Source organism: Emydura macquarii, unplaced genomic scaffold (assembly GCF_026122565.2).
Source record: "Emydura macquarii macquarii isolate MOO-44397 ecotype Brisbane River unplaced genomic scaffold, CSIRO-AGI_Emac_v2 contig_1859, whole genome shotgun sequence".
NCBI classification, from domain to species: domain Eukaryota; kingdom Metazoa; phylum Chordata; order Testudines; family Chelidae; genus Emydura; species Emydura macquarii.
Genome location: NW_027131996.1, coordinates 220412 through 292211, shown reverse-complemented (window position 1 = coordinate 292211; position 71800 = coordinate 220412). Strand labels below are relative to the sequence as shown.

The following is a 71800-nucleotide window of genomic DNA, read 5'->3' as shown; positions in this document are numbered from 1 at the left end:
AATACATTTTCTCTGTGATCTGTCTGACCTTAAATAAATGTGCTCTGCTTTGAAAGAGCTGCCTGATTCCTGGTCATTTACAGTCACTGTCCCCAGAGAGAAAGCAAAGAGCAGGTGCTGGATGTTCATCAGATCTCCCGGGAGAGAATCCCAGTGAGTGCAAGGGAACACCAGCCTAACTCCACCTACTCAGGTGGGAGTGGGATGTGGGTGCCTGCCCAAGGAGATGGGATGGCTATAGGCCTGAGAAAGAACAGACATTGCTGGAGCAGGCCATGGCAGACGTCAGAGGTGCAGTTACCCTGGAACCATGGCACCAGTGGACACAAGCTATTCTTCAGTATCTAATCCCACCTGCACAGCCAAGCCAAGAAGCCATCAATAATGGGACCAGGCAAAGTGCACTGATCTGTGCAGAGTGTAATGTGCCTGGAGCCCTTTGGATCACGAGTTTTTGCAGGAGGTGGGTTGTAATTTTGAAATTTGCACCTAGAGGCTCCAGCCAGCCTCTCACTCTCTCTCAAGACCACCTCCCTCTGCGTGCCATGCCCCATTGTCCCTGGCTGCCCACTCACTCCCAAAACAGCCCCCCCCCCCCCCCCGCTGCCACGCCATACCTGAAAGTGAGCACTTGTATTTTGCATTGTGTTGTAATTGAAATCAATATATTTGAAAATGTAGAAAACATCCAAAAATATTTAAATAAATGGTATTCTATTATTGTTTAACAGCATGATTAATCACAATTAATTTTTTTAATTGCATGACAGCCTTAATTTTAAGTGAATACAAGTAATGAGGCATAAAAGTCAGAATTGTTTATGAAAAAAGTAAACTATAATGCAACTAATGCCTAACTTAACAATCTTTCAAAGCAAAGTTTCTCTAACCACATGTTTCAGCATCTTCCTGGCTGAACTTTTTCAGACAGGATCCCTCCTCCAGTCCAATGCTGCTTCCTTTGTTCTTCAGGTATTGTGGATGCCAGGGGCAGAGAGAAAGGGAGAAATAATTTGGGATATCTGCTCTCCCTTTTTACAGTTCTTTCTTTTTTTTGAGAAGCATCTTCGGTTCAGTAGACAGAAAGACTATGTGTATGGAATCTCATGCTGTTTCTTTGTCAAGATGTAAACTTTTCACCCACACCCTCTTTCCTGCCAAAGACTAGACATTTACCAAAGTGATGGTCCATTTGAATATGTTGAGACCTGACTGAGGCGTCAGCTTGCTGGTTGTCTCTGGGGAACTGGTTTGTGGCCGCTCCCCAGACTTTGAACATGTCTTAGTAGCACCATGCAGTGGAATCTTATACCTTTACATACAATGTTACCACACATATTTCACCAGGACAATAATGGTGAACAAATTATGAGTATTCAAATGTTACCTCACAAGGCATACTTTGTACATAATTTATCAAAATCCTGTACCAGGGGAGAACACGGGTACAGGATGTCATACAGATATATGGCAGGAGCCCAAGGAAACAATGATAGAGCACTGGGCAGTATTATCAGTAGTGCTTTCAGCACACCAGCTGCCTCACCATTGCCAGGATGTTTTGTAGGCATCATAGCAGAAGAGTGTTTGAAGCTGAGATCTGAAGGAGGTGTCAGAATGCTTACATGTTCTGCTGGGTGAGTGGCAGAATCCAGCAATCTGTGAATAAAGGGGAGATAGAGACAGAATCTTATCTCTGAGGAGCTCCATGTAGAGTTGTGGTTCTGTGTAGCTATTTCATAACACTGGTTAATATCATGGTGATGTGACAGTGCCAAATCCCACAGCTGGGTTCCAGGTTTGTGTAAGTATAAAAATCAACCTTATTAAAGAAGGTAAATAAATAGTAACATTTCACCTAGACTTTTTATCAATCTTTAGCCCTCATTTGTGCAGTGACATAAGACCTTACAACCATCAACAAAGCTGCCACTTACTTAGAAAGGTGCAAAAGCACCATCTCCAAGTCTAACTGAGAGCAGGTCTGCACTACAAATCCATGTAGGCCCCTGAACTACACATGGACTTTTAACCACTGCCCACATTGTTGGGGTTTAGGTTATTCAACTGGAGCCAGCCAGCTGGGTGAGCTGCTGGGAAGGACACAGCTTTACCAGCTCAGAGCCCAAATAGACTCTTTTTTACTTAAATTCATCACAAGAACAGGAGCAGGGACTTGCACAGATCATGGTTAAGCGAGAGATGTCTGTGTCTCTGTTTCTTATCTCTTCCTCCAAAAGGATCTGTTTAGAAACAGTGGGTCCCAGGTGGAGAAGTTTATCTAGGGACACAAACAGACCAGGAGAGAGGAAGGGCTATGGGCAGCTGGGCTCGAAAGCTGAGCACAGAATGTGACTGTGCATTCAGAGGCAGCCTGAGCATTTTAGAGGAGGCCTAAAAAAATCATATGTCTTCATTCCCACCATGTACTCAATTCCTGTCCACTGTTGTCACCTGTCTCTGCACAGGGCTGGCCCAGTGATTGTGGGGAGGGTCATTTTGAGATGATTATTAGACAAACTTTACTGATGTATTTTCCCTGTGTGTATCTTTGTCTTTATCCTTCTTTCCCAGGCTCCTAATGCAGAGAAAAAGTCTAGTCTGGTAGCTTAGCTGTTTACTTGGAAGACCTAGGTTCAATTCCCTGCTCTGTGACAGTCTTCCTGTGTGACTGCAGGCAAGTCACTTATTCGCTGACATTCCTCTCTCTAAAATGAGGGTAACAGCACATCCCCACCTCACAGAAGTGTTGTGAGGCTAAACACATGGTACAGGGATGGGGGGCAGATAAGTATTTTCAATAGGCAGAAGTGCAGCCGTTTCCTTTCCAAGTCAAATCACATTGAGGTTGCTACAAACTCTCCTGATTTCAGCTCAAGTCTTTCAACACTTGATGCTTTTCTTAAAGCCTCAACTCTTGGAATCCTATGATGATGTGAGAACCTCAGCTCTCATTTTAATAAAAATGGTATGCTTCTTGCTTCCATGGCTAAGCAGAAATGCTTGAGAACGTGACCAGAGTGAAACCTCATGACACAGAAACAAACAAACAAAAAGTCCAAAATGTAATTTTAGAAAAAAATCTCATGTTTCCTTCAGCCAATTTCCTGATTTTTTAACACTGGGTGCTGGCAGTTACTGCACTGGCACTGCTGAGTTTATGTTTTCAGGCCTGTCTTCTCCAGCTGAGGCTCTAAGGACCTAAATAGAAATATAAAGATTCTCCTTTATCTTTTTAGTTCACCCCCAATTAGACTCATAGTCTCATAGACTTTACAGTCAGAAGAGACCATCATGATCATCTAGTCTGACCTCCTGCACATTGCAGGCCACAGAACCTCACCCAGTCCCAAAATAGACCCTTGACCTCTGGCTGAATTCCTGAAGCCCTCAAATCATGGTTTAAAGACTTCAAGTTACAGAGCATTCATCACTTACACTAGTTAAACTTGCAAGTGACCTGTGCCCCATGTGCTGCAGAGGAAGGCGAAAAAACCTCAGGGTCTCTGCCAATCCGACCAAAATTCCTTCCCAATCCCAAATATGACAATCAGTTAGACCTTGAGCACGTGTACAAGACCTGCCAGGCAGATAAGTATTCTCTATAGTAACTCAGAACCCTCCCTGTCCAGTGTCCCATCTCCAGGCATTGGGGATTTTTTGCTACTGGCAGTAGCCAAAAGGCCACATGCCATTTCAGGAGGGGCTGTGCTCATTTGCTGCTTGTGACCCACAGCCCGGATCTGCGTGCACTCCCTTCCCTTCCCCGCTCTGTTGGTTTCCCTTGCTGTTGACTGTGCTGTTTTAGACAATGATGATGCTCCTTTCGGAGGCTTTCCAAGGGTAACTGATAGAGAGTTACGGCCTGAATTCTCACTGGCATAGTACTACCAACTTCAAGCATTTAAAAGTCATGAGTCAGGCCCCACGTATGCTGAGATTGTTTTAAAAAATGTGAGATTTAAAAATATTAATAATAATTAATTCTGGGCTGCTTTTGTTTACCTTCTGGTTTCTAAGCCTTCAGGCTGCACTGGGGTCACATTTTCAAATTTTCTCTGCAATCAAAAAGTCCAGAAACTTCCTTTCTTTAGAAGATGAGGGCTGAGTCTCACCCCATCACAAGCTTGAAGAAGCTGGGGCTTTAACAAACAAATCAACAAGGACACTGCAAAGGAACACGCAGATCAAATACTGTGAGCCTCAAGATAAAATCACAAGAGTTGGTGACACCGCTGGCAGGAATCCCCCCTTCCATTGACCCAGAGCAGCCTTACTGGAAATCAGAATCAGGTTTCTGAAACACTGATTCCACCTTACCCAAGTTTTAGCCAGTTGTGAATTTAACATCACCCCTTAGACACACAGCCCCTTCTCCTGCAAACTCAGCATCACAGATGGGCACTGATGCCCCTGTGAAGCCCCATTGACCCTCCACACAATCAAAAGGGGGTGACTGCAGGACCCTTCTGCTCTATTTTTCACAAAAAACCTCCAGGGCTGAAATTAACAATGGGCTCCCTCCTGGTCAGCAAACAGCATGAGTCAGCTCCAGCAAGGGAAACAACCTGTTGTCGCTGCAGGCGGGGCATCTTGTGAACTCAGGAAATTGAAGTGTACCCATTTTACACTGCCCAGAGGGAGCCATGGCTGCAGAGAACCCTGTGGAAAGTCTCCAGAATGAAGCTACATGTTCCATCTGTCTGGAGTATTTCAGAGAACCTGTCACTCTGGAGTGTGGACACAATTTCTGCCAAGCCTGTGTAACCCTTCTGCCAGATCGAGTCCACTGCCCTGAGCCATTTACAGTTTAACTAGACAAAAGAGACAAAGGGTGGGAAGGGAAACAGAGGCACAGTGAGGGGAAGTGACTTGTCCAAGATTAATCAGCATGTCACTGGCAGAGCTCGGCATAAAAACCTAATTTTCCAAGGCCCAGTCCAGTTCCCTAACCACTAGTCTTTGCTCTCTTCTTTCCCCCCACACCCGCAGCACTGAACAGTGTTAAAGTGCCATCATTAGAAGTAAATGTCTCCTAGATAAAGAACCCAGGCTGAGAAAGAAGATGAGGTTTCTAACTGGGATTCTGATTTCCTGTGTTGCTCATGAAGGGTTACGTTCAGATGTCAACCTCCACTAGAGGTTGTGCTAAACACTGTGTGGACTCTGAGTTCATACACACAAGGGCTCCAGACACTGCAGGTCCTTGTCAAATACCACTAGGATTAGACTGAATTGCAGCAAAACTAATCCCTGGGTTGTGCTGTCCTGTGTCACTCTGAACTGTTTTATTGTATATGTGGGCAAAGACCAGCCAGAGTGCTTCCGTTAGTTCTGCAATGTAGGCTTTTGAAATCTCCCAGAATCCATTGCTTCTAGGACCATTGCTAGGGACTGTGGGGTAGCTACCCAGAGAGCATTGCCACAGAAAGGGTTTAGGACAGCACTAAGGTAAACCCCAGCTATTCTTAACACAAATCAACACATCTAATGGAGTTTGGCCTAGTCCTTAGATTAGTCCTGTCCAACCAGTGCAATCCCCAGGTGTTCAGAGCTGAAGTTCAATGGAGTTGGGATCCTTTGAGAATCACAGCCTACATGACTGCCCCTGTTGGCTTCTGGGGTTGGTATCATTTTCTTTGTTAAACCTTCACAAAAACAGCTGTATTGAGTCACCTCAATCTGACACAAGTTTTGCGGGTTTAACTCAAAGAAGAAAGTGAACCTAATAACTCAAAAGAATCTGAATATAAAATGCTCCCAGTTTCCATAAATAAGGTTTCATTTTCTTGGTGTTTCTGATCTCCTACATCTAGAAGGACCCATTGTTGTACACAGTATTGTTATAACCGTGTTGGTCCTATGATATTAGAGAGACTAGGTAGGTGAAGTAATATCTTCTAGTGGTCCAGCTTTTGTTGGTGAGTGACAAGCTTACACAGAAACTTACACAGAACTCGTCTTCAGATCTTGGAAAGAGTATGTTCCCCAGACCTGAAGAACAGCTCTGTGTAAGCTCAAAAGCTTGGCTCTCTCACCAACAGGAGCTGGGCCAATAGAAGATGTTACCTTAACCCATCTAATCTATCTAGGAAGACTGACAGTTATCTTGAGTTTTGAGTGGAAAAACAGCCCCTACAAACAGACAGTCAGTCCTCAAAATAAAACCACCAAATCATTTCTTCTTTTCTAGGAAAAAATGCAGGCCCATTTGAAGATTCTAAGAAAAGAGAGAGAAAAGCTCCTGGGATTTAAAGTTACTGGAAAGAAGAGAAGCCAGGAGTATCTGGTAGGTGCCCATTGTTTTTCACCAGCTGGGACATGGAGGTGAGAGGTTTGTTTGTTGGTAGATTTTTCTGTGGTGTGGGGAATGTGAGCTTGTGTGTATTTCTCCTTGATCATGGGATCCTGGGTGTGTATCTGCGTGTGCATGTGCAACATATGTTCTCTCCCTGGAGACGGGCAACAACAACTTCTACAAAATCTAAGGTGCATTTTAATGAATGAGATAACGACTATCCTTTGTGGCTTTCACAACACTTCCCCCAACATAAGCTGATGGTTTCCCAGCAGTGTTGTGTGCTGGTGTCTACTCTCATTTCTTGCATTTTTTTAATCATTTGATTATTTTTTTTCCCCTGATAATTCTATCAATGCAGTGAGGAGTCCTGTTGCCTGGTGCGCTGGATCTGGATTCTCAGAGTATGGTTTAAACAGCCAGCAGCAGTGAGCCTTTAGGCCCTGATCAACAGAGTAGGGCTCATGGGGCTCACAGTAAAGTGCTAAAAATAACTGTGGAGACAGCGCTTTCAAGCTGCAACTCAGGCAGGAGCTCAGACTCTGACGTCCGCCCCCCTCCCTTCTTTCAGAGCCCCAGCTCCAGCCAGAGGTCCAGTGTCTACACAGCTAGCTAGTGTGGTAGCGTGAGCCCCAAGATTCTGAGTCTGTTGACCCTGGCTTGGAGGTTCACTGCTTTGGACCACAGAGATGCATCCGCAGAGGCCATTGGTAACACAGTGTCTGAACCACACCAGACATGGAGACGTCCCTTTAAGAGATACTGGGGCCAAATGGGAAGCTGTAAGAAAATCCTCTCCCTTGTAATCACAGCGTATTGTCAAGTGTTAGGATGTGAAGAATTGCGGGTTTCAAACCCCAGGCCACAGGTCCCAGACTGTCACCGCAACCCGACAGCTCTCCAGAGCCAGCAAGGGAGGGGTTAGTGAAACTCTGGCCCAATGGAGGATCTGCCACAAAGCTCCTGATTGGAGCAGATGTTCGGATGTACGACTTACACCAGAAGGAGTCACAGGAATTTGTCCAAACAAACTGAGTGAACTCTCGATCTGCTGCTGGACTGGACCCTGACTCTGGCTTGACCTTGGTGTTATTCCTGGTTCAGTTTTGGCCTGCAGTACTGCTAACTGAGTCCGACTTTGTCTTGGTCCTTCTGACTTTGACTCCAGTACTGGCCTCCCACATGACTCCTGATACTGATTCTGGCTCAGCCTTTGGCATGACTCCTGATCTTGACTCTGGCCCCAACCCTTGGTGAGGGCCTGACTCTGACTCCAGATCTGAGTCTGGCTTTAATTCCTGACATCCAACTCTGGCTCTGACCATTAGGCATAACTGCTCATGCCCTAGTCCCTACACAGATGTCTTAGAGATTATAAAGAAACTCTCTCTTGTAAGACTATATTAAAGGCCCCCCAGGCTTCATCCATGTTCCTGACCAGCTCTTTCCTTTCCTTTTTTTTTTTTTTTAAATAGAAACAGATAGAAATCAAGAGACTGAAGATTGTGTCTCAATTTCAGCAACTGCAGCAGTTCCCGCAGGAACAAGAGCGACTCCTGCTGGCCCAACTGGAGAAGTTGGAGAAGCAGATTCTGAAGATACAGAACAATGTCACTAACTCTCTGAGGAAATTTCCTATGTCAGCCATCTGAAGACTCTGAGGGAACAGAGAGTGAAGGTCATGATATTTAAAGTAACTGGAAAGGGGAAAAGCCGGGAGTATCTGGTAGGTGCCCATTGTTATTCACCTGTGGACCTTGTAGCTTTCCCTGTGTCTGTGTCATTTCTTGCATTGTTGAATTATTTGATTCTTCCTCCCCTCCCCCCTCCTCGGAGCTTCTGTCATTGTAATGCTGAGTCCTGCCTCCTACTGTTCTGTATCTCTGTTCTCAGAGGCCATTGATAACACAATGTCCTAACCATGTCAGACATGGAAATAGCCCTTTTCAGAGATATCAGGGAGATATGAAAAAGGTGTGAGAGAATCCTCTCCCAAGTAACCACAGGGTAGAAATAAGTCAGAAATCTTAGGATTTACAAAAAAGTAATCTCTCCTGCACAAGCAAGGGTCCATTAAAGAACACCAGACTTCCTCTATGGCCCTGACCACTCCTTCCCTATTGTTTTACAGAAACAGATAAAAAGGGAGAAGCAGAAAATTGTGTCTGAATTTCAGCAACTGCAGCAGTTCCTGGGGGAACAAGAGTGACATCTGCTGGCACAGCTGGGAAAGCTGGACAAGGAGATTGCGAAGATCCAGAATGAAAATGTAACTACATTCTTTGAGGAGATTTCCCATCTCAGTAAGTTGGAGGGAAAGTGGCAGAAGCCAGCAAGGAAATTCCTGCAGATGAGAATGAGTTAGAAACATCCCAGGGCAGGGAAGGGTGGACTCCTGAATCATAAATGGGAGTCCAGCAGTCAGAGATCTCAGTGTAACTCAGTGTGTGCATTCCTGAAATGTGAATGATTATTGTTCTTTGCAGAGATACAGACACATTGATATTAGAGAAGAGAATCCATGACCCTGGGGCCAAAGCAGGAACTCTTTTCCCCATATCCTTGAGCAGGTATGTGTCTCTCTGTCACCCCCACACACACTTCACAAAGCTGGGAAAGATCTTGGAGATGATGTTAGAACCGCATCTGCCCAGGGCTTTACAGTAAAGTGTGTAGGGAAGGTCACATTTTGGATACAAATCTCTCTGATTAACTTAATCCTGAGGTTCTCACATTTTATAGAAGACTCTGGAATTATCCATTCAGTGGGAAAGACTGACCTAAAGTATTTTCTAGAGATGTCACATCCCTGGAGGATTAGCTGCCTCTGGATTGGGGGGATGGAAAATGGGCCTTTCACTGCTGGGGCATTGGTTACCATCCAGCCCAGGGCAGCTGTGGTCAAGTGTCTTTCCCACCTAAGGACTGTTTGGAGACCTGTGTGGAATGAGCTGGTTGGGAGGGGAGTTGGTGTATCAGTCTAGTTCCTAGTGGATGGATTTCTACAACACTCAGTATTGGAAACTCCTGTCCATCAGAGCTTGGAGGCCATGGAGTGAATTGGCTAGGGAGACTCGATTTCCCTTTTTCCTCCAGAGCCTCTCCAGGCTGAAGAATATTAATGTTACCTGCAGAGGGAAGGTTTCTCTGCCACAGCCTGTGCTGCACCTGTTCTGAGGCTAGGAGAAGCCCCATTAGAGCAGCAAGTGTCACTAACAACAAATTATAATGTGTCACTAAATTAAATATAAGAACGTGACATTTTCTCTTCAGGTGGGAGAAGGGGAAGTTCCAGCAGCCTGTGGAGATTTCTGCTGAACTAGAAAAGAGACTCAGCAATTTCTCCCAGAAAACTATTGCTCTAATGGAGACTCTGAGGAAATTCAAAGGTACTGAGAATGGATCTATGAGGTGAAATTGGGATGAGCTTCTGAGACTGTGGGAGGGGATGGGCTCTGGCCAATTGGTTCATAATTAGATGACATGTCTACTTAATGAAAGATGGAAAATAGAGAAGTTGAGTAGGTGTAACAGGGGCCCAGGTGTCAGGACGTCTCACAATAATCCATGACTGACCAAAGATCACAATATTGAGGCCCAAATGTAGCAAAATGGCCTAATTTGGGAGCTCTGATTTTCTCTCCCAACTCCAGAACTTGCAAAGACCATAGGGGTCACAGAAACAGGGGTGCTGCTCTGGCTGGATCTCAGGACTTCCCTAGCCTGAGCCAAGGTCTACATGTGCCGTTGCAGCCACTGAATAGGGGAGTCACAAAATTCTCTGTATGCCTTGCCAGTTTAGGGTCTATCTGGCCGATCGAGCCAACCTTCTCCCAGTTTGGAATTTCCACACTTATAAAATGATTTTCTTATTTGTATTTCAGTCTATGGAAGATAAGGGCCCCATTGTGCCGAGCTCTGTAGAGATGCTGAGTAAATAAACCCAAGGGGCTTACAATGAAAAGCCCTGACCCTGCAAACCCTTAACATCTCATTAATGTCAAAGGAACCAAAGTGTAAAGTTATATTTGCGCTAAAGTTTTTGCAGGATCTGGGTCTAGGGGCTGACAAAATGCAAGAGGTAAAGGAGACAAACTAGCTGGAGTCTGCAGGGTGGGTGGGGATAATGAGGGGAAGTAAATATTTCTTACAGAGTGTATGTCCTGGGATGGTTGTGAGCCCTAATGGCTGATGCTTCCATTGCTGGGAGATGCCTGAATGGAAAAGGAAAAGAAAGTTTCAGATTAATTTATATTTATATTAAAGACCTGAGTGTATCTCTGTCCCTATCTGTCTGCTTCGCTGTCCAAATGAAACCCAAGTTATGTTAGTTAAGAGTGGGGATGTTGTTATAAATATGAAAGCAGAAAATCTCATCTCCGTTTTCCTTTCCCCCTCCAGATACTCTGCCGGCTGAAATGGAGACAAAAAGAGGGCAATTCCTAGAAACACACACACAAGGTGAGATTGCAGGTGAGATTATCTTTAAATTATTAGAAAATTCCCATGATATCATTTTCATGAACTGTAGCTAAAATTAAAACCAAACCAACACAGGCCATGACACACACAGCCCTAAAAATAAAAACCTGAAATACTGAGGAGATTCTGAGCTGAAGTCACACATAGAATTGTGACAGCAGCCTTGGTGCTGAGTTCATGCACATATTGATGCATAGAAACACTCTCATTGAGCAGCATCAAAACACCCTGAATTCTGACACTGGGGTTTTCATAAACAATCATGGGACTTTTAATATTAAATGGAGAGGAAGGAGTAGAGTGCTCTCCTCTGAGGCCTGACACATCCCTCTCCTTCACCCTGGCAGAGGGGATCTGTGACAGGGTTTCCCTGGTGCAACCTGGACTGTGGGATCACTGAGCCCTCCAAACCCACTTGTCTGGGCTGTCGCTCACACTATGATGATGAAGTCAAGCTCCAAGCCTCTGATGGGCACTGCACTTACACAGATATTCACAGGCAGGGACACACCCAACTGAGTTACATGAATGATCTCCCAGCCACTCATGAACCATTAATAGTGAGGCTCCAGTGAATTACTCCCAGTTCTCCAGCCTTGCACTCCAGAAATATACCATCTTGCTCTGGTCAGAAGCCTGACCAGTGTAATTTCATTACTTAGTTCACCACTCCCTCAGTGTAGAATGGACATATACTAGTCTTTGTAATCTAAGCTGAGAGTCCCCAAGTACTTCAACCAACATCACACTTTTTTAGATAAAATATAAAACTGATTTATTAACTACAGAAGGATAGATTGTAAGTGATTATAAAGTAGAAAGCATAGAGATCAGGGTTGGTTACTTAAGAAATAAAAATGAATTTGCAGTCTAAATTCTAACTTTGACTAAGCAAGGGTTGAGTCAAACAGTCTCTCACCCTAACAGATGTTACAGGCAGTTTACTATTCCTCGGTACACAGATTGGATACCTTTCCAGCGTGGGACCAATCTTCCCCAGTTCAAAGTCTTTATCTTCCAGATGTTCGTCCAAGTGCTGAGATGGGGGGTTGGGAGGAGGGAGAGACGCCAAGTGATTATGTCATTGTCACTCTTTTATACTTTCTTCCAGCTGCTAGAAAGATCCTTGCGGTGACATGGGTTATTCCACCCCCATGGCATACATACCTTCTCTGAGAGGTCTCCGGGATATTTGATTCTTCTTGATAGGCCATTAACGCTGTCTGGGCCCTCCTTTGTTACACCTGAAAGGCTGGTTGTGGGCATTTCCCAACCTCACAACACATTTCAGAAACACATAACACATACTTCATAACTTCACAAACAATGATAGCACGCACAGTCCAACAGGATATTAATGTTCAACAGATCAAGATTTAAAATGATACTTCACGAGGCAGACGTTGTACCAAACATGTCATAATCATATCACTGTGGTGAATATGGGGGTTCCAGCATGCTACTCTGAGATACAGAGTGTCTGTGGTATGCCTCATCATTCTTCTTCAACATCCTACCTTTCCTTTGGGCAGGGCTGGGCTCTCCCATTAGAGCTTCTCATTCTTTCATTGACTGGGGAGATGTTCTCCCTCTGATGCTAGCTCACCTCCCTTCTCTGTGGCCTGGGAATGGGGCTACCCCACCCAATGCCTCCTCTTACACTCTGGTCTTAATTGACTTTTCTCCCATGCTGCATCCTCTCTGTTCCCCGGCCTAGAAGTAGAGGCTGCATTTAGGGAGAGAGCTTCCCTCTGGAGTTTAAAGCTGTTACCTGCCTCCTCTGCTCCCTCCTCACTAAAAGCTTCTGACCCCTTCCTTGTTGTGTCTCTGCCGCTGGGAATGGAGCATCCCCAGCAGGGGGAGCTGGGAGCTGAAGCCTCTGCAAGCAAATGAGAAACTAATGAAGTGGCTCCCATTACACAGGCTGAGGAACTTCAGTCACAGCTCTGCTCAGCCTCTGATGCCCAGGACAGAGGCTGCTCCCTGGGATTCAGGACTGTCCTGGCCAGAGCAGGGCTCCTGGAGAGTGTGAGAAATGGTCCCAGCCTCCCCCAGGGATTAACTCTACGCCTAACGCTCTGATTCTCTCTCTGCCCAGCGAATGTGACTCTGGATCCACACATGGCAAATCCTGAACTCATCCTTTTTGAGGATCAGAAAAGTGTGAGATGGGGAGACACATGGCAGGATCTTCCCAACAGTCCTGAGAGATTTGACACTGAGCCCTGTGTGCTGTGTTGTGACAATTTCACCCTGGGGAGACATTGGTGGAGGTGGGGGCTGGGCAACACTGGGCTGTGGAGGTGGCTAGAGAGTCTGTGATGAGGAAGGGAGGGGTCATCTTTAACCCTGAATGGGGGGGATCTGGGCTGTGCAGAGGTGCAAGGGTCAGTTCCAGGTTCTCACCTCCCATGTGACTCCTGAGCCGGGTCCCCAGAAGGATCCAGGTTTCTCTGGACTGTGAACGGGGGCAGGTGACGTTTTTCAATACTGGTAATCTTCACTTTCCTGTTGGCCTCTGTCCCTGGGGAGAGAATCCGCCCCTGGCTTTGGGTGTGGGGGATAGTATCCAAGCTCAGCCTGTGTCCCTGAGATATAAGGGGAATATTCCAAGGGAGACTATGAAGTCAATCTCTCTGGTCTCAGGTGCCCTATTCCAGTAGTTCTCACAACAAATTTTTGGTGGCCTCAGAGCGCAGCCACCAGCTCTTCCTGGTGGCTGCTCTGACATTTTTTCCTGAAATACTTTATTAACTTTAGGAAAAACAAATAAATGTGCACATGTACATGTCCAATCATAATAATTTATTCATGTAGGGGGGTTTTTCAGGCTCAATAATAAAAATGATGTACATTTGTCTCTGTTCTTTATTGGACCTAAACAGAATAGAAACACAAATAAGATGCTTTACACGTTCTTGTCTTTTTTTCTTGTTGTTTCTTTTGCTTTTTGGTTGCTTTTTTTTTAGACTTGCTAACTCGTAAGTCTGTTGCTATGAAAAGTGATATTGGTATGTTTATTAATATCACTTTTCTCTAGATGCAGTCACTCCAGTCTCTGGAGGACTCCCATACCCAACCTCTGGCACCTGTATGACTGCTGGAAGCTCCTCCCTTCTCCCTGCAGCACCAGGGATGGGAGGGGTTTGGGGTGAATAACCCCTGGAGCTGCAGGAGCAGCAGAGATGTGCCGAGGTGCAGATGTGGGGCTGGACAGGAGGTAGAATTAACAGCCAGGCTGTGGGGGTGGCAGGGACTCAGTATTAATGAATGATAGTTTGGGGGGTTGAGGAGAAGCTGGAAGATCCACAGCAACAGGGAGGGTTTCGTACAATCTGTGGGATTAGATTTCAATAGTTCCCTCAACCAGAGCTCCTGCCGCACGGGCAAAAATCACCTTCCCCTATATCTATGGGAGAGCTGGTACCACTGTAATTATCACACACATGGGGGATGGGCACTTATAAACTCTATACAGCACTCAATCTCCAATTTGCCATTCTTGGGGTTTTAATATGGGACCAAATTGCTGATCCATTTTCCTAATATTTGTACCAAGTGCATTGGTCACTTGCTGCTGTATGCATGTAATATTTTGTAGCAACTGCGACACATACTGATCAGCTAACAATTTGGGTTGGAGCTCATCTGGAGGACCATTTGTCCACCAGTGCTCCAAGGATCTCATCTTACGTCCTGTCATAACTTCAAAGGGGGAATACCCATGGGCTGCTTCTGTTACTCTCAAAGCCATGAGTATCAAGGGCAATTTGGCATCTCAATCTCTGCTTTGAGCACTGGTTATTTTTTTCAAAGCCAATTTCAAAGTTTGATTAGTGCGTTCTACTGCTCCTGAACTTTGAGGATGATATGGTATATGCCATCTCTGTTTTATGCCTAAGGCTTCACAGGTGTATTTCAAAATCTCACCAATAAAATGAGGACCATTATCACTATCAATCTCCTTTGGGAGCCCCCATCTGGAGAAAACATGATCTACCAGTATCTTAGCTGTGGTATGAGCAGTGTTGTTTTGAGTGGGAAAGGCCTCGACCCATTTGGTAAACGGATCAATAATTACTAAACAGTAACGATGGCCTGTTTTACTGGTGGGTAACTCCATATAATCCATTTGGATGCGACTCCAGGGTCCTTCAAGCCTCTGGTGGCCTAGTGGGCCTTTCTTTTTAGAAACAGCTGGGTTGTTTACTGCACAAGCTAGGCAATTGTTTACCCAGCGTTCCACATCTCATTTTATCTTGGGCCACCATTCTACTGTTTTTAAGCGGCTCAAAGTTTTTTCTATACCAAAATGGCCATTTTCATACACTGCTTGTATTAAATCATCTCGTTGTCCTGTTGGAACAATCCATACTGGTACTCCTTTATCCCCCTGTTTGGCCATAAGCAAATCACTTGAATTCTGTTCAGTTTTCCACCCCTTCACCTCCCCTTGTTGCAGCAACTGTTGTAGGCTAGCATCTCTTTTCTGCACAACTGCTAATTCTATAATGGGTACAGATTCCTTTTGAATTCCCCAAGCAACAGCTATTGGAGTGATTGGCGTCTCCCATTCTGCACCTGTTTGTGCCCCCTCCTTGGCTGCTTTGTCTGCCTTATTGTTCCGTTCTGCTATTACTCCTAGTTTCTTATGGGCAGGTATTTTCAGTAGCCAGATTGGAGCTTGGTGTTGCAGTCCGGCTTCCCATAATGCCTCAATTTTCCCAGCATGACAGATGGGTTTACCATCTAAGCTATGCATGTTTCTTTCCTTCCATATGGGCATCCAATCTAAGCATGCTCTTATAGCCCAGTCAGAGTCTGAGGCTATAACTACAGGGGTATTAGTCCCAGACCCACTAATGCAGCATGCACAGCAACAAGTTCAGCTGTTTGTGCAGACTGTGGCGTGCAGCTTCCTGCCATAAGGATTCCATCTGGATAGCAAATTGCTGCAGACCCTGTTTTGGGAGATTGGTGTATCATGTAAGAGGATCCATCCACAAACCAAACCTCTGGCTTTCCAGGTAGAATTTCTATGGCTTCCCAGCCACTTACAGGCTGAAAAGGATTGGGAAGGGTTGGTTCCATTGGAGGGAGAGGGCAATTATGCTCAGCACCCTCAAAAATCAGAGCATACGGGGCTTGGTTGGAAGCTGTAGGTGACTGGACTTCCACATTTCTGTTCATTAAAGCTATGGTCCATTTAGCCAGTCTAGGGCTGGATACATGCCCTTCTTTAATTTTCCCAGACACTAAGTACTTAAGAGGGGTGTGGGCCGTTCACAAAATAATTGGGGCAGAACCAGTAAGGTATTGCCAGTGTCCCAAGGCCCATACCAATGCCAACCTTTCTCTTTCACAAGGGGTAAAAATAATCTCTAGCCCTTCCAGTACTCGAGAGGCAAATGCCACTGGCTTTTGACCAGACGTCCCCTCCTGGCTTAAAATAGCTCCTATTACCTTTGGGGAATGAGCTAACTGCAACACAAATGGTTTAGTGTTATGTGGGTATGCTAGTGCAGTGGCAGAAATTACTGCTTGCTTCAATTTTAATAGGGCCTGATCCTGTTCTGGGCCCCACTTCCAGGGTACTCCTTTTCTCGGTAGTTGATACAGTAAAGCAAAATTCTCCACATGGTTGCGGAGCCATCCCGTAAGACCTAAGAAGGATCGCAATGCAGAGACATCAGTGGGTGCTGGCAATTTACAAATTAATTCCACTCTCTGCTGATCAGGAGTAATTCCTTCTTGTCCCAACACTGAACCCAGGTATCAGACCTCTTGCTGACACATTGAGCTTTTTCCAAATTAATTCGGAAGCCTGCTTGCTCAATCAGGAAGATTACTTCATCGAGCAAAAGCAGCTGAGCTTTTCAGGTTACAGTCCAAATGAGAACATCATCCACATAAGAGATAACATTCATCAGTGCTGTGCACACATCCCATAATTTAAAAACATGGGCATGGCAAATCATGGGACAACAATGTAGACTTCGTGGAACATGCATGAAAGTGAGTTGACGGTCCCTATAGGTAAAATCAAATTTATACCAGCAGTCAGGATGCAGAGGAATAGCAAAGAATGCATTTGATAAATCCAATACTGAAAACCATTTAGCTCCCATACCTATTGCAGCCATCACTTCTGGTAATTTAGCCACCACAGGGGCTGTCTTGGGTGTACACGTATTCAAAAACCTGTAATCTACAGTAAGTCACCAGGTTTTCCCGTCCGCTTTACGAACAGGCCATATGGGGGAGTTGTTTATGCTATTAGTTTCCACTAGCACTCCTTGCTGCAAGAAAGTGGTAATTGTGGGTAACAATCCTTCCTCAGCCTCCTTTGGGTATTTATACTGCTTCTGGGGTGATGGATCAGGTCCTACAATACGAACACAGGCATTCACCCGGCCACAATCCAATTTAGTCTTGGCCCATGCTTGTGGCTGTGCTTGTACTATGTTAGCAACATCCAGGGAATACTGCTGTGCTGTAACAGATAGTAGATCTTGTGCTTTAAGAGCTGCCACCCTGTGCACAGCTGCAACAACTCTAGGAATTCCCAATCCAATCCACAACACCCAATTAGCTAAATCAACAACAGCCTGCATTTTAAGCATACAAATCATGCCCAAAATAGCTGCTTCTCCAGCATTTGCCAAACCAAAAATCCCTGTCCATGTTTTCTTTACAATGGTGTAAGAAAGGGAACGAGAGAGGGGCATATCTATGCTGGAACCTTCAAACCCCTCTGCTGGCAATTTCCCTTTAACTTGACCAGTGCAGGAACTAAGCGGTCAGCAATCAATGAAATAGTGGCACCAATATCTACAAGCATATGCTGTCTGAACGCCTCCTGTTCAAAATCCATCCAGATAGTGGGTCGTCCTCATTTATCAGATTTTAAAGGTACCGCATATATCAGGGGATTCTGGGACACCCGGCCCCCCTATGGCTTCGAGGGCTTCACCTCAGGAGGTGGGGTCAGCCACTGACCCTCATCAACACATTTCTCCCGAGTATGAAACTCCCTTTCTTGCTGACAAATCAGCTCAGCCAGCTGATTATTTGATTTGCCATCAATTAGAGTTTTAGGGGCATATTGGAGAGCTCAATCCCACAGTACCCAGCGCAGGAGATCGATCCTCCCACGGCCTCGCCCTCAGCCGCGCCCTCTATTAACTCCCTCAGGGACTAAATCACTTTCCTTGCTCCTTTGATTCTGAAAGGTGATTTGAGCAGCCACTTTTCCTCCCGTCTGTGCAGCAGCTTTTCCTTTGTGCTTATCAGGGAAGGCTTGGCTCACTAGTAAATGAGCTTGCCGAACTCTCTGTAACAGTGCCTCCCACGTCATAGTTATTACATTCAGAGTACCCAAGGCAACTTTTACTTGTGGACATAGCCCTTCTATAAAACGATTTGGAAAATCTGTGTTCATAAGGTTTTGACTTTCCTCCTCATGCCCCATAGCTTGCCATGGGATCTTTTTACATTGTAAGTAAGCATCAGGGCGTTCCCCTAGGGCTTGCCGCTCCAAATGAAAATGTACGTCAATGTTCTTGCCAGGATCTACTACATCAAAAACATCCTTCATAAAGGTACCCCTCTGTACTCTCTCTCCTTTCTGTATATCCACAGGAAGTCCCAAAAAGGTATCTAATGGGAGACATTCCCTTAAGAGCAAAGCATAATCACTATAATTTAACCGAGGCATTGTAGTAAGTTGTGCAAACCAGGCAACTACATTCTCAGAGGTGATGTTTCCTAAAGCTTTTTTCAGTGCCTGCGCTTGCTCAGGTCTCAATATCTTATTCACTTGGGTGGTAATGTGAGTGGTGGTTTCCTCCTCCCCCTCTCCAGTAGTCTCTTTCTTGATCTCTACAATCACAGGAGCCATGGGCGCAGTAGCCTGCGACATATCTCCCTTAGCCAGCTGTTTTCCAATCTGCCTGATAGGAGCATAGGGGGAAGGACATTCTATGTTCTGAGCTGACTTGTTCTTATCACACACAGCCTCTGCATAACAGAGGATTGACAGATCAAAGTCCTGCATACCATCACTCTCTGCACCGTCACAGCCTCTGTCTGCTTGCATGGCAGCAATAATTCCCTAGGCAGCAGCCAATCGATTTGTACATTTAGAAAACTGCCACCGACAACTTGCATGGGACTGGCCCTTCGTTTCCCTCCAGGACAACGCGTACCGCAGCTTGCGCGTCCTTATATTTCGCTTCCCAGATATGAGCTGTTTTCTCTCACTGTCTAGCTTCCTCTTTGTACCCCTCTGCATCGCACTGAGAGCTAGAGAGCAAAGTAGCCTGAGTAAGACAGTGGGACACTGAAGATTCATACTCTATTTTCAGTTTCTGTACTTGACCTTGGCATGCTATTAATTGTTCATGCAGCTCCTTGTTTTCTTTGGCTAACTTCCCTAACTCTGCAGTAAGGGTTTTAGATTTAAACGTTTTATTAGAAAATGTTTAAGCAAAAAACAAAAAAGCAATGGTCAGGGTTTACAAGGCACAGTAATACAATATCCAGGGATGGTATGCAGTGGGGGGGTTGGGGGGTGATCGGGGATCAGGGGGTGATGAGCTGTGGCCCCGTAGGAAGGGCTGGAAGTGTGGGACTTGAGGGTTGCAGGGGGATATGGGGGGAGAGGGGGACGCTATCCAGCGTGGGGGGAGGGTCCCTGGGAGGCATTTGCCAAGGAAGGCAAGCGAGTCCATGTGTGGGAGTGGAGGTCTGGGGAGTACAATGGCGTGCAGGGAGATATATGGGGGGGGGGAGGGGGATGCTATCTATTGTGTGGGGAGGATCCCTGGGAGGCATTTGCCAAGGGGAGCAAGCAAGTCCAAGCATGGGGGTGGGAGTGTGAGTCTGGAGACGACAGTGATGGGGGGGGCTGCAGTATCCCGGATGGGGGGTGATGGTGTTAGGTTTAAGGTTTACAAGGAGATACATGGGCATGAAGGAGCATTTCAATGTATAGGAGAACCATTGGGGGCATGTTTTAATAGAAAGAATATATAGGTCTATACGGGGTGAAATGTCTCTCATTAGTCCAGTGTCCCTCACAGTCGATTGGCGGGTCAGTCCTGTCTTCTCCTGCGGTTGTCTTTGCGGCATCCGTTGTTGTGCCCACCGCGACCTCTGGTGGTGCGCCCCTCAATGAGGCCACTCGGGTGGGTGGAGTCAGCGGGACCGGCTGGTTCCAGGGGCAGGTCTCCGGCCCGCTCCTCCTGGTACTGCCAGTGTCCGGTGATATGTTCGACATATATATCCCTTGACCACCGGATGGCATCTGACACCATGAGGCGTCTCATGAGTTGGGCGTAGCGCTGACCCACACTGCAGGCCCAGAGCACAGGCTCGTTGCGGGGGTCCCAGGCGCCCAGGGTCCCAACGATCAAGGCGTGGATCTGGACCTCGTAGCCCTGAGCCCTCAGGGTGTCGGCCAAGGGAGAGTATTTCTCCTCCTTGCGGGCTCGGGCAGCGTGGAAGGCCAGGCTGCGGTTCTCAAAGGGGACCGTGATGTCCACCATGACAATCTTCTTGTGGTCCTCGTTGGTGATGACGACATCGGGTCTCAGCTGGCTGTCGGTCTCGGGGATGGCGGAGTTGACGGTCACCGTGCCTCGGTGGGCCGGGATGGCCTTCACCAGACGGTCCTGGATGGCATTGTGCCGAGCTTGGCAGCTGAGGGAGTGGGGCTTGCAGCCGCAGAGGACGTGGGGCAGGGTTTCGTTGACGTACCCACACCTCCTGCAGCGCTTGTCTCAGTTCCCGAAGTGGATGGCTCCGTTGAGCGGGAGGCAGTTGAGGCGGGACCGGTGGATGAACCGCCAGTCGGCGAAGCGGGTGTATTTGCCGTCCGCCAGGAAGTGGTTGCTGGCGTCCCACTGGCTGGTGACCTCGAACACCTTACCCTGATCTGGCTTCTTGTAAAGCAGCCAAGCGTTTTTTCTTACGATCAGGATTTGTCTCTGTGAATTGTTCCCACTGGAGCATCAAGTCTGTATATGCTGTTTTACCCTACAGACCATGGGTTTTTACCCAGGTTATCCACAAAAGCTTCCATATCCAAGACTGGTTCTAGCAAAAGGAGAATGGGAGTGGCAACCCCTCGACCACCTGACTCACAACACATTCCTGTAGAGGACATTATACCCTTCTCCTGAAGCCAAATACAAATACAGCTTCGCGGAGAACCATGCCAGACAGGTTGCTACCCTGCTGACAAACAGCGAGAGAAACCCTTGCACCGTGCACCTCAAAAATCTTCTCACTCACAGCTGATCGAGCCCAACAGGGATGCCAATTGTTGGTTCTGGACACTGAAGATCAGTGTGGATACCAGTGAGATACGGTATACCCGATTTGCAGATCAATAAGGTTTAATGTGCAAGGTTTTCTATAAATATACTAGTTAGATACAAAGCCTAAAATTAACTACAAAATATCATACTCACTAAGCCTGGAGAGCTAAGCAGTCACTCAGAAGGCTGTATACAGGAACGGCTTTCTTCAGGGGCCCCGCCAGGGTGTCAGTGGCCTCTGGTCCAACTGGCAGCACCTCCCATGGAGTCAGGTGTTGATGGAGCGCCCCCCTTTGTCTAAATGGTGACTACTTATACCCTTCCATAAACAACCTTCACCTAATTATCTCTATCTCATTATCATATATGCTAATTACCTACATTGGGTTTCAATCCTTAACTACATTCCATTCTCACCATAATAATTGGGGTCGTCAAAACAACATCTGGTGATAGGAGGGGCAAAATAAAAGTATGCCCCTTGGCAGTAAAACAGTGTACCCCAGATGTTCAAGGATAACTTCTTGTTCCCATCACCATTATCTATATGCAGCTGCAAGCATACAGTATCTGTATTTTGTCTTGTTATGTGCTGTGCTATGCAGAAACTGAGACATTTATACCGTTATTCAGTCTCTGTAAACTGGAAGATGTCATGCTACAGGGGTCAGAATAGCCAAGCAAGCAACTGAAGCTATGCTAGGCCTGTAGGACAGTGGTCAAGCAACTCAAATTGTACTGGACCTCCAACAAGATGGACCATCCAGCGAGGAACACAAGTCCATCTACCACCCACACCCTATCTTAGAACTGCTGCTGGTGGCTCACTTTACTCTATCTTTTATTCCCTCTGCTTCTCTTTATTCAGCCAGCAGTTTCCCCCTCTACATGGTCTGAGAGTGCATCTCCCCCTTTCTGAACCCCAGTTCCTGTCCCTAGTTTTGTCCATTTGCCTCTCTCTTTTTTCCCCTCCCAGAATAGGTTGTACCCTCCTCTAGACATGTTTTGGCTCCTGCAGAAATTCTGCCCATCCCTCCCCTTCGATTTCCCCCCTTCAGCTCCCATTGATTGCTGGGATTATGATGGTGCATGAGGCAGCAGGGTCCAGTCTCCACAAATAAACAGTTTCATAAAGTAAACTTTGCTAATGAAAATATTATCAAAACATTTTGAAATGATGAATAACTCTTTCATTTATCAAAACCCGAAATGAAATTAATTTAAATATTTTTATTTAAAAAATAATTTTTTCTCCTGACCAGCTCCATTTAATGGTAGGAATTAGGAATGCTAATATTGATTTTTATGTTTAGGCATTTATTTAATGTTTATCAATTTAAATTTTCATGGTTGCACTAACTTGTGGGATTCAAGCATTTTGTTATTATTTTTATTGATTTAAATTTTCACAGTTGTGGGAAATTAGAGGGGTGATCCTAAGAAAACTATTAGGTGGGGAAATATTATTATTGGATATTGTTTGGGGGCAGAGTTAAGATCATCAGGTTGCCTTGTCTGTCAATATATACACTATAAAATGTCCAAGCTTGTTATAAAATTAATCACAGATCTGAATTTCCCAGATTTCTAATACTGTATTAGTGTACAAAAGTGTTCAAAAATCATAAGTTTAGCCACTCAAAAATCATGAAATTGTCTTAAATTAAAATATAATAATAATTCATAAGAAATCTAATGTGTTTTTATTTGCTTCCTGACTCTGAACCATTAGGTCATACTCAGATCATATTTTCAATCTTTTTTCCACAACCATGAAATCTAATTTTTAAGAAAGATTCTTTTCACATAATCGAATGAGTCTGGGCACAGGGTCTGAAAAACAAAACAAACAAAAAAAACGCAACTAATATCACAAGATAAAAATCATAAAAAAATTGTGACACTCCTAATGTTTGAGTAGGGCTAATTTAAATACATTTAATTTTTAAGTTTAATATTGTGGAAAGGTAATATGCATTTGAACTGTTTATGTGCCCGCAGAACTTACTGTCAGCTTTGTTGTTTTCTGATCATTACTTTATGTTCAAAACATGCACACAAATACACATTACATATTTCATCATGCTACTTGTGTATAATGTTTGGAACTGTGTTGCACATAGGAGAATGGAACAAATATTTAGGCTTGGAAGGATTAGATTTTTATTGATAAATATTGGTAAATGTCAGTTTCATTGCACACACAAACTGATTAAAAATATTTCCATCAATAATAATCTACATTTACAGATAGACAAAATACGAAGTATTCTGCTTGAGAACTTAGAATTTAATTTAAGGATATTTACTTAGTATATTTTGACATGCAATGCTGACAATTTTTGTTTTAACAGATATAAAGCTTAAAGATATAAATGGTTCCCTCTCCCCAATCGTCCCAGGGACAAGCTGTTTGGTTATTTCTAACATCCCCCATGTCACGTGACTCACACCAACTCAGGAAATGATTGAGAGCCAATTGCTGTTCCAGGAAAGGAAACACCCAGCTGGGACTAATAAGTGAGCAAGCCTCTGAGCTAGAAAACGAAACTTAGCCTGTTATGCTGTCTGCAGTGAGCCATGGCTGCAGTGAATCCTTTCAAAAGCCTCCGAGATGAAGCTACTTGCTCCATTTGTCTGAGTTATTTTAAGGACCCCGTGTCTTTAGATTGTGGGCACAATTTCTGCCGAGCCTGCATCAGCCAGTGCTGGGAGGGATCAGATGCAGACACCTCCTGTCCTCAGTGCAGAGAGACCTTTGCCCAGAGGACCCTAAGGCCGAATAGGCCGCTGGCAAACTTTGTAGAAATAGCCAAGCAACTGAGTTTCCAGGCAGCGGGAAAAGAAGATTTGTGTAAGGAGCACCAGGAAGGTTTCAAACTCTTCTGTAACCAGGACCAAATTCTCATCTGTGTGATCTGCAGAGAGTCCCAGGCTCACCGTGCTCACACTGTGGTCCCCATAGAGGAGGCTGCCCAGGTCTACAAGGTAGGAAATTGCTATGCAATGTAATTACTTCTATTAGTGCATGTTTACAGTTTTTATTACAGTAGCTCATAAGGGCACCAACTGAGATCAGGGCCCCATTGTGCTCGGCTCTCTACAAACATACAGACAGAGACAATCCTTGCTCCAAAGAGCTGAGTGTCTAAATAGTCAAGATGGACAAAATGCAGGAGAAGGAGCCAAGATACAGGGAGGCAAAAGGTGGGCTTCAGAAAGGTACTTATGCACTTAAATCTATGGGTTAGGCACCTAAGTGCATAAGTCTGGGGTTTAGGTGCCTAAATGTGAGTTTCAGGCTCCACTGCAATACACAGAACTTCGCTGAGTCCTGTAGGGGCCCAAACTCACTCAGTGCCTATGTTTTCAGGGTACAAGTTCTCTCAGTACCAATGTTTCTGCCTCTGGGCATGTGTACAGCTGCCTCCCCAAGGCATCTGGCTGGCTATCTCCTGTCTATGCCCAGAGCAATCCATGAGCTGGGGGAAGACAGGTGTTCTCCTGCCTCTCTCACCTACATGGCCCGATCTGGTTGGCACCCTCAAAGACAAAGGAGTCGGAGGGAAACAGAGGCACGGAAGGGGCAGTGACCTGACCAAGCTCACAAAGCAGCTCAGTAGCAGAGTCAGGAATTAAACCCTTGCCTCCCACCACTCATCCTAGCTCTCTAGCCACTAAACCACACAGCCTCTCATCACATTTGTGCAATTCTTTACAATTACATTATAAATATCTCAGAACACATACAGACTGGAGTTTCAACAGAGCTGGTGCTTGGCATCTTGCCCAGCCTGAGCATTTCACATCTGGTGGCTGCTTCTTCCAGGCGAGCAGCAGTAAACTAACACATTGTCGTCAGTTTTTTTAGTGGGTTTGTTTCCTGCTTCTTTCTGAAGCAGAAGAGGCACTGAAAGATTTTTTGTTTAAAAATCAAAGGTTAATCTGCTTATCCTTGAGGAAAAATCAGGATGATGAATGGCTGTTTTCCCTGATTTGCTAAAGGATGGTCCCTTTGCTGTTACTGAAGCAGAGCATACTCTGGGGTTTTGCTTTGGGTTTATCCATCCATTTGAACCACAAACTTGATCCAACATTCTGGGGACCATGATGTCCAAACCGATTGGAACCTTAAGAAACCTGTTTGACTGAGCAATCCACTTTGGACCAAAGCTGCTGTGCTGTGTGCCACTCTAGCTTTAAGGACAAAGGGAACTATATTAATGGCACAATAAAATGAAAGGAAGAAAAAGGCTGATTCCCCTGATTCTCAGTACCAGCGCACGTGAGAAGTGAGAACAAGCCATTCCCCCCATACCAAACAATCAAGTATGATATTTGCTATATTGTGACTGTGTTGAATTTTTTACAAGGAGTCCCTTTCTCCCAAGTAAAAATAACGAGAGTCCTGTAGCACTTTAAAGACTAACAAATTTAATTTCTGCAGGCATAAGTTTTTTGACAAAGTGGGTTACAGCCCACGAAAGCTTATGCCTGCAGAAATTAAATTTGTTAGTCTTTAAAGTGCTACAGGACTCTCGTTATTTTTGCTGTATAGAGACTAAACACAGCTACCCCTCTGGAACTTTTCTCCCAAGTGTTCATTAGGCCCTGGCATTTAATACACACTTTTTTAAAAAGTGTTTTAAATACTCTGACCAAAACGCCTGTCTCTCTAAGTTGCTCAGCTTCAACTCTCTGACATCCAGATCTTATATAATTTTCCCTGTCATTGTATGGGAGCAGGAAACCTACACTGCTGCAAAATGGATACTACTTCAGTCCATTGCCCTACAGCACTTGGAGGATTTGCTGGAGGCAAATGGATATCTAAACAGAGTCCCTTATCCTCTACATCAGGTCTGGTGCCCCCAAGGCCTCTTTGTTCCCTGGCAGCATGGCACATACAGCACAGAAGGAATGCAGGACTGAAATGTCCAGCTGCCATTGAAATGAATGTGAGTTGTGCTTTTAAACCCTCTATGTGGCTCTCCAACACCTCATCCCAGGTGAATTACAGAAGATCTTAGGAGCAAATATTCAAAAGCACTGACTGACTTAAGAGCCTAACTCCAATTTTCAAAGGAAATTTGGGCCTGAATCCCCAAAGGGACTTGGGCGTTGTTATGCTCAGTATTACACCACCTAACTTTTAGGCACCTAGAAAATCACTAAGAACATACAAATGGCTGTAAGGGGTGAGACCCAACGTCCACCTAGCCCAGGACCCTTTCTTCCAAAAGTGGCCAATTATTGAATGATCCATCTCCTGTTGTCTGGTCCCAGCATCTGGCAGCCAGAGGTTTAGGGATACCTGGCGCATGGGTTTGCGTCCCTGACTATCTTGGCTAATAGTCATTGATGGACCAATCCTCCATGAACTTATCTAATTCTTTTTTTTTTAACCCAGTTATACTTTTGACCTTCAAATCGCAACATCCCCTGGGAATTAATCCCATGGGTTGATTGTATGAAGAAGTACTTCCTTTTTGTTTGTTTTTAAACATGATGCCTATTAATTTCTCCTGGTTCCTATGTTATGTGAAGAGGTAAATAAACTTCCCTATTCACTTTCTCCACACCTTTCATGATTTTATAGATCTTTATCATGGTATTTTCCCCCTCCCGCAAAACTCCAGTTTTCTCTTTTGCAAGCAGAACACACCCAGTCTTTTTTATCTCACCTCAAAGGTAAGCTATTCCATACCCATAATGATTTTTGTTGCCTTTCTCTGTACCTTTTCCAATTCTAGTATGTCTGTTTTGAAATGAGGCCAACAGAACTGCATGCAATATTCAAGGTGTGGGAGTACCATAGATTTATATAGTGGCATTATGATATTGTCTGTTTTATAATCTATCCCTTTCCTAATGGTTCTTAAAATTCTGTTAGCTTTTATGACTGTGGCTGCACATTGAACAAATGTTTTCAGAGATGATTCCAAGAGCTCTTGAGTGGTAACAGCTAATTTAGACTCCGTCATTTTCTATGTATAGTTGGGATTAGTTTTTTCCAGTGTGCATTACTTTGCACTTAACATTCAGTTTAAACTGTAATTTTGTTACCCAGTCACTCAGTTTAGGGAGATCTCTGGGGAACTCTTTGCAGTCTGCTTTGGACTTAATTATCTTGGAATTATTTTGTATCATCTGCAGATTTTGCCACCTCCCTGTATACTCTCTCTTCCTGATCACTTATGAATACGTTGAACAGAGCTGGTCCCAATATAGATCCTTGGGGGACTCTGTGATTTACCTCTCTCCATTGTGAAAACTGACTATTTATTCCTATCCTTTGTTTCCTATCTATTAATCATGAAAGGACCTTCCCTCTTATTATATGACTGCTTAGTTTCCTTGAGAGCCTTTTAGTGTGAGACCTTTTCAAAGGCTTTCTGAAAATTCAAATATGCTATATAAATTGGATTACCCTTTGTTCACATGCTTCTTGATACCTTTAAAGAATCCTAGTAGATTGGTGATGCATGTTTTCCTTTTAAAAAAAAAATGTTGCCTCATCCTCAACATATTATGTTCATCTATGTATCTGATAATTCTGTTCATTATAGCTTCAATTTAAGCTTAACTTCTGTATCTGGTACTGTCCTGTAATTGCCAGGGTTGCCTCTGGAGTCTTTTTTTAAATATTGGCATTACATTAGTTATCCTCCAGTCATCTAGTACAGAGACTGATTTAAGCAATAGGTTACATATGGTGGTTAGCAGTTCTGTAGTTTCATATTTGAGTTACTTCAGAATTCTTAAGTGAATACCATCTGGTCTTGGTGACTTGTTACTGTTTAATTTATCATTTTCTTCCAAAACCTCCTATTGACACCTCAGTCTGAAACAGTTCCTCATCCTGTCACCTAAACAGAATGGATCAGGTGTAGGAATCTTCCTCACATCCTCAGCAGTGAAGACCAATGCAAAGAATTCATGTAGCTTCTCTGCAATGGCTTTATCTTCCTTGAGTGCTCTTTTAGCACCTCTGTTGTCCAGAGATCCCATTGACTGTTTGGAAGGCTGCCTACTTCTGATGTCCTTAAAATTTAAAAAATAAAAATAAAAAAATTGGTGTTTTTTGCTGGTTGCTTTTTGTTTTGTTTTTTTGTTCTTTTTTGGCCTGTCGAATTATACTTGACTTGCCAGTTTATGCTCCTTTCTATTTTCCTTATTAGGATTTGACTTCCAATTTTTAAAGGATGCCTTTTTGCCTCTTACCACATCTTTTGCTCTATTCTTTAACCATGGTTGGCATTTTTTTTTGGTCCTTCTACCTTTGTATATATTTTTATTTGGGCTATATATTTAGTTTGAGACTCTATTGTGGTCATAGGGGGCAGGTATCATAGGCTTGAGGATGCTAAGCCTCCCCAAACAGCCACCTCCAGAAGCTCCCCCTCTGTCTCACCCACGCTCCATCCCTGCTCTGCCCCAGGCCCTGCTTCTGCTTGATCACCTCCTGAGAGGCTTCTCCACCCACTGCTCATGTCTCTTTGCCCTCTCCTCCAAGATTTGGGATGGGGGTGGCCCCTTTGTGTGAGGCAGAATGGAGCTGTGAGGCAAGTAGGGGCTCTCTACATGGGCAGTGTAGTCCAACATGCTAGGGAGAAGGGGAAGTGCCACCCTCTCTGCTCTCCACACTCCCAGGTCCCTGCAAGGCAGGGAGTGAGTCATGGGCAGGTCAGGACTGTGTGGGGAGAGGGGAACTGAGGCCACCACCTGATTTGCTACTGGGAGCCATCACAGGAGTGGAAGAGGCGCCGCGGGAAGTACTCAGCATCTGCGCCTTTGCCTCCAGGTGACTTGGGGAGCAAGGCTGTATCCACCCACCACCTCCTAGCAGCAGCATTGCCTCCAGGTGGCTTTGTCCCCTCCTTCAAGGTCCCCCCCATCCGCTGGGTACAGTCACAAGGTCTTCAGTGACACAGCCCTCCAGCCAAGTCATACACAGAGTCTGTATGTGAAACAACACAAACAAAACAAACCTCTTCTGAAGTACATGGTCCAATAGGGACCCTATTTGATGTCTGCCTGCAGCCCTGTTACCAGATTTGCCCTTCACCTTGGGGTATGCTCATTTACTAGGGTTACTTTCCTGGAAGGGGGGTGTGATTCTACTAATGTACTGCTTGTGTTACTTGTGTGTTCATATGGCTACAAGCCCCCTCCCAATGGAGCTATCTTGTAGGACCTAAGATTTTCAGAGCTGGGTTCTTCCAGCACCAGATTCAAATAACCCCACCCCTCCCCCAACACACACACTCATTTCAGATTAACTGAGTGTGTCTGAGTGGAGCAGGCTATCAGCACTATCAGCTGACCCCTTATGCGGCCCTGAATTCAGCAGGCTGGGTGACACCACACTTTCAGTGGCTACCCTTATATGCCCCTTTGCCACGCACCAGAATAGAACACACTTCTTGAGCAGGCTGGGTCCAAACAGCACTTTTCATCTACTCCCCTCTCTCTGCCCCTGGATTCAATCAGGCTGGGTCAAACATAGGCTAGGTAGAGTAGCACTTCTTGGCTGTCCCCTTCATATGCACCTTTACACCACAATTGTTCTAGCAGTAACCCCCTTGATGAGAAAACTGCATAGGATTTTTGGACACTCCAGAGATCTTTGGCTTAGGTAAGAGAAGTGTTGCTACAGAGCAAGATAGGGACCAAGAACACAAAGGAGTACATGCAGTTTGGAGAGAGAGAGAAAGTGGCAATCAGAATGATTATAACAGTTATTTTATTGCTAGGTATATAAAACTTAGGATACTAATAGTAATACCATACAAGGAGAGAAAACAATCAAATGTTTACAATACTACACAATTACAGTTGGGGTATTGGAGAAAGCTATCCCAGGTTTGATTACAAAAGTAGAAAGTTATACTTGGACTGAGAGAGAGAGAGAGAGACGGTGGGTGTTGGAGGAAGAAGGGGGGTTGATCTTACCACTTCATGCAGCTCAGAGATGCCAAGAACAGGCTTGTCAGTTCAGGGTATGGAGGGCTTTTTGTCTGGCAGAGCCCCCAACACGATCAGTCAGGAAGAGAAGGCAGGTTACAGTGGAACTGATGCAGAATTTTGGATCCAAGCGTCAGAACAGGGGTTTGAACTGTGATAGGGGATTTGTAGATGCCAGGTTTGTTTATGGATAAACGATGTCTGGACAAAAGGAGCTGATCATTCCTGACGGAGAGAAAAACTCTCTGATAGGTTCGGTTTGGGATACGGGGGGTTAAGCGAGACAGTGATGATTCTAGGGGTTTGCTTAACCAATAAACCCTTTATTTTATAATAAACAATTCTATCCTTATAATAAACAGTTCTATTTCTACAATAAACAGTTTCACAGCAAGCAATTGCACAGCAAACAGTGAGAGCAAAGGACAGGGGAACTCCGTGCACGAAAAGACAAGATGTGCCACCCAAGACTTTAGCGTTTTGTGATCTTTCCTGGATCAACGCGTGGCTGCCAGCATGTGACACTAGGGTGCCCAGTTTTGGAGTTCCCCAAAGAGTTTACAAGACAAACACAACAGAAAACAGTTAATCCATACTCACAAACATTATATACAGGTATACTATGCTGGCCAAATTCAGTTGCCGTTTGCTTAAGATACTGCAGACGGGAGAGAGCCACTGTGAGTGATCAGTTCACAGTGAAGCGGGCTAGTGAAGATGCGTCAGCCCGCCGAGCCGACAAGACCAGGGGATATGCAGGATGCCGGGTGGATTCAATTCCTCTCTGCCTTCTGCCACCTGGGTTTGAACTTTTATAGTTTCCCCCTGGTCAGCAGAGGCTAAGCCCCATTGGTTGCTATTTGCTGCATGACCTTCTAAGGTCATGGCTCCGAGTTTAGCCAACCAGGTGCTCCTGATTTCCTGGGCAGGTATGAACCAGCCAACCAGGTGATTACAATTATCCTGGGCAGTTGCTGACCATGCACCAGCAGGTGGGGTCACTTCATTTCCTTATAAGGAGACAGGTACATGCGGCTCGTGCTGCTGAGTCAACCCTCCCTAGGCTGCCTCTTTATCCACGTGGGGGGGGCAGTGCATGTGGTGCTGCAGACGCCACTATGCAATTCAGTCCCCACATGCCCCCTGGCGGATGCCAGCGCCACTTAAACCAGGTCACTGGACTTAAGTCCTACCGGAAGTAAAGCAGCTAATTCTTCTGTCTGCAAAGTCTTAGTGACTATGGCAACACCAAATAGTTTATGAGTGAGGATTTTCAACAACATGACAAGTATAACAATGGCTACCAAAATCATAACAGCAGACATTAACAATGACAATAACCAAGATTTGGCTGAGGGAATACCCAAAAAGTTACTAAGCCATCCCATCATTCCCCAGGTGCACTGTTCATTTAAATCTTTAACAATCTGGTTAACATCTTCAATAACTTCAGACATTTCCAGATATATCAGGAATATAAGTACAGCAGGGTCCCAATTGATCCCCCCAGGGTGGCACACAGGCCCCCCTTTCTTAGCTAGGAGGTACTCAAGACCCAATCAATTTTGGATAACATTTTTGCATTTGGGAGGCTTGGTCATTAAGAAGCCCTAATGCTTTGGCTGTTGCATTTCCCAGCTTCTCAACTCCTTCAGTTAACTTTTGGAGTTGATTATACTTAGGGTGCCCCCTATTGGGAATGTGGCTATTACATAAGGAACAGTACTTTTTAACCAATTAACAAAGTCGGTCCATGACCGCTTAGCTCTATTATGAGGATGCAATGGGAGACCGTCCCAACCAAGATATATCATACCAGGGACAAGCCCAACAGAGCCAATGGTACAATGGCCCTGAAAGATAAGAGGTAAAGTTGTATAGGCATTGGGGCCACAAATCCAATAATGTCCAGGCCATAAAGGAGGGGTCATCTTTGGGCTTGTTCGTCAGGAACACCTGTGGTTAGTCAGGGTTTGATGCATCTGGTCTCCTGGAGTGTGAAAGATCTGTAAGGTCTATCACAAATTTTAGCACAATCTGCACTAACATTGATGTGCTTTGTCCACATGGAGAAACCCCTTCTTTTAAGTTGCCAACTCCACATTGCACCTAATAAGTCCAAACAATAGGTGGAGAAGTTGAAAGTGGGTTCGTTGATCCCACGGTTAGCAGGAGAATAACAAAGTGAAGACAGGTTAAACCCTCCTTCCCTGTCCATTACAACATGAGATCCATTTCGAAGCATTATGGTGGTTGGAGTGATAGTCCAAGTACAGTTTCGTGCATAAAGGGCAGTGGGACCAGTCCATATTTTTTGATGTAGCTTGACCTTTACGGTCCATGTCACTTCTGAAAGGCAGCAATAACCAGGTTGCCAGACGACAAAGAGTTAACTGAGAACCACATAGGCTTTACCAAACCTGAAAAACAGAACTGGACATAACATGTTAGTTGATTCTACTTAACCAGTAGCCAGTTTCTGTTCCAGTTTCTGAACATCATCCTTGGCCGTGCTGTGCCATTGTGACCCGTCCATACCCAGGGTACATACTAAATGCCCCCTCCACACAAAACCAATGCATAGAAAAGAAAAAAAAAAACAGGCTGTCTCCTTGCAAGGTTCACTATGGAGGTAACAATGTTATACAGTTTTTTTTACAAACAGTTGTAAGGGTTGGTTTACTAGTGACACATGCCTCACCACTGGTTGTTCTGTTACCTCTACATTACCCTCCTGCTGGGGCTAGGCTTTGGACCCCCACTCTGGCCCCCTACAAAAAAACATTTTTTGTTGAACATGTGGCTCCAATGCAGAGCCATTTCAGGCACGCCCAACTCACTTTCAGCTGGCCACACCCGAGAGGAATTTTCCTTGCTAACAGCCATGGGTGGATCTTTCCCCACCCTGTAAGGCAGGTAATTTGCATCAACACCTCCACTTGCTAGTTCACTGGGTTCCAAATTAACTGCTATCCCTTTCCAGTCTGGACTAGGTTCTAAAGAGATATCCACCATTTTCACTAGCATCTCATAAACAGGGTTCTGATGTTCCTTTATTGCCAGTCTCTGACCCCATATAGTATCAGATGTACCTGAGTTAAATAAGATATTATAAGATATATTCAAGGCATTCAGAGGTGAGAGTTTGCCTACCACCCCCTGTTTTCCCAAGAGATCAACAGCACATCTGTCCTGCTGTGTTGCTTTAGCTGCCCAAATTTCCCTTTGAAACTGAGGCACTATTTGCTCACTTACAGAGCTAACAGCCTGGAGACATTCAGGTTCCAACCTCATTGTCTCCCCACTAAAATGATCAAGCACAGCCATTTGGTTACAGGGCTGTTTAAGCTCTCTAAATATCTTCACCCCATCTGGAACCTTTTCCAAGGTATCCAAACTGAACTTTTCTAAAACAAAGTCAGTGGATTCATTCACATTTGAAAAACCTTGGCAGTTAGAAACTAAACCACCTTTCCCCACATCTAAGCTGTCCCGTGACTCATCCTGAGCTGACTTAATCAATTCACTTTCACCCCCTTCAGTTGCAGAAAACGGAGAGGCACACCCTATCTGCTCTTTAGATGGATGATTGGAACTAAACTCTCTCTCTGCAGAGAAACTGCTCTTTTCAAACTTCCAATCATTTGAAATTTTCCTTTCATCCAAGCCCACATGGCTGTTCACAAACAAACTTTTGGAGATTGGGGTGGCTTTCCCCATTGGCAAATCATTGCCCCCAACGGACACAGGCTTAGGAACCTTTCCCTCCTGGGTCTCAGTTGAATCCAGAACCACTTCTGGTATATCAACTGATAAATCCTGCTCCAGCACAAGCTGAACAGTACTTTCTGCCTGCTTCACAGATAGTACACTGGGGATCACACCCCCAGCAGATAAACTGCTACCTGTAACAGTGAGACAGTTTGAGATTTCTTCCCCTTTAACAGAGCCTAACTGGTTTGCCAAACTAGGATCTTTTTTGATGACTTTGGTGTTAATTATTTGTGGCATACAGGGTCCTGTGGGAATCCACTCCAGCGTGGGATGGCATCTTAGAAGACACATGAGCTGTGAGTTAGTTAGCTCAGCTGCCCAGGTCCATTCTTCGGATCCTGCTGGGCAAACAAACTGGTGCAGGCGCTTATCTTCACCACCACTGGTCTCATTCATATGATGAACGAGATGTGCCCACGCTTGCCCTATCCTTAGTGGATTCTCCCAGGGACATCGGGGACCATTACTATCCTGCTCAACCGTCCCGTATCCTGTTCGTGACGCCATGTGGAAACGGAGAGAAAAACTCTCTGATAGGTTCGGTTTGGGATACGGGGGGTTAAGCGAGACAGTGATGATTCTAGGGGTTTGCTTAACCAATAAACCCTTTATTTTATAATAAACAATTCTATCCTTATAATAAACAGTTCTATTTCTACAATAAACAGTTTCACAGCAAGCAATTGCACAGCAAACAGTGAGAGCAAAGGACAGGGGAACTCCGTGCACGAAAAGACAAGATGTGCCACCCAAGACTTTAGCGTTTTGTGATCTTTCCTGGATCAACGCGTGGCTGCCAGCATGTGACACTAGGGTGCCCAGTTTTGGAGTTCCCCAAAGAGTTTACAAGACAAACACAACAGAAAACAGTTAATCCATACTCACAAACATTATATACAGGTATACTATGCTGGCCAAATTCAGTTGCCGTTTGCTTAAGATACTGCAGACGGGAGAGAGCCACTGTGAGTGATCAGTTCACAGTGAAGCGGGCTAGTGAAGATGCGTCAGCCCGCCGAGCCGACAAGACCGGGGGATATGCAGGATGCCGGGTGGATTCAATTCCTCTCTGCCTTCTGCCACCTGGGTTTGAACTTTTATAGTTTCCCCCTGGTCAGCAGAGGCTAAGCCCCATTGGTTGCTATTTGCTGCATGACCTTCTAAGGTCAGGACTCCGAGTTTAGCCAACCAGGTGCTCCTGATTTCCTGGGCAGGTATGAACCAGCCAACCAGGTGATTACAATTATCCTGGGCAGTTGCTGACCATGCACCAGCAGGTGGGGTCACTTCATTTCCTTATAAGGAGACAGGTACATGCGGCTCGTGCTGCTGAGTCAACCCTCCCTAGGCTGCCTCTTTATCCACGTGGGGGGGGGCAGTGCATGTAGTGCTTCCCTACTTCAGCAATCCCAGAGTTCCGTACGTGTTCCATCTTTGATGTAGATGAGGCTTCTGTTCTCCATTCATGTGCTAACTGAGATGCTTATGAGGCATGGGGAGTTGTCTCACCCTTGATGGGAGGGTTTCAGTTGTGTCTCCTGCCTTTTCATATTGAAAATGTCTTTGGTTTCTAGTTCAAGCAGCCTGGCAGGGGTGGAGGGATTCAGGTGAGCCAGAAAGAGAGTTGGGGTATTGCGCCCTGGTTCCCCAAGAACACAGAGCTGCCAAGTAACACTGTCTTGGGCTCAGATCTCAGACTGTTAACTGAGGGTACTGTGATAGGCCTGGTGATCATCAGTATCTTCTGGGTTTGCTCAAGTATTGTCCCTTGCTCTGATATGGAGCAGTTCCCCCAGGGCTTCCTCCCTGGAGACTCTTCACTATCTCAGACCTTTCTGGTCCCAGCTCTCAGCTGGGTCATGAAACAGTTCAGGTTCCCTTCCAGGGGTGTAAAAACGTTCAATATTCAGCCCCTTCTCTGGGCTTGCCCAACTGCCTTCCTTAGATCTTAATTAAACTCCACTCTTCAGGATTAGGCCACTCCACCTATGCCCCATAGGAGGGACCCGGGCTGGCCCATAGGAGGGACCCGGGCTGGCCCATAGGAGGGACCTGGGCTGGCCCACTACTCCAGGTCCTGATCCAGGAATTCTCTAAGTAGCAGCCACATGCTGCATCCCTTTATTGCTCACACTGCTGCTGCTGCAATTCCATAGGCCACTAACCCGTGGCCCCAGCACCTTCACACTTTATCCTTATCTCAGGGTAATCTTGAGCTGAATCCCAGCAGCCAGCCAGGAGCTCCTTCTTGCTCCCCAACCCCCTGCCAGAAACTGCTCTGCTCAAGGTACTACAGTCCCTTCAGCTAGCCAAAAACACCATCCTCACTCCTGTGGCTCCAGGCAGCAACTGAACTCTGCTCTGTACTACAGCTCCTTTTATATGGGTCTGCAACCCTCTGATTGGCTGCTCCCTGAGGCCTCTCCCTGATTGGCTGCTTGAAGGACTAGTCTCTACTGTTCTTTCTGGGGTGGGGTGTTTTTGGACCACGGGTCCTCTAGCAGAGGTCCTTGTAGAGGGGTGTGAGGTGATGTACCAGGAACCCAAGGATGTTAAATATAATTACTTTATGGTCCCTATTACTGAGCAGTTCAGCTATAGTCACCTCTTAGAGCAGATCCTGTGCTCCATTTAGGATTAGACTCATAGACTTTAAGGCCAGAAGGGACCATTGTAATCATCTAGTCCAGTGTTTCTCAACCTTTTAAGTAGCAAGTACCCCCTAACTTCTGAAAATTTGAATAAGTACCCCAACACTCAATTTTCCACTCTGGAAATAAAATCTTTTCCCCCTTTACTGCTGGATGACTGTATTTCTCATAAAGCAGGAGAGTTCTGAGTTCTGCAGTGCTGTGTGGCTGTGGCAGATCACAAAGCCCCCTGCTGTTTCTCCCTTCCTTCCTCCTCCCCTTCCTCCATATAGGAACAAAGGTCAATGCCAGTCAATCACTATGGCCTGATGGCAGGGTCATGTGGTGTTTCCTCACACAGGCAATAACTTGTGAGGTATTAGCAGGCAGTAGCAGCCCACCAGAGTGGATAGCAGCGCTCCCCATGGCCTTCCGTAGGGGAGGCGGGCTTGGGGAAAATCACACTGTGGGGGCCCCTCTTAACATTTTTATACTGGTAAAAATCTGGGGCTGTCATAGTTGTCAATTTCACTGCTCAGCTAGCTCAGTGAAATTGACAAGTAAGCCTGGGGGTAGAACCTGGCTTCAGGACTGGGCAAGTCACTGGGCTCTCCGCCTGGCTTTCTGGGTACCAGGCTTTGAGCTGAGGAGGGGGCTGCCACCTGGGCAAGTTGCAGGTGGCTGCCACCTGGCTGCCAGCCTGGGAGGTAGGCGACTGCCACCTGCTCCGAGCTGGGGCAGAGGAGGCTTCGCCACAGGCTGGGACCCAGGGATGTAGGCAGGCAACAGGCAGCTGCTGCCTCTCTTCAAACCAGGGCACGGGAAGCTGTCTCTCAGCTCATAGCTGGGGCACGGGTGGCAGCCACCCATCTGTGAGCCCAGCTTGCAGGGTGCAGGAGGCTGCCACTGGGCTCCCACCCACCTCCCTTCACTGGGTTTTTCACCACGTACCCCCTGTCTGTGTCTCGCGTACCCCCAGGGGTACACGTACCACAGGTTGAGAAACTATAATCTAGTCTGACCTCCTGCACATTGACCTCAGGCCACAGAACCTCATCCACTCACTCCTATAATAGACACCTAACCTCCTTGCTGAGTTGCTGAAGTCCTCAAATCATGATTTAAAGATTAAATCAAGAACTGCCTCTTCCCTTGTGGGTTCCAGGACTAGCTGCTCCAAGAGGCAATCATTAATGATGGTTAGAAATTTTCTCTCTTTATCCTGTTCTGAGGTGACATATACTCAGTCAATATGGAGCTAGTTGAAATTCCCCATTATTGGGTTTTCTGGTTTTGTAGCCTCTCTAATCTCCCTGAGAATTTCACAATTACCATCCCAGTCAGGTGGTTGGTGGTATATTCCTACTGCTTTACTCTTATTGTTCAAACATGGAATTTCTATTCGTAGAGATGCTATGGTACAGTTTGGAAGAATAAACCTGAATTAGGCATCTAGGCTCCCTATACAGGGCATGAGAAGAGATGGGAATTCACAAAAGCCAAGATGCTAGGTTAGGAGTCACTAAGCCAACGGGAGATGCTGATGAGAGGGGTGTGTCCTGAACCCCACCCCCTCAGAGTTTGGTGTAGGAAAGCACCTATCTCTGCTTGTGAGACACACCTGGGAACCCCTCTCTTGGATTCAGGTGACTTAAGTATCTAAGCTGTTTCTTGCAAGATGGAGTGCTGCGCCTGTGTCACTTCATAACCGTTAACGGGGGGTTGGGCACTCACCTGCTATGTGGGAGACTCCAGTTCAAGTTCTCCCTGTCTGTTGAGGGAAAGGGATTTGAACAGGGATCTGCCACCTCTCAAGAGGCAATTGTGATGTTACCATGAGCACTGTCTGTGGGACAACCTAGTGCTGAGCAGTCCGAGAGGGAGATGGAAAGTCAATGGTAGTTGAGAACCCAACTCCATGAAGCTTCTTTGAAAATCCCAGCCTAAGCTAATGAAATCAGTGCTGCAACATATATAAATATGTCTGTGAGGAAAGACTCCTCACCCACTTGACCCCCTCCCCCCCCCCAAACACACAAACATCATTTTTTCTTGCCACAGGAAAAAATTCAAACCCAATTAAACACACTGAAGAAAGAAAGAGAAGAACTTCTGGAGTGGAAACAGACTGGAGAGAAGCAATGCCAGGAATATTTGGTAGGTGCTCACTGTTATGATCCAGTAGTTACATCAATCAGGACTGATATTTCTCTCTGTGGAAGAGTGACCTTGTCTATACCCAGCGCTGCTCTGATTTAGGCATGGCTCCATCTACACTGCACACCACTAGGGGTGACTTGTAGGGTATGTGTAGCTACACATACCTGCGAAAAGCAGGCTTTGTCCATACTGCAGTGTGTAGCTACATGTGTGAATAAAAGGCTCCAGCAGGGGGAGGTTGTGAAACTGTCAGAGCCTTTCCCCGTCACAGAGCTGCTGGAGCCTTTCACTGCTGCCAGAGCTTTTCCCTGCAAAAGACTCCAGCAGTGGGAAGACAGTGGGGAATGGCTCCGACAGCTCCCTATCGTGGAGAAAGACTCCAACACTATGGAGTCAGTGGGACACTACACTGCTAAAAATAAAAATATCGCTGGGGGAGGTACTGCTTGGGCATGTAGAGAGGCGTGTAGGGCATATACCCATAGAGTTCAAGCATGTTTCATCTCTACTTGCTTAAGCCATGCCTCAATGTCTACACTGCTATTTATACCATACTGGAGGGCAGAGGGGCATGTAGTGGATGTACTCTACACAGCACCGTAACACTTGTGCAGTCTTCTTCTAATGTTTGCAGGTTCATCAGCACAATGAAGGGCCCTAAGGCCACCATGAAATCTAGTCAGTTGACACTCGTCGACAACGTACGCCATTGACTGATGGAGGCCACACTGATGAAGTGGATTGCCACACGCAACCCATGTGTAGAGGTTGGCTACACATATTCCTTGGCCAGTTTTGGAACCTGTTCAGCAGAGTCCAAAGGTGACTTGGCAGGTCAAATCCAGGCAGAGAAACAATCTGATCAGTGTCAAGGAAACCATTCCAAACGACTTTAGCTGACCACTCATCACGCCGTAGGATTGCTGCTGACAGATTCCAATCTTGCAGTTTTGATTTCTGCAGTGCAGATGTACCTTAAATCACTTATTAATGTAATATCTTTATACTGGTGCAAACCCCTGACGTGCAAATATTTTAAACTTAACTTAATTTGAACCTAGTTTAATGTCTAGGTTTCACTTTGCCCAGTTAAACTGAGGTAAAAGGTGCTAAGTAGGAGCAAGATGGAGGTTAGCTATAATGTGTAGCTCAGATAATCTCAAGTGCTTTGTCTACTGTAGACACCTTAAAGGGTAAGATCATGTTTGTCTGTTTATCATCCTTCTAGTCTGATTTCTCCTTTGGCTTCCAGTTTCAACTCAAAGCACTGATCTTATTCTCCAAACATAGAATCAGAGAGTTGGAAGGGACCTCAGGAGGTCATCTAGTCCAACCCCCTGCTCAAAGCAGGACTAACCTCAGCTAAATAATCCCAGCGAGGGTTTGGTCAAGCTGCATCTTAAAAACCTCTAAAGATGGTGATTCCACCACCTCCCTAGGTAACCTATTCAAGTGCTTCACCACCCTCCTAGTGAAAAACTTTTTCCTAATGTCCAGCATAGACCGCCTCCACTGCAACTTGAGACCGTTGCTCCTTGTTCATCTGCCACCACATCAGTGGGTCCAAATCCATCTACAACAGTGACATAAGGGGAGATTTTCAAAGGCACATATTGTGATTGGGTGCCTAATTTGCATTGATTTTCAATAGGACTTAGGTGCCTAACAGCTATTTTATATCTTTGAAATCTTTCCCCTGCATCTCCATCGATAACCACCAGACATGACTGGTTTCCTCTGGGACAATATAATTAGCAAAATGCCAGATGAAACATGTAAGAGCTGGAGAAAAAGCATTTGCATGGTGTGTATTGTAGCTGGTATTATATGGAAAACTATTAGAACTTTTTCCTTCTTCAGTATTCTCCATAACACTCTTCCAAAGTATTTCTGATTCTGAGTCAGACCCCCACTTCTAACCTGTCTTCTATTTGAAGAACCTAGATGATAAACAAAATATACTAAGCAACTCAGACCTGAAAATGCATCATTTAGATGTATTGGGTAATATTTTCAAAAATGCTCAAGTGATTTCGGAGCCTAAGGTTAACCATTTTGCAAGTGGTTAAGAGTCAGATTGTCAAAGATACATAGGTGCTTAAAAATACAGAGGTGCCTAATGAGATTTTCAAAAGTAACTAATATCTTAAGCACCTAATGTCCTCTGTAATCAAGGGGAGTTAGGCACCTAAGTGATACTGAAAAGCCCTCTAGGGGCCTATCTGCATCTTTAGACATTTAAATAGCTTTAAAAATCAGATTCTTATACATTTTAAATAGGATTACACTCCTAAATGGTTTTGCTGCTTCTGAAACATTTACCCTAAGTCCTATTTTCAAAAGTCAGTTTCAAAGAAATTTATGCTCCTAAGCACGAAAAGTCACCTTTGAAAATGGGAATTAGACTGTTAAGTCACAAAGGCACTTCTGAACATGTTATTCATTCCAGCCAGCTGAGAGTAGGGATGTAAAAATTAGCTTAATTAAAAATGAGTTTAAAAGTTCTAAAAATAGAATGTTTAAACTGTTAAATGCTTGGGGGGAGCTGTGCTGGGTTGTTTCCTCAATGCCAAGTGAGAGCTGCCCAGCTGTGGCTCACCTCCACCTCACATGCAGAACCGTAGCTTTCCCCATCCCCCCGCGCTGGGCTCCGTGCCTCCTCCCAGCAAGAGCTGTCCAGCTGCTCTCATTTGTAGGGAGCCGAGCGCAGCTGCTGCTCCCCTCGCCCCCCAGTTTAAACAGTAATCAGTTGCTTAAACAGCTGATTTCCATTTCAGCGGTTACACTTTTACATCCCTATCTGAGAGAGTATCAGAAAATCTTAGTATCTTAGCATCATAGAAGATTGAGATTGTCAGGTACCTCAGGAGGTCATCTGGTCCTACCCCCTGCTCAAAGCAGGACTAACCTCAACAAAATCATCCCAGTGACAGCTTTGTCAGGCTACACCTTAAAAACCTTTAAGGATGGCGATTGCGGTAACTCCCTAGGTAACCCATTCCAGTGCTTCACCACCTTCCTAGTGAAAATGTTTTTCCTAATATCCAACCTAGACCTCCCCCACTGCAACTTGAGACCTTTGCTCCTAGTTCTGTCATTTATTACCACGGAGACCAGTCTAGCTCCATCCTCCTTGGAACCCCCTTTCAGATAGTTAAAGGCTGCTGTCAAATACCCCCTCATTCTTCTCTTCTGCAGACTAAACAAGCCTACTTCCCTCAATCGCTCCTCATAAGTCATGTGCTCCAGCCCCCTAATCATTTTTGTTGCCCTCCGCTGGACTCTCTCCAATTTGTCCACGTCCTTTCTGTAGTGGGGGGCCCAAAACTGGACACAATACTCCAAATGTGGCCTAACCCAGTATCAAATAGAGGGGAATAATCACTTCCCTCCATCTGCTGGCAATGCTTCTACTAATGCAGCCCAATATGGTGTTAGCCTTCTTGGCAATAAGGGTACACTGTTGACTCATATCCAGCTTCTTGTCCATGGTAACCCCCAGGTCCTTTTCTGCAGAACTGCTGCCTAGCCAGTTGGTCCCCACTCTGTAGCAGTGCATGAGATTCTTCCATCCTAAGTGCAGGACTCTGCACTTCTCCTTGTTGAAACTCATCAGATTTCTTTTTGCCTAATTCTCCAATTTGTTTAGGTCACTCAGTATCCTATCCCTACCCTCCAGCATATCTACCACTCCCCCCAGCTTAGTGTCATCTGCAAGCTTGCTGAGGATGCAATTCACCCCATCCTCCAGATCATTAATGAAGATGTTCAACAAAACCAGCCCCAGCACTGACCCATGGGGCACACCACTTATTATCGGCTGCCAATTAGACATCAAGCCATTGATCACTTCCCGTTGAGCCTGATGATCTAGCCAGCTTTCTATCCACCTTATAGTCCATTCATCTAAACCATACGTCTTTAACTTGCTGGGAAGAACACTGTGGGAGACAGTATCGAAAGCTTTGCTAAAGTCAAGGTATATCATGTCTACTGTTTTCCCCACATCCACAGAGATAGTCATCTCATCATAGAAGGCAATCCAGTTGATCAGGCATGACTTGCCCTTGATGATCCATGCTGACTGTTCCTGATCACCTTCCTCTCTTCCAAGGGCTGCAAAATGGATTCCTTGAGGACTTGTTCCCTTTTTTTGAAGATGGGCACTATATTTGCCTTTTTCCAATCATCTGAGACCTCCCGCAATCACCACATCAGTCTCCTCTCTAGTATCTATCAGGCAGGGTCTCTGAAATCTCAACTGTATGTTCTTAATAGGTTGAAATGAAAAGAGGCTCTAAGATGTGTACCCAGACTCTCTCTGTCTCCCTGACCTGTTCTTTCCCTGTTTGTGTTCTTAATTACAGGAAAAGATAAAAAGTGAGAGGCAGAAGATTGTGTCTGAATTTGAGCAACTGCGACTCTTTTTGGAGGAGCAGGAACGACTCCTGCTGGCCCGGCTGGAAGAGTTGGAGAAGGAAATTGTGGAATTGCAGGTTGAAAATGTCACCAAACTGTCTGAGGAGATTTCCTGTCTCAGTGACTTGATCAGTGAAATAGAAGAGAAGTGTCATCAGTCAACAAGTGAATTCCTACAGGTGAGACAGGTAGAGACATCCACATTCCTGCACAAGGAAGGGAGAGATTCTGATTGATTAACTTTGGAGTTTATTAAGTGTTTTGAGAGCTCCCACTCCACAATGGAGACTGTTGACGTGTCCTTTAGCAAAGCAAAGGAAAACTAAATTTGACATTTCTAATATTTCTAGTTTGAATAACATAGTTTTGCTGTTTTAAAAGCAGACATCTCAGGCCTTTTTAATACCTCATCTGGAAACAATAAAAGGCATTACTCCAGTTTATAGGAAGTAGGAGAGTGTCACGAATGTGCAGCCTGATGCAGCTTGAACCTGGGGTACCGCTGAGCCTCCGTACGGTTCTTGTGGCTTGTGCTGACCTCCAAATATGCTTCTGTTGATGATACATAAAATCTCTCCAGACCCTGTTATCATCCAGCATGACAGCAAGTGGTACCCAACTGAGGCACATGAAAACTCTGTCTGAGCCACTCAAGCATCCACCAGAGACCCAGGGGAGAGCCAGTAACCCTCACAGATCTTAAGCCCTTTGCTACCCAGGAATGCAGCCTGAGATAATGCCATCTTGTTCTGGACAAAGATTTGTCCAGCACAAGCTCATTAATGAGTCTGCTTCCCCCTATATGTGAGGAAGTCATGCACCAGCTTTTCTAATCTAAGAACAGATTGCCTAAACACTTCACTCAAAAGCACACTGGTTAAGATAAAACATTAAACAAGTTTATTAACTACAGAAAAATAGATTTTAAGTCATTATAAATTGTAAGCTTAAGAGATCAGAAGAAGTTACCAAAGAAATAAAAATAAGAACGTAATTTAAATACTAACAGGATTTGAATCTAGAAATGTCTCGTGCTGCGAGATGGTATAAGCAGGCTTGCAGCTCTTCAATTCATAGGTTATGTGAAGCCTGGGTCCACCCCCTATCCCGTTCAAAGGTCTTTTGTCTTTCAGGCATTCCTTCAGGTGTTGAGTTTTGGGGAAGTGAAGACAAGTCATGATTTCATTTCCCATCTTTTATAGTCTTTTCCAACTTACTGGACCAATTGGTGCTTGTGACTGGGGGATCATCCTCATTGGTCAGTCAGTATTTCATTTTATATGTGCTCCTCTCTGTGAAGATCCACTCTAAACATTCCCCTGTTAGTGGAATCTATCCTTGAATGAGTGAGAAATAACCATCGATGCTCTCTGGCCACTCCATTGTTGTGCCTGAAAGGCTATTTGTGGGAGTTTCCAACCTTGCAACTTGTTCTAGTAGCATTTTCAGCAATATTTTATAACTTCATATACTAAGATAGCACATACAATCCACCAGGATATTAATGTTCATCAGATCAAGACTTTTAAAATAATACCACAGAAGGCGTACCTTGTACAGAACATATCCTAATTACATAACATTGGTGAATATGGAGATTCTGTGGTGATGTTCTCAGACACAAGAGTGTCACAGAAAGTAAAAGCCTTTTTTAGGGCCTAGTAAGAAATGGGAATTAATCCAGCTTCCAGAATTGCTGACCAGAAATTGTGTATATGGAGCTTTTAGCTTGAGAAAGGCAAATACTCTGGACAGAGCAGTTGCATGTGCAAGTTAGAGATTCATCTGTCTGATTAATCTGTTTGAGCAAGTGCAATTGGCAGAGGCAAGATAGAATTTGGAAAGTGAAAACCCACAATTATGGGTGCATACTTATGGGCCCTATTCCATCTATGTATATGAATGGACTTTTAAAGTTACTAACTACAGATAACTGCATCAGGAGTTTAACTAGAGATGGCAAAGTGAGTCCCCACCAGATCAGGAAGGATCCCAGCTTATGTCACGTGGAACTGAGCTCTCTCTTCTCCCTCTCTCTTCTAGGACATCAAAAGCACATGGAGCAGGTACGTAGCTCCTTCCCATTCTTACTCACACTTCATGATGCTGGAAGGGAATTAGACCCCAAGGGTCAGATTTTGAAGGGTATTTAGACACCTGAGATGTAGACAGGCACTTAGTGAGATTTTCCAAAAACACTAAGCAAGTTAGACACCTCCCATTGCAATCAGTGGCAGTGAGGAGCCTAGCTTGGTGAGGTGCTTTTGAAAATCCCTGTAGGTAACTTTAAAAATTGACTTTTAAGTGACTTGCCCAAGGTCACAAAGGGAGTCTGTGGGAGAGCAAGGAGTGGAAATTAGGTTTCCAAAAGCCTTCAGTAACCCCATAACCACTGGAGCATCCTTTCTATGGAATTAGGCCCTTCTGAATGGGGAGGTAGCAAGTGAACCCCTTATTCTCTTTAGATACTCAAATAGGAATTAGGCACCTAAATAATCCCATGAGCAAGCCAATGGACTCACCAATTGGAGTTAGAGGCTCAGATAAGCCCATTAGACAGCAGTCCTGTTTCCCCAAAAACAGATTTTGGGTACCCCCTTCAAACAACCCACCTACTAACCAATCTGTTCTCCTTCAGTATGGGTCTCCAGGGTGGCTAAGGCCCGGTCTACGCTACACAATTAGGTCAACATAAGGCATCTTATGTCAACCTAATTATGTCATCGTCTACACTACAGCCTTCCTACTAATAAGTGCCTACTCCTACTAAGGCCTGGTCTATACTAGAGAGCTTTGGTGACAAAAGTCAGCTTTTGTTGACAAAACAGTGCTGGTGTTCACATTGGTGTCGCCCTCCGCCCTCCCCCCCCGACAAAAATGCCCTGTTTTTTTTGACAAAATAAAATCACCTCAACAAGAGGCGTAGAGCTTTTTTCGGCAAAGTTTAAGCAACAGAGAGTCAGTGTAGCCATTGCCCTTGGTTATATCACTTTAAATGGCCACTGGACTATTCCATGATGCCCATCATGACCGCTCTGGTAAGCAGTTTGAATGCTGTTGCCCTGCAGCCGTCCACCCCTCCCCTAAAGACCCAGGAAGTTTTCTAGTAACTCACTATGGAAAACTCACTCCACAGTGGCAGCAAACGCAGTCCTGCCTGGGTGCCCTAACTACGAGGAGGTGTAACTCCTGATGTGCTGCAGACCCAGGGAGAGAGGCGGGGTTGTGTCCCCTTCCCCTGTCACACACTCTCCCTTCCTCTTCCCCTCTCCCCCCACTTCTGTGGGCTTCTTGTGTTTGTGTTCGGCAATGTCAGTCTGGCTGACGGCAATCTAAAAGCTGTCATCAAACTAGTAGGGTGCCCATGGAATGATGGGATTCAGAAACCTTCATAGCTACCCACAGTGCACTGCTCCCAGTGTTGACAAAAGAGCTGATGGTGTGAATGCACTCCACTGAAACTAGGAGACAGTGAAGACATGCAACAGTGATTTAGTTACAGCAGTGGCTGTATGACGGCAAAATTTGTGTCAACAAAACTTTCTAATGTAGACAAGGCCCAAGTGCCCTACTACACCAACATAACTCCACCTTCACGAGAAGCATAGGGCTTATGTCAGTGTAATTAGGGTGATGCAGTGTCTGTGTAGATACTGCATTACTTACATCAGCTGTTGGCTGTCTTGTTAATTTCATGGGTCCTGCTGTGAAATTGACAAGAAAGCCAGGCAGCTAGTGCTCAGCTGCCCTCCTCTCCCTGGGAGAGCTGGTCAGCTGGACTCTGCTCCAGACTGGGACTTGGGGTGAGAATGGACCCCGCTCCAGGCTGAGAGTGGAGCAAGAAGCCTGGGTAACTCCCCTCCCATTCCAGTTCTGGCTGGGACCATTGGCTCAGCCATGAAATTGACAAGGCTGCCCAGCTCCCTGCAGGGAGAGGGTGGGGTGTAGGGGGTGAGAAACTGGGGCAGCTGGACCCCTCTCCCCAGGGACAGAAAGCCCTGAGTGCCTTCAACCCTGCTCCCTGCAGGGAATGGGGAGGTGAGGTCAGGAGGCAGCCCACCAGGAGTCCAGGAGCCTGTGAGGCAGCCAGGCTCTTGGCAGGGAACTGCCAGTGGAGCTGAGAGACCAAGCCAAGAGAGGGAAGAGCACCTTCACAGACAGGGTTGCTAACTTAGTGAGGAGGGCTGTAAACTAGTTTCGCAAGGGGATGGAGACCTAAGCCCAGAGGTAAGTGGGGAAGTGGGATACCAGGAGGAAACATGAGGAGGAGGATGCAACAGGGGAGGCCTCCTGATTCATACTGAGAAAGTAGGACAATTGGCTAGTTATCTTAAGCGCCTGTACATGAACGCAAGAAGTCTGGGAAACAAGCAGGAGGAATTGGAAGTCTTGGCCTACTCAAGGAACTATGATGTGATTGGAATAACCAAGACTTCGTGGGGTAACTTACATGACTGGAGCACTGTCATGGATGTGTATAAACTACTCAGGAAGAACAGGCAGGGGAAAAAAAGGTGGAGGAATTGCACTGTATGTAAGAGAGCAGTATGACTGCTCAGAGCTCCAGTATGAAACTGGAGAACAGCCTGTTGAGAGTCTCTGGGTTAAGTTTAGAGGCGAGAGCAATAAGGGAGATGTCATGGTGGGCGTCTCTTATAGACAACCAGACCAGGAGGATGAGGTAGACGAGGCTTTCTTCAGACAATTAATGGAAGTTTCCAGATCACAGGATCTGGTTCTCATGGGGGACTTCAATCACCCTGACATCTGCTGGAAGAGCAATACAGCAGTGCACAGACAATCCAGGAAATTTTTGGAGCATGTGAGGGACAACTTCCTGGTGCAAGTGCTGGAGGAACCAACTAGGGGCTGTGCTTCTCTTGACCTGCTGTTCACAAACAGGGAAGAATTGGTAGGGGAAGTAGAAGTGGGTGCCACCCTGGGCAGCAGTGACCATGAGATGGTTGAGTTCAGGATCCTTACAAAAGGAAGAAAGGAGAACAGCAGAATATGGACCCTGGACTTCAGAAAAGCGGACTTTGACTCCCTCAGGGAGCTGATGGGCAGGATCCTCTAGGAGGCTAACATGAGGGGGAAAGGAGTCCAAGAGAACTGGCTGTATTTTAGAGAAACCTTACTGAGGGCACAAGAACAAAAACATCCTGATGTACAGAAAGAATAGCAAATATGGTAGGTGACCAGCTTAACAGAGAAATCTTCAGTGAGCTTAAACACAAAGGAAGTTTACAAGAAGTGGAAGCTTGGTCAGATGAGTAGGGAGGAGTATAAAATTACTGCTGGAGCATGCAGGAGTGAAATCAGGAAGGCCAAAGCACAATTGGAGTTGGAGCTAGCAAGGGATTTGAAGGGTAACAAGAAGGGTTTCTACAGGTATGTTAGTAACAAGGTCAGGGAAAATGTGGGCCCATTGGTGAATGGGGGAGGGAACCTAGTGACAGATGTGGAAAAAGTTGAAGTACTCAGTTTTTTTCCTTCTGTCTTCACAGATATGGTCAGCTCTCAGACTAGTGCACTGGGCAGCACAGAATGGGGAGGAGGTGAGCAGCCCTCAGTGGTTAAAGAACAGGTTCAGGACTATTTAGAAAAGCTGGACATGCATATGTACATGGGGCCAGGTGCAATGCATCCGAGGGTGCTGAGAGAGTTGGCTGAGGTGATTGCAGAGCCATTGGCCGTTATCTTTGAAAACTCATGGTGATTAGGGCAGGTCCCAGACAATTGGAAAAAGGCAAATATAGTGCCCATCTTCAAAAAAGGGAAGAGGGAGGATCCAGGGAACTACAGACCAGTCAGCCTCACCTCAGTCCCTGGAAAAATCATGGAGCAGTTCCTCAAGAAGTCCATTTTGTAGTACTTGGAAGAGAGGAATTTGATCAGGAACAGTCAGCATAAATTCACCAAGGGCAAGTCATGCCTGACCAACCTGATTGCCTTCTATGATGAGATGACTGGTTCTGTTGATATGGGGAAAGCAGTGGATGATCATGATATACCTTGACTTTAGCAAATCTTTTGACATGGTCTCCCACAGTATACTTGCTAGTGAGTAACAGAAGTATGGGTTGGATGAATGGATTATAAGGTGGATAGAAAGCTGGTTCGATCGGGCTCAATGAGTAGTGATCTACAGCTCGATGTCTAGTTGGCAGCCAGTAACAAGCAGAGTGCCCCAGGGGTCGGTTCTGGGTCCTGTTTTGTTCAACATCTTCATTAATGATCTGGAGAATGGAGTGACCTAGACACTCAACAGAGCGACCTAGACAAATTGGAAAATTAGACCAAAAGAAATCTGATGAGTTTCAACAAGGACAAATGCAGAGTTCTGCACTTAGGACAGAAGAATCCCATGCACAGCTACAGACTGGGGACCAACTGGCTAGGCAGCAGTTCTGCAGAAAACGACCTGGGGATTAGAGTTGACAAGAAGCTGGATGTGAGTCAAGAGTGTGCCCTTATTGTCAAGAAGGCTAATGGCATATTGGGCTGTATTAGTAGGAACATTGCCAGCAGATGGAGGGAAGTGATTATTTCCCTCTATTTGGCACTAGTGAGGCCACGTGGAGTATTGTGTCCAGTTTTGGGCCCCCCGCTACAGGAAGGATGTGGACAAATTGGAGAGAGTACAGTGGAGGGCAAAAAAATGATTAGGGGATAGGAGCACGTGACTTATGAGGAGAGATTGAGGGAACTGGGCTTGTTTAGTTTGAAGACGAGAAGAATGAGGGGGGATTTGATAGCAGCCATTAACTACCTGAAGAGCTAGGAGCTAGGCTGTTTTTAGTGGTGGTAGATGGCAGAACTAGGAGCAAAGGTCTGAAGTTGCAGTTGGGGAGGTCTAGGTTGAATATTAGGAAAACAAAATTTCACTAGGAAGGTGGTGAAGCACTGGAATGCACCTAGGGAGGTGGTGGAATCTCCATCCTTAGAGATTTTTAAGGCCGAATTTGACAAAGCCCTGGCTGGGATGATTTAGTCAGGATTGGTCCTGCTTTGAGCAGGAGGTTGGGCCTCCTGAGGTGCCTTCCAATCAAAATCTTCTATGATTCTATGATACCACATGACCTGCAGCTTCCAATGGTGGAGTGACTCTTGCTTATTCAAATTCAAGGTCAGGAATACAAAATGGAGTCTTGGGGAATTTCTCTGGTATCAGTGCCTGAGAGTTCATTCTCACACAAGAAAGAAAATAGAGAATGTGTTTTTTTTTTTCCCCCCCTCTAGATGTGAGAAGGTAAAGGTTCAGAAACCAGTGGCTGTGCCACAGGACCTGAGAAAGGAACTCAGTATCTCGTCCCAAAGAAATGTTTGTCTGCAGGAGGCTCTAAAAAAATTCAAAGGTAATTAACAGCGATTTCATGCTATGGTTATGATACATGAGGATTTGTCACTGTGACTATAGAAGGAGATGGAGTCTGGCTATTAGTTCGCAACTCGTCATGGCTAGACATCTTTGTGGGTGGGATGGGGAGGGCTGCAGGCTGATGCCAGTTCTCTATGCCTCCACTTGGGTTGCCTCAGACAAAATTTGCAATTCAGAATTTCAGACACACAAAATCACCCAATGTCTTAGAAAATACTGAATTTAAGCTCTCTGGCTTGGATTTTCCAAGGTACCTAAGGGAGTTAGGCCCCCAACTCTCACTTTCGATGGGAGCTGGCCAGCACATGGCCTCAGCCCTTTTGAAAATCCCAGAGTCTGTACCTAAAGTTTCTCCATCTTTAAAAAGGGGGAAATAATGGCCAGCCTACCTTGTTGTGGTAGTTAGTGAATGCCCCACCAGTGCATTGAGATCTTTGGATAAAAGGAGATGGAGAGGTGAAAGGTATCATATCTTGCATGAGGCTTTCACTTTAGTTTGGCCTCACTGGAAAGGTCTCTCCATTCCAATCTACTCTCATTCAGTGTTCTTTGCCATCTGTCTTTCTCTCAGTATTATATCCTGGTTACATGCAGTGTTGCTGTAGCCGTGTCAGTCTCAGGATATTAGAGAGACAAGGCAGGTGGGGTAATGTCTTTCATTGGACCAACTCCTGCTGGTGAGAGAGAGAAGTGTTTGAAGAGCTGAAGACCTGAAGAAGAACTCTGAGTAAGCTCAAAAGCTTCTCTGTCTTAAGCACAGTTAAATTAATGAACTGTAAGAATATTACCATAGTCAAGACAACATGAAGTCACCTCTCTTTCAATCCTTCCTTTCTCTAGAGACTCTGCCCTCTGACCTGACCTCTGAGACCAAAGGCAGAGAAAAGGGTGAGGGCTAGATTCACAAAATGATTCAGGGGTTTAACTGCCATTTTAGGCACCTAAATCCCACAATCAGGCCCCATTGGAATTCACAAACTCAACTGCACCCAAACCTTGTAGGTGCCTAAAATCACTCAACACCTCTATTTTTGTGGTAAAAGTTTGTTAGTCACTTATGTTTCTGCTCTATGGGGTGCACTGCAGTCCCAGTCTAGCTATCCGGACTCCTAAGCCCCAGAGAAATACACGACTGGGGAAAGAAAGGCGTTCCTCCTGCTAACTCCCTACGTGGCCCAATCTGATATGCATGCTCTGAGCAGGCTTACTGGAGCAAACCCTATATGCAAACTTAAGCAAAATAACCAGGCCATAGGGAAGGAGACACTCCCTTATAACCTACAGCTCTGTGATTAGGCTAGTCATGTGGGAGATGCCCAGTTCTAATGCCCTGGCTGCCAGAGAGGGAGAAGGGATAGCTACCGGGGTCTGATGTGGGTCTCCCTCAGTCTCCCCTGTTGAATCTGATTCACTGCATATAAATAATTGAGCAGGGAGACTGGCTTCTGGGTCTCCCACTTCCCCGGTGAGTGCTCTCGCCACCCAAGTACAGAGACGTTCCATGATTTCTCTCATTCTCTGGCTCAATGAGTCTTTATTTATTATCCACCATGGAACATCTTCAACAGGAGAGAATGAGGGCCCCTGAATCAGAATATCCTAATGCCCAGAGGCACACCCTGAGAAGTGGTAGATCCCATTTTGAATCCCTGCTCTCTCTCAGGCACAGAGTTGACTTGAACCAAGGGTCTTCCAAAGGCCATGGGAGTGCTCTAACCACTGAGCTTAAAGTTATGAGGGAGGAGGATTTCCTTCCTCTCCAAGCTTCTTGCCAAAAATGGCACAGGCGCCTAACACCAAAAGGGGGTCTGCAGATGAGAATCCCAAGCAGAGGGAGACACCTACTGTGCTACCCAGACTTAGTCACCAAAGTCCCTGAGAGGGACAGGGCTTGGCACACCCCAGCACGTTGGCATTTCCCACTGGCTAGCTTAAGCAAGGAGTCGCTTAGTGTGCTGGCTTTTTTGAATCCCATTCTAAGGCCCATCTCTCTCCCCATTCATGATAGAGGGAGCCTGGGTGCCTACATCAGGCTTTGTGAATCAGTGTCACTTTTGAGGTGCCTAGACATCAGGTATTGTGATGCTCAGTGTCACTTCGCCTACATTTCTTTGTAAATCCAGCCCTCAGTTTTCATGAGAAAATCTTCCTGCAAGTATGGGGGTAATCACATCTCTTCTGATCTTTTCTTTCTCTAGAGACATTGCCCTATCAACTGAGATTCCTGATATCCAAGGCGGAGAAAGAGGGTAAGTTTTCATGAGGATATTTTCCTACAACAATAATAATTATTATTATTTATTAAAATCTCAGGATTAATTTTTAGAAGAAGCTTCTGAATTCACATGAGAGGTTTTCACTAATATCAAATCATGGATTCGAAGGATAGATGGGATCATTAGATCATCTAGTCTGATCTCCTGTATAACTCAGGCCAGTTTCAGATTGTCAAACCCAGTTATTTATACAGAAATGTAAAATAAGCAAGGCCAGATTCTGTCCCCTTGATATTGCTCTAGTGTTGCAAAGGGCCAGCCCTAAGCATTCAGAAATCATGAGTCAAGCCTCTGAAAATCAAGAAATTGGCTTGAATAACATGAGATTTTTCTAATAAATTGCATCTCATGGGTTGTTTTTGTTGGCTTTCTGATTTTGAGCCTCGTATTGATCTCAAGGGCTAAAATAGTTAAATTCTTTCACTGTCCATCATTAAAACAGTAATATTTAGGTTGGTGGGCAGGATTTCTGCAGTTGTCTTGGTTTTACTCAGTTCCTTGGCAAACATCCAAAAGCATTAATTCGAAAGCTGAAAGTTTATTGATCAAACACAGGAAAGAAAAGAGATTTAAAGCATTTATATTGAAACTGGAATTGAGGGATTATGCAAAACAAATAATCAAAACCTCTAAAGTCTCTATCCATGTTGAGGCAAAATATCAGCCTCTGATTTGGAGATCAATCTTTCTTTGATGAAAAGGAATGGGTTAATTTGCTCTCAGTCTTCTGTGAAGGCTAGTCACGTCTCCTGTTAACAGACGGACAGAAGGCGGAGGTGAGACAGGATAGAAAAAGTGGGGAAAAACCGCTTTTGCTGATGTTGTTGGAACTGTGAATGGCTGGTAATTTACGAATGGGTGGTTTCGGGGGCAGGTTGACCACAGCAGCTGTTGCTTGGATCCTGGCTCACATTGTGGTCAGGGAGATCATCTGGTTGGGTCTTTTCTCTTTGGACGGGAAGGATTGTGGTCATCCCATCTCACTGTGGTGATGGATTTCAGGTGCAGTGCAGCAGATTTCAGGTTCTGATGAAAAGCCGGGAGATTGAGAGAGAGGATAGGAGCAGGGAAGGGGGCAGAAAGTAACACAATAGGAACAGAGACAGTACAGGAATTGATGTTCCTCTGCTGTACTGGGAATTAGGTGTCTGCACTTATGGTCTAGAGACTGGATATCATGATGACTTTTCAGGACTCACTGATGAAAACAGAGCTTCTTAAATAAAAGCAAGGCCTAATGGCCTCTGTGACCCAAGGTGCCTAGGATAGTCCACTTGATAATGCCAAAATCAGGGCAACAGATTCTCCCAAAACTGGTGGCTAACACTGTAGTTAGATTCACCAACCAGTCACAAACTGTGCTCCTGATCCCTCGCACTGGTTATCAAGAAGCAAAAGAAGAAGTCACACAGCCCCCATTTATTGCATTTCAGTCTCTAGCTCCCAATCAGCAAATAGATCCAGTAAAGTGATAAGTTATTTAAAACTCTATTTTACTATACAAAATGTTCTTCTGATTCCCAAAGGGCCAGTCACATTACCAGATCAATACTAGTTTGGATCTTACCCAAAATACCATGCTGCCAGCCAATCCTTTAGTATCTAAAGCTAAAGGTTTATTATAAAAGAAAAGAATGAGAATAGAGTTGTCCAATGGTCAAAGCAATCAGATACATATATATGACTTCAGAGTCCACATAGCAGGTTCTTAGCAGCATTTGTGGGTTTTCTGGCTTGTAAAATTTCTCTGGAGCACATCCAAAACTTGGATGGAAGTGTCAGTCTTTTGTTCAAAGTTTGAGTTTGCAGCAAAGGTATTCTAGAGATGAGAAGCAGGACTGAAGACAAGATGGAGGCGTTGCAGGTGCATTTTATATCTTTTGCCATGTGGTTTGTATATCCTGTGTCCTAATTACAAGCTCACAGCACATGGGCATGGAAAAGCACTTGGAGTTCCCTGTTCACAAGCATATCCCTACATGCCCTGCTGACTCATAGGCGTAGCCCGTCTTCTCTCCCTGGGTGCATCATATGGCTGATTGCCCTTGATGGGCCATCAAGCAGTCTGGATAGTGCTGATGTTAATCTGTCTGGATGTGTCACCCAGTAACACAGCACAAATTTGAAATACAGATATATCACACATATTCATAATTTACGATACAAAGATGATACATACATAGAGATAAGATTATCATTCTTAGCAAATCATAATTTTTCCACTGATACCTTACATGGCATATTTTGTAAGATTCATTGCAATTTTGTAATACTAATACCAATAATATTATAAATGGTCACCCATACTTCATATATCATTTCAGCCTCCCTCTAGGGAAGAAAGTCTTTTGGTCTGATCTGGTCCTTCTGTCTTGGGATCGAGGGAAATGAGATGAGTCGGGATGAGCTGGGATGCGAGGTGGGATGGGAGATGAGTTTAGGGTTTTTTATTTTTTTCCAAAGTCTTTTTTTAAGAACTCCAAAAAGGCAAAAAATGGTCTGCATATTTCATCCATCATCACTTTGTCCACTAATAAGGTCTAATCCCCACCACACCTATTGTGCTCTATTAATTTCTGGTTCCACATCTTCTGTTTTTAACCAAACATGATTTCAATAGTCTTTGAATCATATCAGCAGGCTCTTTTGTTTGGACTAATGCAGTCTCTCTGTCTGGTTTTCTTGCACTTGTTCATAACATCCTTTACTGAAAATTACTTGACCTGCAAGTTAATTCCCAAGAAGGCAGAATGTTACAGGTTATTGTGACATTTTATGAACATACAAATACCATTTACAATTGAACGTAGAGTAAATTTTTAGGTCCAATTAATCACAACAGCCTTTAGGGTGCACTCAGGTCACATTTTGTCACTTCTCTCTGTAATTATAATGATTAGAAAATTGTTCTATTTTTATTTCTATTTCTTAAATGAAAGACAAGCTTCACTGCCCAGAAATGTCATTCAGGTGGATCATTGTTCTTTTCCAGAATGTGAAATGAACCCATTCTTCAACCTCTGAAAACTGGAAATAGTTAAGGAAGTGTCTCCTACCAGTGCCTTTACTATATTTCCTCTTTCACCCTAGTGTAGGGGTTCCCCAACTTTTTTCCCTGAGGCCTACTTGTGCAGCCGCAATAGACATTGCGACCCATCACCCCTGGCTCCTGCTGCCTCCCTATTCATCCTCTTGGCTCCACTGCCTCCCCGGGCTCCCAACCCCCTCAGCCCGTGCTGCCTCCCTGGACTCCCAAGACCTCCCCTCATTGCCTCCCTGGGCTCCCCATTCCCCCCATCACTCCCAGGCCCTGCTGTTTCCCCCTCCCATTGCCCCAAGATCTCTTAGAATCATAGAATCATAGAATATTAGAGTTGGAAGGGACCTCAGGAGGTCATCTAGTCCAACCCCCTGCTCAAAGCAGGACCAACCTCAGCTATATCATCCCAACCAGGGCTTTGTCAAGCCTCAGCTTAAAAACCTCTAAGGATGGAGATTCCACCACCTCCCTAGGTAACCCATTCCAATACTTCACCACCCTCCTAGTAAAAAACTTTTTCCTAATGTCCAACATAGACCTCCCGCCCTGCAACTTGAGATCGTTTCTCCTTGTTCTGTCATCTGCCACCACCGAGAACAGCCTAGCCCCGTCCTCCCTGGAACCCCCTTTCAGGTAGTTAAAGGCCGCTATCAAATCCCCCCTCACTCTTCTCTTCTGCAGACTAAACGAGCCCAGTTCCCTCAGCCTCTCCTCATAAGTCCTCTGCTCCAGCCCCCTAATCATTTTTGTTGCCCTCCGCTGGACTCTCTCCAACTTGTCCACATCCTTTTTGTAGTGGGGGGCCCAAAACTGGACACAATATTCTAAATGCGGCCTCACCAATGCCGAATAGAGGGGAATAATCACTTCCCGTGACCTGCTGGCAATGCCCCTCCTAATGCAGCCCAGTATGCCATTAGCCTTCTTGACAACCAGGGCACACTGCTGACTCATATCCAGCTTTTTATCCACCTTTACCCCCAGGTCCTTTTCTGCAGAGCTGCTGCCCAGCTTGTCGGTCCCCAGTCTATAGCTGTGCATGGGATTCTTCCTTCCTAAGTGGAGGACTCTGCACTTATCTTTGTTGAACCTCATTAGATTTCTTTTGGCCCAATCCTCCAGTTTGTTTAGGTCACTCTGTATCCTATCCCTACCTTGCAGGGTATCTACCACTCCCCCCAGCTTAGTGTCGTCCGCAAACTTGCTGAGGGTGCAATCTACCCCATCCTCCAGATCATTAATAAAGATGTTGAACAAAACCGGCCCCGTGGAAGTAAGGGTGGCGCGCCCAGCTCCAAAAGAAGTGCTGTCATCCGGCTAGCAGCCATATCTCTCTGGCCACCTAGGCCAGGCTGCACAGGCAGGAGTTTCTGATCCCAGGAGCTCCCCTGGCCATACACCCCTGACCACCATGTCCGCAGGAAGGGGGAACTTAGGAGCTGGCCCGCTGGATCTGCATGGACAGGCCCTGTTGCCTGCATCTCCCCAACAGGCTGGCAGCTTTGGGCAGCATCACTTGCCTCACAGCCGGGTGGCCAGGGATGCCAGCTCTGGAATCACCCGTGTTCTTCCCCTACCTCCACCCTTTGCTGACAGCCACGAATTGCGGGCTGTGGCAGCTTGGAGTGGGAATGGCCATGAACCTTCCAGCCTCCTCCAGCTGTCCTCGGAGATGCCACCTCTCCTCTCCAAACCCCTTCTCCTCATCTGCTTCACCCTCTACCACCTGCTGAGGGTGCTGGGCTCCTCCAGCCCTGGGTGGGGGCCATTCCACAAATATATGCAGTTTGAGAGGGCAACACCCACCTAAACCCCCTGAAACATCATCCATGGTGGACCACCCAGAACTGTGTTGTGGTCCATCTTTGGGATGTTTAGAAACCACTGTTCTAGAGAGCCATAGCCTGGCAGGGAAGGTTTTCTACTGGGTGAGTGGAGAAAGGCTCCTGACTGCGACCTCCTCTTCCCAGCCGCTGACTAGAACCCTGTCTACTGCCTTCCTCCATAGGAATCCCACGTCTGGTTCCCTCTGCAACAAATCCATCAAGGAAAATCACCAAATCAATGTTGTAAATATAATACAAGGAGATGAGGGGGAAATAGGGCAGCATGGAAATGTGTGAAAAGCTGAAGCTGGTATCCTTGTAATAACTTCCTCTGCCACCTCCCCTGCTCTGTTTCTGTTGCTGGACGTGGAGCACACCCAGTAGGGGGAACAGGCAGAGATCCCCTTTGTCACGGATCCACAGGATCGGTGCTATGGGCCCAGCTTTGGAACAGTCTCCAGGAGGAACCCCTTCAGTGTTCCAGACCCCCTAGGGTTTTCCCACTCTTCCTCCGAGATAAGCCACATGGCTTCACCACCTCCTTAGGCTGGACCTCTGGGCCTTCAGCACCTCTGCTTCACACTGTGAGCTCTGTTCACTGAGAGAGACACCTGAGGGAGACTTGGACAGTCCTAAGGAGCAATGCACCACTGCAAGCATCTGCAGTGACACTCAGACAGATTTGTCAAACAGTTTTATTTGTCAACTGCACCAGAGCACAGGAAGATTGTGGTTATCATAGAGAAATGAAGGTTACAGCATAGTCCATTCTGGGTGGCCAGAGCCAAGCCAAGCTCTGGTGAACCTCTTTGTTCAAGTTCAGTCTCCCTATCCATCTGGTCGCCTTTCTCAGACTCCCAAGTGTGTCCCAGATTTCTTTCTGCTGAGCAACACTTAACTTCTACCTCACACCCCCACCTCCCACTCCTTTGTTCCCAAGCTGGGGAGATGTGGCTCAGCTTCCCTGCTGAGAGGCAGGGAAGTCCATATCTCTCCGGCTTGTTTGTTGCTAGGTGTTCATGTCCGGGCAGTTGGATTTGTCATTGTCTTTTCAAGAGATCCATAGATATGGGACCTCAGGCCCCAAATAGCTAGGTGACACTCACACCTGTATCTTAGCCTGCCCTTAAAGCAAACACTCCCTTGTCACCTATTAGGTAACATAAGGGGAAACTGAGCCACAGGTAGGCTTCATAAAAATATTTCAAAATTTCCCACTTTGTCACACCCTCTTAACAGTAGCTCCTAGATGCCAAGAGGGAACGATAGTGAATTTTCTGCTCATCCTCAGCCAACAGGCAGATCCCCAGGTCTGGCTCTCAGTGACCACCCCAGCCAGCATGAGGCTATTGGGGAGCATAAGAAAGGGTCCTAGCCTCCCCCAGGGGTGAGCTGTGCCTGTAAGAGTTTGTCTTCACCTGGGCTCGGTGCGAGGAGCCACGCTGCTGACCCTGACCTGAGTTGCCGTGTCCTCACTGGTGCTGCTGTCCCTCACGTGAGTCTCTAGGACTTCGGGGAGCACATCCCGTGTCTCATTGTGACACTGTAAACTGAGCTATTCTGAGATTCTTTCCCAGTGATTCATGGGGTAACATGTCTGTCTTTCATGAGGAAATTGTGGGAAGGCACTGGAGGACTATTCCCCCCATGTCAGATGGGCAGGAATCTTGGGGATCTTTGATCTTCCTCTGCAGCATGGGATGTGGTCACTTGCCAGGATTATCTGGGTGCAACTCAATCATTTCCCTGCATTGCAGAGGCCTTGGGCACTGGTGCACCTTGGTGCCTCCTGTTCTCTGCCTGTGGCAGATCATAGTCCAGTCTGCTGTAGGCTGTGATGCTTTGGGCTAATACTGGTTGTAGGATTAGATGTATGGGTGCTGGAGGTAGGGGGGGTTGGTGGCCCGTGGTGTACAGGGAGTCAGACCAGATGACCTGGTGCTCCTTTCTGGCCTCAGACTCTCAGCACTCGAGTGATTTAGCTAGCATCCTCGCTGCAACATGAGCAGGTCACCAGCCCGAGTGAAAGTGGAACCCAGACTGTAACCTTGGTCCAGCCCCAGCTAGCCTGGGAGGAAAGTGCCACTTAACTCAGGTGAGGTGTTTTTGTGTCCGGACAGGAAGGGCATTAGGGTTAACAGCCGAATAAGAGCCTGGGTTAACTCTGTGATGAGACAAACCTTAACACTCTCCTCCTATCTCTCTCTCTCCCCTCTTGCAGTGCAGACCACTCTGGATCAACCAAATCCCTGTTTCGTCATATCCACAGATAACAGTGCAGTGAAACACCAAAATTTGCAGCAGCAGAACAAGTTTTACCCTGCTCCCTGTGTGCTGGGCTATAAAGGCTTCACCTCAGGGAGATGTCACTGGGAAGTGGAGGTGCAGATGAATCTACAATGGGTTTTGGGCATTGCCAAAGAGTCTGTGATACATGAGGGAGTCATGAACCCTACGCCAGAGAAGGGGATCTGGGCTTTGGAGTATGATAGTAATAGTAATAGATACTGGGCCCTAACCTCCCCTAAGACTCCTATAGAGCCACCCCATCACTTTCCTTATTTCCTTAAAATTCGGGTTTATCTGGATTATGAAGGGGAGAAAGTTAAATTTTATTTTGGTTTTGACAGCGAGCCAATCTTTACTTTCACATCTTCTTTTACTGGGAAAATCATCCCCTTCGTTGGGAGACGGTATGCAAAAATTCAGCATCCAGAGAGCTATGATTACTGGAGTAAAGACTATTAAGACTGTGACCTAGGAACTGGTATCACTCAGTATGAGATATCTAAAGTAAAGCAATGATATGGGAAATATATAAATTATAGCTATCAAACTTTGCCATTCTAATCACAGTCTTGCCAGCCCCAAGCATTCAAAAATGATGTGTCAGGCCTCCCAAAATCATAAGATTGGCTTAAAAATCTTTTTTTTAATATTGAGGGTTTTTTTTTTTTTTGCCTTCTGGTTTCTGAGCTTTCAGGGTGTTCTTGTTTCTGGTTTTCAAGCTTTTCTGCACAAAACATGAAGGCTAGAAACTTATCTATAATATAATCTGAGGCTCCCTTGCAATCTATCTACTCCAGAGGCTGGGACTCCAAGAAAAACACCAAATGTTGTAAGACTCACAATAAAATAAAATTGTGAGAGAGGACAAGACTGAATTGCTCAGCATCATACTGATAAAAGTCGTTTCTCAACTCTATGATCCTCCAGACGCACACAAACTGGCCAACCAGCAGACACCAGGAGCCATTCTCAGGGACACAGCAGATCTTGCCTGTCTTAAAGCAGGGCTACACTGCAAATGTTGCAGCAACACAAATGCGCTGCACCATTGTAGTGCTTCAGTGAAGATGCTACTATGCCAACAGGAGAGTTTCTCTCATCAGTGTAATTAATCCACCTCTGCGAGAGGCAGTAGTTCTCCTGCAGACATAGTCTGTCTACAGCAGGAGTTTGGTTGGTAGGACTGTGTCATTCAAGGGTGTGGATTTTTCACACCCATGAGCGATGTAGTTATATCGATGTAAATTTATAGTGTAGACCTGGCCTAAGTTCTGACTCACTCGTTTAGGCTCTGCAGTAGCCATGCTGAGAACAATGGGAAAGCTCTCTCCACGCTGGCAGCCAGCACAGGAACAGAAGAATCAAATCTTCCCGGGCCTGCTTTGGGGGAGGGTACTCTGAAATGAGGCATCATGGGATATATTCTGGAGGCCAATTAATTCAAATTGCGACCACACTCTCACTAATTTGAATTAACAACTACAAATTAGGCACTATGCCACTTGCAGAGGTGGTCTTATTAATTTGGTTTTACAGGCACCTTAATTCAAATTAACATTAGCGTCAGTTTAGACGTGCCTGTAATTAATTCAGATTAAGGGTCCTTAATTTGAAATAAATCACCAGTGTAGACCAGGCCTTAGGGTCATCCATCAAAGTCCTCTGCTATTTACTTATGAATGTAAAAAGTATAGTGGTGTCCCGTCCCCCCCCCCCACCACCACCTCCCTTAGTTCCCTAGCTGAATGTAGTTCCCTAGCTGAATGCTTCTATTTGTCTCTGTTTAATTATTTGGATGCTGTAAATTCATGTGAGAAAATTTACAGAATAAAGTTTATTTCTATCTTCTGGTCTTTAACTTTGTCATGAGGGTATTTGATCCATACAGCTCTGCCTTGAAATGCTAGACAGACCCCATGAGCAAATGCCTTGAAGGGCTTGAAGAAAAGCAGCTGTATAACTTTAAGCAAAAGTTCTAAAGGCAAAGCTTAAGACATGATTACATAAAATAAAAGAATCAAGTGATACTTTCCCCTGTAAGAAAAGAAGCAGTAACATCCTCCTCCTGAAAGAAATAATTAGCAACCTCCAGCAGCCAGAGAACAGAAGGAAATTTGCAGTAAACTAGCCAACCCACATTATCAACTGAAGTAATATTATGGGTGGTGCCTCGCTGCACCATTATGTTGCAGTAGCATTTCTTTCTTAAACCAAATAGTTAACACTTTTTCTTTAAAATCACATACACAGTCTGACTGGCTGGAAACCTGATGTGCCATCCAAGGGCCATGGGTACGTTCAAGGATGTAAATCTGGAGTCATTTGGGGTCACAGGGTTCTTGAGTTACAGCCCCTCCTAACTTGACCTGTTTTAAAAATGCAGTGAGCTAGGCATGAAATACCAGCAGAATCCTGTCCATGGCTGATTGAGGGAGACTCTCCCAACGCACTCTGTAGTCTACAGGATACTGTCCTGGACTGGGAGGCAGAAAAACACAAATTAATCTCTTCTGGTGCAGCTTTGCAGATGAGATAAGAGAGGATGCACAAGGTGAACTCAGACAAAGCTGGGAAGATTATTCATGGATTTAAAGGCCAGAAGGAATCATTGTGATCTTCTAGTCTGACCTGCATAACACAGGCTGCAGAAATTCCCCAAAATAATTCCTAGAAGCATCATTTAGAAAAAAAAAATCCAATCTTGATTTAAAAATTGTCAGTGATGGCGAATCCACCATGCCCCTTGGTAAATTGTTTCAATGCTTAATTACTCTCAACATTAAAAATGTACACCTTAATTCCAGGTCTCTCGCTAGTGCAGCAGACTCACACCTCAACCACTTAACTGAATGGCCTTTGGAAATGAACCTACCAGATCAATTAGCCACATATGCCAGAATTTCAGCCACACAACACTGAAATAAGGGTGAAGTTGATTAAGACTTGGAGCATGGCATAGACACAGTCCTGAGACTGATTTGACAGCTGAGAACAGGGATCTTTAGTGCATGGCACAAGCACAACCCTGAGACTGGGGGAAGAAGAGGTAGCTGAGAATCGGTAGGCTCCGTGCATGTCACAGGCACACAGCACTGACAGTAGGCTGGGAGACCAGACATCAGGCTAACTTGGGTCATGGCAGAGACACAGCGCTTAGAATGGGTAGAGTTGGGGCATGACACAGACGAAGGATGGTCTCTGGCAGGGGAGCTGCAAACAGTCATGCTTCGTACATGGCAGAGACACACAGTCCTGAGACTGGGGTGGGAGGTGGGAGTAGGCATGCTCTGCTCATGGTGCAGGCAGAGCACTGACAATAGAGAATCAGGTGAGACTGGGGAGTCTGCTGAGAATGGGCAGGCTCAGTGCATGACACAGTCTGTGCCTCAGTTTCCCCATCTGTAAGCTAGCTGGGCTCTTCTAGGGCAGGGCCGACCTACTTTGGCTTGCTTGGAGTTCAAGAATTAAGTCTGTTTTATACAGGGCTCTGGCAGGCTTTCCTCCACATTCACAATAGCCCGGTTTGGGAGTGATAGGAGGGTTCTGTGGGGCACATCAGAAAGGAGGGCACTGCAGTGTTGTGCTTGGCAAAATGAATTTTGGATTATCTTCATGTGGCCTGGGTTCAGCATGGTGTGGAAGGGATAATTACATCATGTTGCAATAATGTATCCTGGTGCAGAGCCATCCTGGTAACCAGCTGCATCCCCAGCAAAGCTCTAGTCACTCCTCTTTTCACACCACAGCTGAATTTCCTTTCCTTGTCCCAAGTGTCTGCTTTCCAGACTCCCTCAGACCCTCTCAGTCTGTCTCCAGATCCCATTGGGCCTCAGCCGGACCTCGGATGAAATGCTCTAAAGGTGACAGGAAAGCTCAGTCTGCAAGGTCCATTGAGTCCCTGGTCTCTCTGCTGAGCCTGATATTGAGGGGGACGATCAGTGCAGACTTTGCTGATTACCTTGATGTGTGATGGAGATGCCTATCCCCCGGGAACCAGGCTGAGATCCCAGCACATTTCACAGGCCCCTGAGCAGCTACTCAATGGTCTATCAGCCACTGGCCATACGGAGAGGATTTGGGTTATTAAACTGAAACAAACCATCTGAAAAGAAGCATTTTCACTTGAGCCCAGGCCCAACGCTTTGATGCTCATTTTGTTCCTCCCCAGAACAAGGGGTTTGGGGATGGCTGAATCTTTCTCAGCTGCATGTCCAAAGGGATCCAGAGAGAAATATGTCAGCTGTACACAGAGCAGGGAAAAGGAGGCAAAGTGGGCAATGGGGCCAGAAAGATGAACCCGAGAAACTCCTGTTTACAAATTGGCCTTAGCAAGTTTGTTTGAGCCTGCAGAGTTATGTCTTGCTGCCCCAGTGCTATTCACCTTAACCATTTCCTGGTCTTTCTAAGACTGTTCTGCAGACGGATGAACTAATGATTTTGCACTTGCCCACACAGCATTCACTGGGGCCTTGGTCATATAGTTGTTCTGTCTTTTTCCCTGGTTTTCTAACGAGTTTGTCTTTAAAAAATATGCCACCATCCTAATGGGGATTTTCTGAGCTGTAACTGGCACTAGATATTGGCAAGATTAGCTCCAGCATTCATTCAAGCTTTTGCTTGTGAATTTAACGTCACTTGTAGGGCATGCTGGGTTACATTTCTTACCACCGCCTTCAGCGGCTGTAACTTTAACAATGGACTGATTCCAGCTCAGCAAACATGAGTCTCTTCCAAAGTGGGGGGGAATGCCCAGTTTTCAACTGCATACAGAATTTGTGTCCATCCCCAGCAAAGATTGTATTGGATCCAGGAGCAGGTCACCCTAACCTTAACCTGTCTGCTGATCGGAAAAGTGTGAGACATGAAAACACGCTACAGAATCTGCCCAACAATCCCTAGAGATTTAATTGTACTGTGTGTTTGCTGGGCTCTGAAGGATTCCTGGCAGAGAAACATTACTGGGAGGTGGGGCATGGGTAAATCTGGACCTCTTGGTGTGGCTAGAACATTGGTGAAGAGAAAAGGATGGTTCTGTCTTAAACCTGAAGGGGGCATCTGGGCTCTGTGATTTTGTTGGACCCAGTTCCAGGTTATCACCTCCCCACAGACCTATGTGACTCTGAGCATGAGACCCACAAAAATCAGGGTTTATCTGTACTATGAAGCAGTGCAAGTGGCATTTTATTATGCTGATAACACGACCCCAATCTTCACATTCAATTATTTTGCACTGAGAAAATCTTCCCTTTCTTTTCTCTTTGGTCTTCAGGATCATATCCCTGCAACTGTACCCCTGCAAGCCAATAAATATATTTCGTTGTATATAATTTTTCCCTACTATTTACACAAGTCTCCAGCATACTGAACGAGAAAGGATTTTAGTAACGTTAAAAGAAAGGCTCAGATCCACAAAGGGACTTAGGCAACTAAGGCCTGGTCTACACTACAGAGTTAGTTTGACATACAGCAGCTTACATTGACCTAATAATGTCAGCGTCTACATTACTATGTTTCTCCCACTAACATAACTTGCCTGCTACATTGACTTAATAACTCCACCTCCACGAGAGGTGTAGCGCTTAAGTAAATGTAGTTAGGTCAACACAGTGGCAATGTAGACACTGCATTGCTACTTCTTTGAGTGCTGTCCCTGACGTGCTCCACGTTAGGTGTTGGTGCATCCCCAATGCCGTCAATTGGAGATTTTTGCAGCAATGCTTGTCTGGGCCATGCATATGCAAGTGGGTGTCTCACAGAGCCGTTGGTGCCTCAACCGCCACTCACGTGGCCCAACCCCCTCTGTTCCTTCTCAATCATCTTCGGCCTGAGATGGAGCTCTGCAGCGCTGTCCCTGACAGAATAACAAACAAATTAATTAGCTTTAGATATAGTTTAGATAGAGAGGTTAGTTATAAGTTAGTAGTAAAGTAAGCCATAAGTTTTAGTGAGTTAAAATTTTTTTTTCTTTCTCTCCTTAGTAGGTAGATAATTCTCCTTATAGGAGTAGACCTCACTCTAAAATACCTGACTCCCCGAGCTTTAAAAGATGTGGATCCTGCAGAGACACAATTACTGCCTCAGATGCCATTCCGTATGTGTCAGATGCCTCGGAGAAGGAAACGCTTCATAGAAGTGCAAACACTGCACTAACCTGAAGGCAAGAACTAGGTATGATAGAAATCTCCGCCTTAAGCTCATTTTGATGGATAAATCCCTCAAATCTGGCTCGGAATCAGACTCTAGTGAAAAACAGGAGAAAGACAAAGTTCATTCCTCTACAACATTTAGGAAAAGAGCCCCAACCTCATCAGAGGGAGTCTCACCCTAAAAGAAGTGGTCTCCAGCCAGGTTTCTGCCTTCTATGCTGACCTAATGGGTGAGCACTTTCGATGCTCCAGGCTCCTCCAGCACTGTCTGCACCAGGAAGTGATCTGAGCCCCTATGAAAATCAACAAAGCCAAGACGCAGATCTGAATCTGCCATGGCACCATTGACACTGGTGAAAATGACACTGAGACCCACCACAGCTCCGATGCCTCCACCTTCAGCGCCATCAGCATCGGTACTGACCAAGACAGCACTGAGAAAAGCGGCACACTATATACAGCTGACACAGCTGCATCAGCACTGGTGGCACCGACACAGCAACAGCAAGGTGAGGCGAAAGATGGCACCATACCGCACTCACCGCTCTTCAGTACCAACAGATCACCAGACCACACATTCACAGAGCAGCATATGTCCCCCATCACTATGCCGTTTTCCAGTGATAAGGACGACAGTCTGCAGGAGGGTGCCTTTTCATTGCATCACTCTTCCCTATGAGACAGGAATCAACATCGACCACAAAATCAAAATCTCAAATGAAAGATGTTGGAGAGTAAAGAGTTAAAAGCTGGACAAGTAGTCAGGCCTAAATTACAGGGAATAGGGTCAGGGTAAGGGTAAACTTTGTTTCTGTTAAATGGTATAAATTTTAGTTAGTGTTTGTTATTTCTCTTCTCCTCCTCCCCTTCTGGCCATCTGTGTAGGTGATGAGCCTATTGCAATTTCTGTGCAAGGTTTTATGGTGGGAAGAAAGCACTATTTTCCTTCTCCCACTGGCATGCCTTTACTTTAAAGAATATTAGTGTAAAATGTATAGGTTTTAAGGTGATGTGCCTGACCTCTGTATGGTAATCCTGTAAACATCAAACAGGGGCGGGTATAATTATATTAATTACGTAGTTGTTAATATTCATTTTATAGCGGTCAATGTAATGAAATAAGGGTCTATGGGGAGTTGCTGGAAATGTATATGTTTACATACTGTTATGGATAAAAGAATTGTAAAGTAACCCCCTCGTTGCTCACTCCTGGGGTGGAGGTGAAACGAGCAGGCAACAAAGGGTTCTATCTAGATAGAACCAAAACATTCTGCAAATCACCAAGATTATGCATATCAACCACTGAGTGAGTCAAGGGATCCACAATATCCATTCAGAGACTCTCCAAATGGATATCAAGTTGCATCCATCTTTGCTATGAACAAAGAAAAGTAAAACCATTTTCTCGTATAAGAACCCACTCCATGAGGGCGATGGCAACCTCTGTTGCCTTCCTGAACAATGTACCTCTACAAACATTTGCGGAGCAGTGACATGGGCCTCTGATCACACATTCATAAAATATTACGCAGTTACACTGAACGCGGACAACACCACACTGTTAAGCTCTACAGTGTTAACATCGGTTACCCAAAACACTTTGTAGTCCCCCCGCCTCTATCCACAATGGGGCACAGCTCTACAGTCACCTAGAGTGGAGCACCCACAGGGAGAGCACTCGAAGAAAAGAGGGTTTCCTCACCCTGTACAGTAACGGAAGTTCTTTTGGATGTGTGTCCCTTTGGATGCTCCACTACCCCCCTCCTCCCCTCTGCTTCAGAGTTTGTAACTAGAGCTCCATGGTTGAGAAGGAACTGAGCGGGGTCAGGCGCGAGTGGTGGTTGAGGCACCAACAGTGCCATGAGATACCCGCTATGCAAGTGTGGTCTGGACAGACACTGCTGCAAAAATCTCCAATCAATGGTGTCGGGACGCACCGACACCTAAAGTGGAGAACCCACAGGGACACACATCTTGAAGAACCTCAGTTACTGCACAGCATGAGTAACCCTCGCTTAAGTGGCCTCCAGGAGGTGTCCCACAATGCCCAATTGTGACCGCTCTGGTCACCGTTTTGAACTCCACTGCCCACTGTCTGGGTACACAGGAACAAGCCCCTTCCCTTTTAAGGGACCAAGAATTTTTAAAATACCACTTCCTCCTTGCTCCGCATAGAGAGCTGGCTACGTGCTCCAAACACGCTCCTGCTTGGACTGCACAGGAGATGGTGGATCTCCTGGGTCTGTGGGGAGAAAAGGCTGTTTAGGCACAGATCTGATCGATCCATAGACATGTGGACGTCTACAATCAGATTGCTTGGGGTATGGGGGAGAAGGGCTACAAGAGGGACCCACAACAGTGCCAAGGAGCTGTGACAAGCGTACCAGAAGGCAAGGGAGGCAAGCAGTCACTCTGATCCAGCTCTGCAGCCATGCTGCTTTTTAAAGGGGGCATTGTGCATAGAAGCCACCATATCAATGGGCAGACACAAAGGAGATGTCCAGATCCTGGGGAGGGGGAGAAGTGGTGTCTACAGAGACTGAGGATTCTTCCAGGAAGTCCCCAGTATCAAGAGGGACATGGGGGTGATGGGTCCTGTCCTAGAGAGGCTGCCTGGAACCGGGAACAGCAGGAGACACGTTTCTCAGTGGCACTCAGTCTGTGTGTGATTCGCTCTGGTAACTGACTGGTATTGGGAGCGGTTTGTCAGAGACAGTCTCTTGTCTCCAGCCCAGGTTCACTGGCTCCTAGCCTGGGCCTGAACTGCAAGCTGTGCTGCCCTAACTCAGGTCATGGAGCCGGCACTAGTCAGTGCTTTGCCACCAGCTTCATTTTGTGATGGGCAGGGCCAGATTAAGCCATCACTGGGCTCTGGGCAAAGCCCCTCATGTCACCCCTCCTCCCCCGGGGTTCCCTTCTGCCCCTCTCCAGCTGGATCCCTCATGCAGGGCCTCACTGCAGCTCCCTGTCAGGCACTTGGATGTCAGCAGTAAAGCTCTTCCTGGTCTGGTTCAGGTGCTTGTTCCCTGCCCACTCAGGAGTGCCCCCAGCATCCCAACCCCCGTTGCGAAGAGTGAGTGAGTGAGTGGTGTTCTGACATGGGTCACATCAATTTTGTCCTGACTCCATAAAATGGGTCATAGATCTGGGTCTAACCTGAGTGGACAATGGACACCCCTACTTTACCCATTCCTTAATCCAGCCCTGACTACACAGGATCCCTCTGGGGTTGTGGTTCTGCAGAGGAAGGGGTGTGGGGAGTTCATTCACTGGCTGTTGTGTCCAGAGGGGGCTGGTCCCTGCTCAGAGAGAGGAGGCTGCACTCGAGCTGTCTCTGCTTTTCATTCTGGATCACAAACTGCTGCCTCCTTCATTGGGCTCTGGGAGCCTGAACTAAGCATCTGCTGCTCTCCCAATATGATCTGTGCTGAGGACAGACCTTCATTAAAGTCTCCTTATTGCCCAGCCCAGGTGGGGATGTTCACTGGGCCAGAGGGAGAGATTGACTCTGCAGTATGGTGGCTGGGGCACCCACCTGGGAGGGTCCAGTCCCCTTCCCCAAGGACTCTGTAGTGACTTTGTGCTGTGTCATTGTAGTCGTGTCGGTCTCAGGACATCACAGACACAAGGTGGGTGAGATGAGATTTCTTATTGGACCCACTTCTGTGAGTGAGAGAGCCAAGCGTATGAGGTACATAGAGCTCTTCTTTGGGTCAGATATTACCTTACCCAAAGTGTGACAGGTTCAATCAGAGAGACCGAGGGGGCTCCACACCAGAAGATCCCATGGCCCCTTGGTTAGCACATCTCCTCAGAGCTGTAAGAAACCCCTGCTCAAATCTTTTCTCCCCATCTGGCAGAGGGGGGAACTGACCCTGGGTCCCTACACAGCATGACTAGGCTAGGGAGGAATCACCCCACACGCAGGTGGAACGAGGTACCTGCCTAACTCATTCTCATGAGAAAAGAGCATGGACACCTAAGCCACAAGAATCCAGCAAAGGGATTCCCAGCTGTGCATGCACAGTCAGAGAGAGGCACCAGGGAGCAGGCTGCAGGGAGGGGCTTATCTCCCTGAGATATGAGAGGGGTGGGGATTAGGACATATCCCTCTCCTCAGCATCTGTTTTAGGTGGTCCCCTGCCTATCCCACTGGTTTTTGTGCAGGGCCAGAGCCAAACATATTTGTGGGCCCCCATTGGCATGGGGGTGGTAGTACCTGGAGTGAGGGGCCAGCCAGAGGCAATGGGGCAAGGCGCAGGGTGTGCAGTCGGTCCCTGGAGCCAGGGGCTGGGGGGGCAAAAGGGCACAGCAGTGTCAGGATCCCTATCTCTCTTCCAGAACAAGGATGGAATGCTTTCTCTCCTCTCCTCTTCCCACCCTTCTGGGGCGGATTGGGTTACTGCACCTGGCCAGACATTGTCAGGTCGTTATGGGCCCCTTTCAAGTGTGGGCCCAGCATGACGACACCATTGGTGCTATAGTAAACATGGTACTGCTTTTGTGGATCTCCTTCCTAGTTGCCTCTTTTATCCCTTGGATTGTATAGGGAGCCTGGATGACTAAGGCTGTGTCTACCCTAGAGAGTTGACAGATGCACAGCTGCACCGATGCAGCTGCGCCACTGTAAGAGCACTTGTGTAGGCACTCTATGCCAACAGGAGAGAGCTCTCCCATCGACATCATTAATTCACCTCCAATGAGTGGAGGTAATCATGTCAGAAGGAGAAGCTCTCCCGCCAGCACAGTGCTGTGCACATTACCATTTACGCTGGTGTAACTTATGTCGCTCAGGGGTGTATTTTTGCCAACATAAATGGTAACGTAGAAATGGCCTAAATCAGGAATTGGGGATCCTATGGTTTTTCCAGTGGTTTTCTAGATGCCTAAAATGTAGTCGTTGCAATGCCAAAGTTGGTTTGTCAACCCAGGCTTCAGTGGCTGCCTTCAACCAGGTTGTTGATCTATACACAATTGTAGATCAGGCTGAAGCTGATAGGTCTACTGACCAGATGGCAGGGGCCCCATCTGTCCTATATTTCCCCATGTAATTTTCTAATTTTCACCAAAATCCCCAGTTTTCTTCTCATGATTCATAAAAGAGAAAGGGCAGAGACAATAAATGCTCTTCAGCACAACCCAGAGCCACGGAAGAATAATCAGGAATGAGACAACCCACCCCAAAGGGGAAACTTGGCAACTCTAACATTCACTCTGCTAATGGGATCTGTCTCAGTGAGATGCAAAGGGTCAGTCTAGACTAGGAAAAGGGGCAGGCTCAGTCAAGGTCAGAGGGAAATGGGCTAGCTGAGCCTGACCACGTTACCTAGTCCTCACAAACTTAGTCTGCAGCCGAAGCGGAGGTGGGCTCCCCAGGCCTCTAGGCCCTCTGGAAATTTTCATTTATTTACGGGTTTACAGACAGTGTTAAAATTATACATTTTTTTTACTGACTGTCTGTAAATTTACAGACGTTTGGCAATCCTGGCCGGGAGCTGGGCTGCAGCTGCCTGTATACCAGCTTGGAGCCGGGAGTCAGGTTGCAGCCACCCATTTCCCACCTGGTCCTGGCTTGTAGCCAGGAGGCAGGCTCTAGCCACCCATTTCCCGACTCGCAGCCAGGAATTCAGTTCCAGCTGCCCGTGTCCCGGCTCACAGTCAGGAGTTGGGTTCCAGCTACCCACAGGTTGCCTGGCCCCAGCTCTCAGTCAGGAACCAGGCTTGTAACAGCCCACAGCTTGACTGGTCCCGGCTCGCATCTGGAAGGCGAGAACCAGCTGGCCCATGTTT

General features: G+C 46.0%; 1 protein-coding gene and 1 pseudogene across 3 annotated transcripts; both read left to right on the top strand.

Annotated features, from left to right (window-relative positions):
* Nucleotides 1-13461, top strand: part of LOC137159333 (E3 ubiquitin-protein ligase TRIM7-like) — a 13641-nt pseudogene extending 180 nt beyond the window's left edge.
* A 10195-nt stretch (nt 13462-23656) lies between these two features.
* On the top strand, nt 23657-67181 carry LOC137159337 (zinc finger protein RFP-like). 3 transcript variants are annotated; one of them, XM_067557498.1, is made up of 8 exons: nt 23657-24090; nt 38535-38630; nt 43001-43231; nt 45096-45118; nt 50295-50410; nt 52632-52682; nt 59797-59957; nt 65843-67181. In XM_067557498.1, exons 1-8 carry the CDS (start codon nt 23683-23685, stop codon nt 65843-65845), a joined length of 1089 nt encoding a protein of 362 aa, XP_067413599.1. In that variant the 5' UTR covers nt 23657-23682; the 3' UTR covers nt 65846-67181. The 3 variants fall into 3 exon arrangements, with proteins under 3 accessions (XP_067413599.1, XP_067413597.1, XP_067413598.1); XM_067557496.1 differs by lacking the exon at nt 65843-67181 and having other exon boundaries at nt 59797-61179; XM_067557497.1 differs by lacking the exons at nt 38535-38630; nt 65843-67181 and having other exon boundaries at nt 59797-61179.
* Nucleotides 67182-71800: the final 4619 nt, after the last annotated feature.

Bases quoted from the DNA above. Each gene is read 5' to 3' on its own strand.
- LOC137159337 (XM_067557496.1), top strand. From the start codon at position 23,683: ATGGCTGCAGTGAATCCTTTCAAAAGCCTCCGAGATGAAGCTACTTGC. The intron at 45,119-50,294 runs GTACGTAGCTCC...CCCCCCCTCTAG, and splicing joins ATCAAAAGCACATGGAGCAG to ATGTGAGAAGGTAAAGGTTC. The intron at 52,683-59,796 runs GTAAGTTTTCAT...CCCCTCTTGCAG, and splicing joins ATCCAAGGCGGAGAAAGAGG to TGCAGACCACTCTGGATCAA.